Below are 72,089 nucleotides of genomic sequence, written 5' to 3' on the forward strand. Positions count from 1 at the left end.
TTAGAGTTGTCAACGCAGGGCGATGGGGTTGGCCCGCCAAAGCCCGTCAATTTGGCAAGCCTAACATAGGATGACTCGCCTTGCCTTAGACCACGGTCCATGACGGGGCTAGCAAAATTTTTAAATTTTATATTTTATTAAAAATTAATATTTAAACATTAATAAGTGCATACTAAATTAATTTGAATAATTTAAATGTAACATTAATACATTTGTAATTTCTTAAATAAAATAAAATAATAACTAAGAAAATAACAAATCTTGATAAATAGTCAAATACATAATGCAGTAATTCATAAGTCAACACACACACACTTGCAGACTTGCCCCGCCAAAGCGGCAATTTATATCCTGCACCACGGCACGCGTTGCATTGTGCGCCCAGATGCAAAACGACGTCGTTTTAATTTTTTTTTAATTTTTTGAAATTTTGCTACCCAGTGTTTGGCAGTTAATTTTCCTTCAAAAAAATCTCATGTTAAAAAATGTACATAATGTTATACTAGAATACACATAATTGTATACATGAATGTACATAATTGTATAACAAAATACACATACTCTTTTTTAAAAGATAATACACATAATCTAACATAATACATAATAAACATAAACTTTTAACATAATACATATCAACTCTTAACATAATACACAAAAATTTCTTGATTCGGATGTACATAATTGTATAAAAAAATGTACATAATTGTATAAAAAATGTACATAATAAAAAATATACATTTGTATAAACAAATATACATAATCATGTCAACTTCCTACCGCGCCTCCTAAAACGACGTCGTTTTGAGATACCCAAGACGCACAGTGCACCATGCGCCGTGGTGCAAGGTATAACGATTGCGCCAAAGCCCCTACCATATGGCGAGAAAGGCTAAAATGTCAATTTGACGGGCCACAAAACTTATAGCCCACTCCATCCTTTTTGTGAGCCGGACGAACTAGCCAAACGGGATAAGCTCATTTTTAAGGTTCTAGGTGCGCATGGTCCATTAAAAACCATCAAGAAGTATAATTCAGGTTAAAAGTATCATTTGTTTATTATTCTACTAGAAATCATGATAAACAGTCTTTCAGTATATTTATTAATTGCAAAATGATTTTATATACTAATAATAATAGCAATAAAATGAAGAAAATAATGGAGCCGTTGAACTAAATCCTTTGAAGCATCAAGCATGCTACTGACAAGTGACAAGTTGGTAGAAAATTAAGTAGGGGTGACAATAAATATAATGTTTTTTTTTTCTTTCGTGAAGAATACTAAAGATTTGAATGTGAATGTCTTAAAACACAAAACAATGTCACATGGGATATGAATTAACAAGGTTGATCAAACCCACAATTATGGCAATTAAGTTTGATCAAAAATTCATAACCCACAATTACGGCAGGGTGGGGGGACCTCCCATAAATTTAAATTTTACTCATGCTCCATTATAGATTTGTTTTTGGTAACGAGAAAAATTTGTCATCACTACTTGAAGATACATGTATAAATAAACAAAATTTGTGATGAGTTTAATTTAAAAAATGTTGATAAAAATAAAATTTGTGATTTTTTTTTTTTTTTTGGTACGAGAATTATGTTTCACCCATTCAACTAACTCTTTGGAGGGTGATCTTACTTATATATTGGATAAAAATAACAGTTAACAACTACCCCACTATTGACCAAGCTAATTAAAGTAGCTTCAACTTTTAAGATGGAGTGTAATAACTAATAAGTAGTTAAAACTTGAGTAGATTTATTTATTTATTTATTTATTTATTTTATGACGAGAGAAACTCACAATCACTATCAAGGGTGTGTATTGGGTAAATCTCATCTTATGATCCTAATTAACAAAGAATCACAAGGAGGTCAACCAATCTAGATTGTCCATAGCTAACCGCCTCATATTGGAAGTCGAACTTGTAACCATAGCCTGACTAACTTGACTTTGATTGTCTCATTTAAATAGATGTAGATACTTTGATTAACAAGGATGACGATTAATTAGAATAAAATTAAAGAAGAAAAATGAGTCTCACTTTATAAATTATAGGATAAATATATTGTATATTACACGCATGTCTTGTAGGCAAGACATTGAGTTTTTTTAAGTAGAAGCCTTAAAATTTATTTTTCTAAGTACGATACTTGATACTTCTAAACTTTAATTTCTTAGTAATCTGATACTTTTTGTCTCATTTTGCCTTCATACATATTATTTCTACGTATATTATTATTGGCACATCGTATTCTCTTAAGATAAATGTTATCATATATAACCACATCGTTCTCGCTAGGTAAATTATATTCAATCATTTTACTATCAGTATAATATATACCATTATAAAATGAAACATTTTAATCACACTATCAACTTGTTTTTGAGTACGTATTATTGACTCTATTGAGGTACCATTTTTAATTTTTATTATTTTATTTGATTAAAAATTTGAATATAATATTATTATATCATTAATTGTGGGTCATATTTAATTTAATATGGTTAAATGGCGCCCCTTATTTAATTTCCAAAATTATTTTCATATAAAATTAATTTTATAATTTTATATGTCTAAATCGCAAGAAAGATTTCATATATATATAGTGCTGATTTCATGTGATGATATGACTAGATTGACTAATAATGAAAGTTTCATATAAAATTATTTTTTTCTTTTTGTTTAATTTTTAAGACCCAAAACTATTGATAGTATTAATTTTAATTAACTGCATTAAAATAATTTTTAAATATCTAAATTTATTAATGAATATGATGATAAAATGGCTACATAGCTGACATAGCAATAATAAGATGGTGTTTGATTGGATGTAATTTTGTTTGGAATACTAGTGGGATGTATTTTGAATTCTTTTCTAATGCAATTCAATAGCCTAAAAAATTACATTGTTTGGTTTGAGAGAATTGCAATTCTCTCCACCTATTGAATTGGAATTCATACTCTCTCTCCATGAATTCTAATTCAGTGGAAGAAGGAAAAGGAAAAAAATAAAAAATTGACATATTTAATTTGTCCTCAGTTATCATCATCATTATTATTATTATTATTATTATTATTATTATTATTATTATTATTATTATTATTATTATTATTATTATTATTATCTATGGGGTTTGAGCCCATAGACATTATTTAAATGTGATATTTTGGTGAAACTCATTTTGTGATTTTAGCTGTTAATGAACAACAAACAGGTATATGAGCTTCGGTTACCTATAACTAATTGGTTCAAATAAAAGAGATCAATATACATCAGAATAAAAATTAAAATCTTATAATTATTAAACTAATTATTTGACCAACTTAATTAAAGTTATCTCTACCCATCCTCTCTTTGTTTGCCTTGCTCGGGTTTCCCCTCCTAGTGGTGTGGCAATTTTCTTTTCTCTATATTCACTTATTTTCTTTCAATTCACTCAATTTGACGCTGAATTCTACATACACCCTCTTCATGAGATCATGGTAGACTTCTAGCTTATTCATGGTACAGTCAGAAAAAATATGGAGTGGGGAGCAATTGTATAAAAGTAAACTTAGATAATTATTTAAAAGTCAATTAATCATTTAGAATAGTTTTTTTTTTTTTTCTTTCTTCAAATCTAGAATATATTGTATACATAATATCAAACTAATGACCTTCTGGTCTAATAGCATGAAATTAAATGAGTTTTCTCATATGAGAGGTCATAGATTCATTCTTTAGTGTGGACAATATTGACTCTTTATGTATTATTTTATACACACACATAACAAAGTAAATAGTACTCAAAAAAGAAAAAGTTTATTGTGGGATAATGGCTCAGCCATTGCTTTTAATCTAATGATAATTAATAGTCATGCTCACATTTAATTTAGTAAGTATTATTTTTGACATATTTAATGTACGATTTTCACTTTCTTTTGCAACATTTTGTCCATTTGATCAAATTTTCGATATAAATTTTTTTTTTTTTAAGTACTTGAAATGCATCACATTTTTAATTTGGAATCATAAATTTTCTCCTAAAAAATATTGATCGAGGTGTTCAATCTAGTAAGGTTTTGAACAGGAAATAAGACGCATTATGGTTGTTTTTAGAGAACATCAAGTGCGAAGACTAATTAAATGTGGTAAAAAATGATGGACATGCATCAAATATGGTAAAAATAATATCTGAAGATTAAATATGAAAATGACATAATAATCGTGGGATCAAAAGTAATTTTTTTTTATTTTTTTTTATCTAAAGTAGTTCCAAAGGAGTTAATTAGTATTCTTCTTTGTTTTAAGTAGCAAGATCAGAGAAACTCATAGCCATTATTAAAAGATGTACATAGGGTCGGATCTAGGGAGAATAATGGGGACAGTTCTCCGCTCCCCTCCTCCCCCCCCCCCCCCCCCCCTTCTCACCCCTCCCCACACCCTTATATATATGTGTATGTATATATACATATATAACAATAGCTTATATTTAAAAATAAAATGTATACTAGAATTAAAAAGTGTTTGAATAGCTTATTTAGCTGACCCTTAAAATTTGATATCTTAAGTTCTAGGATCAAACATTACTATTGTCAATCAAAAAAAAAAAAAAAAAAAAAAAAAAGTATCAAATATTACCAACATTTAGAGATGTTTTTGAATTCATTTGAACTTTGCCCTTACTCAAAAGAACAACAATTGGAAACGGCGGCTAATACCCCGTATTCTGAGGAGTAAAATGAGGTATCCGTCCGAGGAGGAGCTAACATCTAATTAGCTAGTGCTTCTCAGCCACACTGGGACTGAGACACAGCCCATACTCCATCCTACGGGAGGTAGCAGCGGAGAATTTTCCGCAAGGTATTCGCCCAGTGAGGGACTCATGTCTGATTAGCTAGTGTCTCTCAGCCGGACTGAGACACGGCCCAAACTCCTATGGGAGGCCGTAGTAGGTAATTTTTCGCAATGAGCGAAAGCATGATGGAGTACTGCCGCATGGAGATAGAAGGCCTACGGGTTTTGAACTTCTTTTCATGGAGAAGAAGCAATGACTGTATCTGGGAATAAGCATCGGGTAATTCTGTGCGATGTTTTGAAATTCATTTGAACTTTGCCCTCACTCAAAAAAGTTTATGAATCCATCACTGGGCGTACATAAATTATACTCAAAAAGAAAAGAAAAAAGGCATAAGTCAAAGAATATTTAGCAAAAAGATCAATATTTTTCAAAAAGCAAGAAAGCCAATTGTATATTGACCTTCTTAATTCGAGATTATCAGGTACGGGCAACCATCTATCTTTAACATATACTTAGCTATCAATAAATCCACCTATTTATCATCACAAAATTAACAATCAAATAAATCATAAATCCGGTAGTGAATAAAACAAACAAAATTTAATGAAAATCACTTCAAGATCTTGGACGGATTTGAAGATGCAAAAGTGAGAATCACATGCATCATCCAAAATCCATTGAATACAGCAAAGTCCAAATAAACAATTAACCTATTGAACAATACACACTCTAACAAACGCAGATATTTCGGTATGTTTGTCTGGCTTAACGTAAGTTTAGTTTATGTTTTTTATATTGTTTTATTTGTTTCAAATTCAACTGTTAGTGAAAATGACCTATTAAGAATTAATTACCGAAATGGTCCCTTGACTATAGCGAAATTACCAATTGGTCCTTAATTATTTTTTTTTTTGACCAATTAAGTCTCTCAACTTTAAAATTTTTAACCAATTTGGTCCTCCGTTTGTTTGACCGTTCGTCAACCGTTAACTTGGGACCAAATTGGTAATTCGCTATAGTCAAGGGACCATTTTGGTAAATAACTTTAAGGGTGGGCAATTCGATTTAGTTTTCTCAAACGGAACCGTACCAAACTAGTTAGATTCAGTAATATACCGAACAACCGAACGGTAATAGATATTCTTGAGAACTTTTGATAACAAACCATAAAGAAATCAAGTCAAACATTTACGAGAGATACCCGTGAGAATATGAGTTGAACGGCAGAGCAAGCGACAATGGAATTTGATTTACTTTTTATTTATTTATTTATTTATTTATTTTATTATTATTATTATTATTATTATTATTATTATTATTATTATTATTATTATTATTATATTTTAAAAAAATAAAATCAAACGGTATTCGGTTCAGTTCAATTTTTTACCGAACAGTTCGGATCGGTTTTTTATCAAACCGTTCAGTATACAAGTATCCAATATCATTCGGTTGTTCGGTAAATTACCGAACCAATTGGTTCGGTACGGTTCGATTCGAGAAAACTAAACCGAATTGCCCACCCCTAAAGTTAATTACCGAAATGGTCCCTTGACTATAGCAAAATTACCAATTTGGTCCCAAGTTAACGGTTGACTAACGGTCAAACAAACGGAGGACCAAATTGGTTAAAATTTTTAAAGTTGAGGGACTTAATTGGTTAAAAAAATAGTCAAGGACCAAATTGGTAATTTCGCTATAGTCAAGGGACCATTTTGGTAATTAACTCGACCTATTAATTTTCTTGGTTTGCCTTAGTCAGCTATAGACAACCTAGGTTGATTTACTTCATTGTGATCTTTTGTTTGCTAGAGTCATGATATACTATGGACCATGATTTGCATTACAATGTAGGCCATAAATAAATGTTCATTTTAGTATATTGAAGATTCTTTTTTTTTTTTTTTTTTTGGTAATAGTAAACCAAATAAGGGTATTCAAAAAAAAAAATCAAAAAATGGACATTTAATACACAAAAAATGAACCTTATATCAGTGGTCCACATTACAACTTACAAGTTAACCATGGTACATGATTTTTTTATTTTTTTATTTTTTGTTGCTAATCCCCGCTCGCTCCAAGAGGCACAGGAGCTAGTCCAAGAGAAATCATCATTTGTGTGAATTGAAACCGAGTTATCTCAGAATTCTTCCACACAAAAAAATTCATTTACCACTTAAAATATCCCATTAGATTATGATACATGATTTAATGATTGTAAGCTTGTAAGATTACAAAACGAACTTCATCCAAAATATACCTTCAGCTAATGATGTCGAGTTTTCCTGAGTCAAAGTTAATGTTTTTTATATTGTTTTATTTATGGTTTGTTTGTACACACGGCACCTCCGTATGTGTTGGGCTAACATAAGTGAACGTGACAACACTTTTGTCTGTTCAATAATGCTTTTAATGTTATGAATCCCTACCTTTGTATGTGGCCCAGAGCTGAAGGCATCTTTCCATAATTTTGTTTTAGGAGTGAAAACAATTCCTTTGATTGATTGAAAGAGTCAATAATGGCAGACAGACCACCCCCATTTCAAATGCCATCATATGCAATCTTAGGAACACTGCTCGCATGTGAGGGGGAAAAGCTTTTTAATTAATTTTCCCATTCATTTCTTTTTGGCAATTAGTTGAGGCTATTGAGGAGTGGGTGAGGGTTTGGTCTGCAGAAATGCTGACAATTTTAAAGAATGGAGAGTGTAATTTGCACTAATAAGAGTTTCTTATCAGATCAAAAGGTGTACTCAAAAGACGTGATTGAATTGAAATCAATCAAATGAATACATTTGTTAGGAAATGTAATAAGTTTTGTGACAATTAAGTAGTTGATGGACCAAGACTATGGTCTAATGGTACCCAGGTTGGACTTTCATTGAGTTCGAGCCTCAGTGGAGGTGTTATTGGTTTATTGGTTTTTTTGTGTTTCAGTAGGTTGAGAAAGTATATAAACAGATACTACATAAAAAAAAAAAAGTAGTTAATGGAATTAATATTCAATTTAGTCATCGACTTTGATGATTTTACACAATTTAGTCCTTTGTTACAAATTCTGTTAATTGACTGTTAGAAATAAAGTCTTAATGGTAATTTTTGGGACAAATAGTAAAAGTGGGTGATTTTTATTTTTTTGAAATAAAAGAGCTAATTCATTAATCATACGATGAAAAGTGTACAATAAGATCGATGTAATGATAAAACATTCTTACAATCAGACATTGAAACAAATTTTCAATGCTACACGAAACTTAAATCTCTGACTGTTTTTCAAGATAGAAGCTGAATTCGTTTGGAGAACCTGAAGCTTCTTTGATATTGTTAATGATCTTTCTACTCAAGTCTGACTCCATTGCGTCTCTTCTGTCCATAGACAATATCTCCATTAATCTTAACTACATATCAAGGTTCAGATCTTCTTCGGTGCTCGCGATGAAGCAAACATGCATACTCCATTATCAGATAAATTGTTTCACCTTATGAAAAAAAAACTCGCCAAATAAATGAGAGGAAAACTCGCTAAAGGCACAAGAGGAAATAACTCGCAAACGAAACGAGATGGAATAAATTTAACAAACGAACAGATGAAAATCAAATCTAAAACAGTCAAACAAATCCTAAACACCAAACCACTAACTAATATGTGTGTGTGTGTGTGTGTGTGTGTGTGTGTGTGTGTGTGTATAATTTATTAAACCGCTAAAAAATGGTAAAGAAGCTTGGATCTGGAGTTGGAGATGGTGAGGGACGGTGGTGAAGGAGGAAGAAACGTCGGTGAGGGGCCAGGGGAGATGGTGGCGGTGGAAGAGAGGCGGGAAGAGGTGCCGGCAGCGGAGGAGATGCCGAAGGACATGCGATTGAGAGACGGTCGGAGTAGGTGAAGAAACGAGAGGAGGCCGGCGTCGCCTCCGCAAAACGAGCGGAGGCGACGACCGATCAATGGAGGATGAGGAAAAATCCTTGCAGAAAGAATATTAGGTTAGGGAGCGATAGTAATACTTTTAATAATCATTATAATTAAATTAAAAGAGAGACCAATATTGAAATTAATGAATTGTCCCTCTATTTAACACAAATTTGATGAAATAACAAATGGAGGACTACATTGAGTAAAAACACAAAAGTACAAGACTACATTAAATCACGAAAGTCGTTTAGGACGAAATTGAAAAAAATTATTATAATCGAGGACCATTTTAGATATTAATTCTACTTTTATTAATAGATAACCATTGGATGTTCATAAACGAACATTGGAGATATAGACCTCAATGGATGTCTGTCAAAGAAAATAGCCACTAACCTTTGACAACAACAGATGGTTTTTCATATATATATATATATATATATATATATATATATATATATAGGGTAGTGTTTGGCAATTGTCTTTTAGTTGTTAGTTGATAGTTGATTGATTTAGCTAATAGTTCATGTTGATTGTTGATAGCTGATTGTGTTAGCCATTTTGACCAGCTAATAGTATTAGCTGATTATAGTTATGTGTTTGGTAAATTAGATGTTTACATTTAGCTGATTATATATGAATGACGTATAAGAACATAAATATATTGTGTTATTTACTTAACTCCTAAATTATTCTTATAATTTATTGTTAATTGTTATCGTTGTATTATTATTAATTAATTAATTTTTAACTATATATTATTCTTTGTGTTATTATTAATATTGTTATAATTATAAAGAAATAATCCATAGTTAATAATAATTCAACGTAGCGATTAACACAATTTGTGTTTGTGTGTATGTGAGTGTGTGTGTGTGTGTGTGTGTGAGAGAGAGAGAGAGAGAGAGGGAGGGAGAGGGAGAGGGAGAGGGAGAGAGAGAGAGTATGTGTGTTAGGCAAAGAGTCAATTTAGATGTCGGACTCTAGGCTATTTTGATGATATTAAAAATGTAAATTTCAATGAAAATTAAATAAATATAAACACCACAATAACCACCAACTATTAATGGTAAATTGGTTTTCAAAAAAATAAATAAGGGTAAATTGGACTTTTAAAATAAAAATGCAATAAGTTGATATCTAAGTTACTCAAAGTAGCTTTTCATTTTCAGCTTATTGGCATAAATAAGTTAAGTCATTTCTTTTTTTTACCAAATACTCATTAGCTTTTTGACCATTCAAACAAACTAGACTTTAGCTGATAAGCTATATTTTCCAAACACTCACATATAATTCAATTAACCGTTTAAATTTTTTGTTGAAACGGAACATATAATTTAATTTGATATGAATCCATAAAATTTTGTGTTCATGTGTTATTTAATCCATCAAAATTAAACTTTTTAATTCAAACGAGACATATCCTAGTTACTAGTTATGATTCTAATAATTGAAGTTATGTTATTCATGAATCATGTTGTGATAATGTGATTGGAATGTGTGAACAAAATTATGAGAAAAAATAAATAAGAATTGACAAGAAAATATAAAAAACCTCCCCACTTCACTCACATGCCTAAAAGGATAATGTTATATATCTTAAATAATTTAGTAGATGTAGCTAGCAATTTTCATCTTTCCCAATGCTAATTGTGTACTTCCCTTCATTGTGTGACACGAATATAAAATTATGGAAATTAGGGACATTTGATTGCGGAGTTTAAGTTACGAGGATCAATGGAATCTTTGTTTTTGTTTGACGAAGGATGTTGGTCTGCATGAATGAAAATAATTTTCCTCGAGATTCATTCCAATTCCATCTTTTAAGTGGGACTCTGAGGTAAAAATTACTCATATTCCGCATGAAAAGAATGTGGCGACTGACGTGTTAGCTAAGATTGCGATTAAGAAGATTTGTGATTGGATCGAGTTCAATGATCTTTCGAGTGCTCTCTGTAGAATTTTTGAAAAGAATAGCCTGATGCCATGCAACTCTCGAGTCATTTAAGAACCGGGAGTTAACCTATTTTGGGGTCATCCCCTCCCAATTTGTATCAAAAAAAAAAAAAAAAAAAAGGGAGAGATAGAGTACAAATAAGTCACTGAACTATTTAGAAAAAAAACAATTAAGTCATCAAACTCAAATAATTCTTAAATAAGTTATTGAACTCAGAAAAAAAAAAAAAAAAAAGAGCAATTAAAACTTTTAACAGGTTAACTCTAGGTTTTTGCTTATTAAATTGCTAAATATTTATTTTATTTATATTTTTTTATTATAATTCATTAATATATTTTAAAGTAATTATAATCAAAATAGTTTTGTCTTGTCTAGATCTAATTTATTTATTTATTATTATTTTTTTAACAGAAGCTCCCGTGAAAAAATTATAATAATAAATAAATCAATCAAATCTCAACAAGACAAAACTGTTTTGATTATAATTACTTTAAAATCTAATATTATCCAAGTGGATGATGATGATGATAATAATAATAATAATAATAATAATAATAATAATAATAATAATAATAATAATAATAATAATAAACAACGTAAATAACCTAGAGTCAACAAAAACATAGAGTTAACTTGTTAAAAATGTTAATTGTTTTTTTTTTTTTGGGCTCAATGGTTTATTTGCTCTTTTTTTTTTTTTTTCCAGATTTAATGGCTTATTTGAGGGTTATTTGAGTTCGATGGCTTAATTGTTGTTTCTCAAATAGTTCAGTGACTTATTTGTACTTTATCTAAAAAAAAACATCTCCTTTTAAGTTTATTTTTTAATGAAAGAAACTCATAATTATTATTTGAGAATATTTATGGCCCGTTTGGTTCACGGAATAGGCCGGGAATGGCATAGCATTCCCAGTAATAGGTCTATTCCTCTGTTTGGTAACCATTTCTATTACCAGGAATAATATTCCTGGTAATAGCCTATTACCTCAAATAAGGTAATAGCTATTACTAGGGCCCCCCCTGGTATTAGCCTATTACTGAACGCTCAGGAATAGATTTAGAATCTATTTCCTTTTTTACCTCTTTCTTTAACCTAATTTTTTTATCATATATATAAGTTTATCATATGTCACCACCATCGTTGCCACCACCACCATCACCGTCGCCGCCGCCACCACCACCACCATCGCCTCCGCCACCACCACCACCATCGCCACAACCATCGCCGCCCCTACCACCACCGCCGCCCCCACCACTACCACCGCCACCACCACCACTACCACCCCAGCACCACCACCGCCACCACCACCATCACCACCACCGCCACCACCATCGCCGTCGTCGCCGCCACCACCACCCAGCAGCACCACCACCACCGCCACAACCGTCGCCGCCCCCACCACCACTGCCACAACCGTCACCGTCACCACCACTACCGTCGCCCCCACCACTGCCACCGTCACCACCACCACTACCACCCCAGTACCATCATCACCACCACCGCCACCACCATCGCCACCGCCAACACCGCCACCGCCACCACCACCATCGCCACCATCACATATTTTATAAGGGTATTTATGTCTTTTAAAACATATTTCATTTCTATTCCTTAAATCAACCAAACACTGTAATATAATTCCTAAAGTCTATTCCTTCCACGAACCAAACAATAGAATACAATTCCTATTCTATTCCTTGTCTATTCCATTCCTTATGGAATAGCATTCCTATTACCTCAAAATTCATTCCGTGAACCAAACGTGCTGTTAATGAATAAATTATGCTCATGCTTTTAAAGAATTTAACCTAAAATATTATAATAAATTTAATTAGAAGTTATGACAAATTTATATGTATCTGAATTAATTTAATTTTTATTTCTCAACTATTTTTTTATTTTACTTCTCAAGATTATATCAATCTAATTAGATAGTATGACAAATTCTTAAAAATTAAAATTAATTCTAATGTTATTTTCTCGACCATTGTTTATTATTATTTGGGGGTTGGATAGGGGGTGGGGTTTGCTTCTCCTAGTTAAATTAACCGTATTTACAATGGTGTGAGAACAATTAATATTGACATATTTTAAATACTCAATATCAAATGTGATTTTTAAAAAAAAAAATTGAGAAATAAATAAAAAAAAAGTACAGCTATCTTCATCTCTGAAATACTATCACTTTCAAAGTGATAAATGTCAAATATACCTTTGAACTATATACTAAAAATCTAAAATGCAATTAGGCTATCTGACTAAAACAAAAAAAAAAAAAAAAAAAAACAAAAAACAAAAAAAAAAAAAAAAAACTTTCAATTGAACTCTTAAACTTATTAAAAATGTGCAACCGACTATTTGACCTATAATAACATATTTTTCCCAAGTCATCCGTCATGTAAGATGCCACACTGATTAATAATTTTTAATCTTATTTTTTAAAATTACTCCATAAAATAATAGTCTGTAGATTCAAAAAATACAACAAAACTCGCATGGCAGCTTGGCTACCATGGTTTCTTCGTCCATGTTAATTTGGATGGAGGGCGAAGAAGCTTGGTGGCTTTCTCCGCTGTTGGTAACTTTTTTTTAGTTTTTAGTTTTTAAAAGTTTTGAATGAGATGCTACGTCAGATGCCATGTAAGCAAAATTACCAAGTTATCTTTTGTAAAATGTTAAATATGTTAATTTCATAACTTTAATCAGTTTAAATATTAAATTGAGTATTTTTTAATTCGATGGTCTAATTGCATTTTGGTATATAGTTAGAAAGCCTATTTAATCATTATCTCTGCTTTCAAAAGTAGGTAATACTATCATATCATCATATTTGTAATTCACTCACAATATATAACATCATAATAATAACATCTAACTCTATTAAAAAAAAAAAAACTCAATGATAATAATTATAAAGAATAATGTAATTCCAAAAACAGCATTAAAGTTGCAATCCACCCTCACACAATTAAAATTGACCTAGAACAATCCATATTCATCATTTTCATGAAATTAAAATCAATAGTAGCTTCCACTCTAAATAATCCCTTAAAATGGCACTACAATCCATTTTAGTAATTATTTTTCAACAAATCTTGTACAAATGCATCATGATTGAATATATATATATATATATATATATATATATATATAGAGAGAGAGAGAGAGAGAGAGAGAGAGTTAATACCCAAAATAGTCCCTCGACTATGTCGTAATTACCAATTTGGTCCTCGACTATCATTCTTACCCAATTAAGTCCTCAACTATTCAATTTTTACCCATTTTAGTCCTTTGTCAATTTGACTGTTTGTTGACTGTCAAAAATGGAAATAAAGTTGTAATTTTACAAGTTTTCTCCTTCCTCCGCATTTAGCAGCGCTAAACCATGTAGCAATAAGCTCCGGTTGGGTTCTAAACCTGTCAGTATCGACGTAGTGGTTGTGCATCGGATAGCCCATGAATTTGATTTTCAACGATTTTTTGACGATCGAAATCTGATCGGAGTGTATTGCTGCATGGTTTGGCGCTGCTAAATGGAGAGGAAGGAGAAATCTTGTAAAATTATACTTTTATCCCGACTTTTGACAGTAAACAAACAGTCAAATTAATACATAGGACTAAATTGGGTAAGAATTGTATAGTTGAGGACTAAATTAGGTAAGAATTGTATAGTTGATGACTTAATTGAGTAAAAGTTACATAGTTGAGGACTTAATTGGGTAAGAATGGTAGTTGATGACCAAATTGGTAATTATGGCATAGTCGAGGGACCATTTTAGGTATTAACTCATATATATATATATATATATATATATATATATATATATATATATATATATATATATATATATATACTAGTTCAAATGCGGACACTGCCTCCCGTGCAGTCAATTCAAATTCACCACTAAATATGTGTAAATACATTACACAATGTTCAGAAATGCACCAAAATAAAATGCACTAATACACCATAAAACACAGCACACACCAAAAACTGCACCCCATTTTATAGTAAATTTATACATACTTAATGGTAAGTGACCATACAGCCACACAAAATATATTATCTATACCAGAATTTGACCCTACAAAGATTCACCTTATAAAGTGAAATCTAAATTATGGTATACCAAATGATGGTAATATGGTCACGTAGCATTCTTTAATTTAAGTTGAAGAAAGAGAAACATTTGGCGCTTAGAAACTAGAGAGTGGGCGCAAATGGCGCCTTTGAATGTGTCCAAAACACCATCGCATGTGGGTGTTATTTCACCTTTAATTTGTCCACAACCAATGAAAAAGTAGCTTTGTTCTTTTTAATGTTCTTTTTCTCAGTCCAATAAATACAACAATATAATTATTACATTGTTCACATATTAATATTAAATCATTACACACCTATAATAACTCCAAAACAAACGAGATTAAGTATGCTAGCTAAATATTATAACAAAAATGGCTTATTAGTGAAAAAAACATTAATATTTATATCTCATGACAATTATATTTACATGTTTAATTGTTATCAATTTAATATTAGATATTTATCTTTCGTGATAATTATATATATATATATATATATATATATATATATATATATATATATATTAATGACAAATAAAGAGAGACTCTAAGACGGAGTCAACAATTTTTTTTTTTTTTTTTTTGAAGATGGAGTCAACAATTTAGATTTAGAATTTAGTTAGTTTTTTTTTTTTTTTTTTTTTAAAAATGTTGAGTTTATCTAGAAATGCATTCTATATTGTTAAAAATTATACTCTATAGCTTTGGAAAAATTACCCAAATGCTATGGATTTTTTTTTTTTTTTTTCGAATTACATAAGATCTGTTAGATTTTTCCAAATGAAATGTTGTCATTGATTCTTAGGTTTTTCTTGAGATCTTGTTTCAATGTAAGTGTGCTTACACGCACAATGTTTTTTAGGAGTTTCGTTTGAAAAATTTTAGTTGTTTGGAGTAGACAGCTCAACTTGGAGTCAAAGTCTAAAAATGCAAGTAGCGAGAGTAGAGAGGGATGGCAATATGACATATTGGCATGTGACTCCTATGGATAGTTTATAGTTGATTCATGAATAACAAATTGTAGACAGGAACACAAAATCAAGTCCTAGTAGTCGCAGTGTGAGATTTTCTTGTGGAGTCACTTTTTTTGTGAAATCAGACACCGACCTCACTTCATAAGTCGTTGAGTTACTGTGATTTATCCCTCCACAATCTTATTAGATCGAAGTTTGGGGATCTTAAGTCGAGGGATTTCACCTATGTGGGCAAGAGTGGGCAAGAGAGGGATGGCATGTGGAGATGTGCAAATATGGGTGTAGATAGGAGTGGTCCAATTCTTCTTCCCCATCATCATCAAATAAATTGCCGCGAAATTAAGGGTGTTTGGCTATAACTGTCAGCTCCCATAAATTCATTATTCTAATATTCAACGGTTTGTACATTACCCTTGCTTGCTACTATAGTCCCTACACCTCACCACTGTTCTGCCTCTACTGTCCACTCACCACTCTGCTCTAAAGTACACAACCAACTGCCCTAACCAAACCTATTTTCTCTTCTCTCTCTCTCTCTCTCTCTCTCTTTCTTTCTGCGGTGGTTTCGTTCCCTTCTTTAGTGCCTTCAATCAAGGCAAGAATTCACCAAGAGCCTGCAATCTCTCTCTCTTTCTCTCTCTGTCTCTCCCCCCTTCTCTGTTCTCTTTCACACAGGTATGAAAGAATGGCTCCCAGAGATTTAATTTCATCTTTTCTTTGGCTGTCCATTGATGGGTTCTGTGTTTCTTGGAAAGGGCATTTCTTGATTTTTTTATTTTCCTGCTCAATTCTTGGAACCCACATTGCGTTTTTGGTTCAAGATTGTTTCTTTTACCTCAATTTTGTCAAAACTTTGTTGTTGAATGTTTGGTTGAGTTATGTGTGTTAGTTAAACCTCAATTATGGTCGTAGCTGGCTGCTCACCATCTTCTGGTGGCGCAGTTAATTTAGCAAGTAAATTTTTTCTTCAATTCCCATTACTTTTGCCCTACGCATTCATCATATCTTAGTACTTTGGTTGTTCCAAGAATAATTGTTTCTTCTCATTTTTTGTTTTTTTTTTTTTTACCTTTTTATATTCTCTTGGAATCATGCTTGTGATTTACATTTCTGATTTACCAAGTAATACTTATGACTGTTATGTATATATATATGTGTTGAGATTGTCATCCTATGAATGAGATCTATTACCCATTAGAACCCCAGAATTTACCTATTTATAAAGCTCTAGATTTACCGTATTGTAGTTAAATAGTGAAAATTTGTTTTCCCTATATTTTTGTTTGCTGTTCTTGATTTCAACATTTTGGTTTCTGGGTTTCTTGTTTGCAGTTACTGGTAATAGGGCAAATTGTGTGTAATTTTGAATTGGCAAAACGAGTAGGAGAAAGTGATATCTTTGAGGGATAATGGAGAAGAAGCAGCTGAATTTCAATGCCCCGCTTATATCGGTGAGGAGAATGTCGTCGATTGTGTCTCAACCCGAGGAAGTGATTAGGAAGACGATTGGGAAGGCGCCCCCGAACAGGCAGCAATCTCTGCCCGTGCTAAAGTGTAAGCGGGATGTGGGCGAGGTGACTAAACCGGCTGCAGTTCCGTTTGTGTGGGAGCAAACTCCCGGGAGGCGAAAACCCGAGAACGAGAGGAAAGCCTATGCCTATGAGGAGCCTTCGAGTACTACCCCAAAGCTCCCTCCAGGAAGGATGCGGGATAGTATAAGATTCTATTCGGGCGAAAGGCCTCGAAGTCAGAATATTTACAACGCTCATCCTTGGAATGATCATGCTGCTTTGTTGGATAGCTTGGTTGAGAGCATGTATACGAAAGGGGAATCCGATGGGGAAAGCAGGGACGAGGCGTATTCTGATGCAACCGACACGCTATCCCCGAGCGAATCTTTGTCGTTGAACTGCAGTATAAGTGGCTTGAGTGGCTACCAAGGCCTCGATGTAAAACCGTCCGGAGCCTTTGCTGTCGATGTGCAAACTCGAGACTTTATGATGAGCCGGTTTTTGCCCGCAGCGAAAGCCGTGGTTTTGGAGACGCCTCAATATGTTCCAAAGAAGGAACTTGTAGTAGTAGCCGAGCAACCTAAGCCCCCGGTGAAAAAGGTTATCCCGGTTGAAAACAAGCCTCTGCCTATCCAGAAATACGACCCTCACGTTATATCACATTATAGCAAGTATACCGAGAACATTGCTAGCGAAAGTGAAGACGAAATGGATGAAAACGTGCCCGAGAAACAACACAAACGGTCGGGTATATCTTGGAAGCTCTTCCCCCGCCTTTGTGTAAAGAACTCGTTGTGCCTTCTAAGTCCTTTGCCGGGAATGAAAAGTAGAACACGAGCTCCTTCACCCGCACCTACACCTCCCCCGCCAGCTAAAGATATAAAACGGCTGACCAGAAACGCTTACAGCGGACCCCTTAACATGCCCCGAAAAGCTTATAGTGGACCTCTTGACAAGGTAGAAATCGTAACACTTAAACTATATTAACCATTACTCTCTTTTACTAAATTCCCGTATTTGTGCAGCAAGTTTGTGAGGCCATGTACAACAAAAGATTTCATCCCCTATCGGGGGAGCTGTATAAAGTTGCTGATAACAAAAGGGCGCCTAACCAGCTGCCTGGTTACGATGGACTGTCTCCACACAGGAACTCCAGAAGTGGTGCAATATCTCCCTACCGAAATGTTGCTCCACGATCACCGTTTAACGAAGGTGCTAGGTTTCTAGGAGTACCGAGGGAAGTTGAGAAGGCCAGTGGTTATGTTCGAGATACTCCTAGAAAGAGCACAGGTAAGATAGCCTCGGATGAGAAAACGGTATATGTAGATTCTGTTAATAACGTAGAAATTCCAAGTCAAGATTTGGCATCTTCGAAGCCCAAGAGTGTTGTTACTGGCTCTAATGAGAATCTAAAGAATCTAATAAGAAACATACGAGTTGTAGATGTGAGAAGAAAATTCAACCCCGAATCTTTGGAGCTGGCTGAAAAGGTGCTAGCTTCTACCACATGTGTATCAAAGCTCAGAGGCGGCCTTACAGAGAAGAAGGATGCTTCGAAACTAAATTCGGACTCCAATCAAGAACTCGGTTCGTTAGAATTGGCAATTGTGTGCACCAATGGGAATATAGCTTCGGGCAATGAAGATAACTCGAAGCCAGATGATGAGAGCAACTCCTCACAATCGCCATTACCCCCGCCCTTACCCAAATCCCCTTCTGAATCGTGGCTTTGGCGTACACTTCCTTCTGTTCCTTTGCAGAATCCACAGAAACCGAGACCAAATGCTACCAAGACTGCTACCAAATGGGAGACGATTGTGAAATCGTCGAATTTACATCACGACCACACCCGCTATTCTGAGGTTACTTCTTTTTTTTTCCTTTTAATAGAAGTTCGTGTTTGAGTAACCACATTTATTTGATCGGGCTACCATTTTTTATTCGAACAGGAACTTGTTCCTCACAGTTCTCGTCAGCAAAAAAGAGTTTAGAAGCCGAATGCCAACCTCAAGGATTCATTTACAGTAATGTGGAGCATCTCGCTCCTGTATAGTCAGTCTCTCTATATACGAGGTATCCAACTTTCTTGATTTTTTTGCCCCTGGTTTTTCCCTCTTGATTGTTTTTTAGTGAGGGTACACCAGGAACAAGTTTTTATTTGTCGAGTGCATAATTTATAGCTGAAGTTTATGAATTCTTCGAATGATGTTGTAGCGAGCTGAGAAAAAAAAAAATCCGAGTTTTCTCACTGTAGATTTCTACTTACATGGAACATGTAAACTTCCTTGAAATGAATGGGAGGTGTTTGTTTATCTTTTATCGTCTTTGTTCAGTTATATGGCTATGGCTGTGGTTTCCTTCACAACGTTTAGAATCTACGGAACAAAATTGCCATTTGATTCATTTGGATTTGCAGTACATTCAAATGCTATATTTCTAACACCTAAAAATCTGTATGCTTATACAATCCACTTGAGCACCTAAAGAACTAAAACTATGCATTGGTCCAGCAAGTGGTTAAAGAAGAAAAGGCTGTAAAATGTGTGTTTTCTACTTTTGGTCTCTTCAAGTTTATTATGCAAATTAACAACCTATCAAGTGGGTCAGGATCTTCTTGAATTCATCAGAGTTAAGCTTCATAACTTCTTTGAAAAAATGTAGAAACTTGGAGAATTTGGAGGTGGGTGAAAATTATTATTTCTTCCATAGAACTCTTCCCAAATCCATTGCAAATTTTCTTCCCAATGCACACAATCGCCCAGGGCAGAGCACAACACCTCATACTATTGTGGTACTTTGCTCCATGTTGTGCGTCTTCTTCTGTTTTCTTGAAGGCATTTGAAGTAGTAGTATTTCCTTGTGCTGCATCAGCAACAGGATGAGACTCAATCTGTGTATCCTGCTTTTCTACATCTTTCATTAACTTTTCAATTTCACTCATAAACCTTTCAATGTGTATCGAAAAAAGTTCCATCTTAAAGCCTGGAGTTAAAAACTAAGCATTGTTGAGAAAGTATACGAACAGATATTACAATGTAATAGAGCCAGTAGCATTCAAATATATATATATATATATATATATATATATATATATATATATAGAGGGAAGGATGGAAACGGTCAGCACTGTCGAGTACCGCAGTACCGCATCCTGTATGAGCAGAAACAGTTGGGACCTATCAGGTCGGGGCGGGGTATCCGGCAAGGCGACCCCTTGTCGCCATATCTTTTCCTGTTGGTAACTGAAGGCCTAAGTACTTTGATTGAGAACAGGATGAGTAGGGGACTGTTGCACGGAGAGAGGGTTGCGAGAGGGGCACCTCCGATCTCGCATCTCTTGTTCGCGGATGATTGCTTTTTATTTTTAAGAGCCAACTTTGCCGAGAATCAGCAAATGAAAAAGGTGTTAGATGTCTATGCAGAGGCTTCAGGTCAGATGGTTAATTATGACAAGTATGTGGCTTGCTTTAGCACTAATTTTGATCAGCAGGGAAGGGAAGATGTAATATCTGTCTTGGGTGTCCGGCACGGAGACACTGCAGGGCGATATCTAGGCTTGCCGTCGTTGGTCGGGCGGAATAAGAAGCAGATTCTGGGCTTCTTGAGGGATAAGGTACTGGAACGTGTGCGTAGTTGGAAAACACGATTCATATCAAGAGCAGGTCGTGAAGTGTTACTGAAGAATGTCTTGCAGGGCTATGCAATGATGGTGTTCATGTTACCAGTAAGTCTGTGCAATGAGATTGAGATTATCCTAAGCCGCTACTAGTGGAGTGGCACGGTCAGTGAGGCACGTGGAGTTAGGTGGAAAGCGTGGCGTGGATTGTGTGCCCCGAAGGCTAAGGTGGGCATGGGCTTCAAGAAATTAAGGGAGATGAATCTGGCTCTGTTGGGAAAGCAAGCATGGCGCTTACTGACGCGTCCCGAGTCCTGACTCCCTTGTTGCACGGGTTTATAAAAGTAATATTACCCTAATATCTCATTTTTTGTTAGGAATATAGTGGAATAATACGGAAGCGAAGAATCAAAAATTGAGAATTATAGAAGTTAAATAATAGGGAAAATATATAAATAAAGAAAGTTGTATAGAATGACAAATAAATAACCAAAATGGGAAATATAAAAATTATATATATAATCTCACAAAAGAGAATAACAAAATAATATATATATTTATAGAGAATACGTGAAGGCAGAAGACAAAATGAATGAATTCAAATGTTGTATTGATGTAATGAGAGATGCATTTACAGAGCAAAATACTAATGCTATTTATATACTCAAATGAAGAGATAAAAACGGCATGCACAGCAGAAATCGGAGAGGACGTGGATACATGCGACGTGTTGCGCTGCATGATGAATTATGTTAAGTCAAAGATAGTCAATATTAATTATGGAATTGAGTCACCCGTATTATTTTTCTAACAATCTCCACATTGGACCAAATCCACTGTGGGAATTAACAACTGAACAGCCGACTAAACTCAAACACTGTTTGAACTTAGCAATAGGAAAAACTTCAGAATAGCAGGATGGATAACCATCAACTTCCTATGCGACTGAAAGAGCATAAGCAACCATATTGGTTTCATCATCACTAGCATACCTAGCAAGTTTTTTAATTGTCCTCCTAGGACGATCCATAGCAATGGAATACTCTCGTTGTGGCTCGACGAGAGGTGCGACGCTAGTAGATGCATCATCTTTAGTATTACCATCAGTTGTAGTAATACTATCAATAAGCCTGAACTCAAACTCCACCTTCTCACCAGTACTTTGTGTCTCAACTGTACTGGGAACTTTTCCAGAAGAAAGTAGTGCATTTTCATCAAAAGTGATATCTCGACTCAGAATGATTTTTTGAGAATCAAGAGACCATAGACGATACCCTTTTGACTCAGAAGCATAACCAAGGAAAATGCATTTGACAGCTCGAGGGTTTAATTTACCCGTACTGGAATGAGCATATGCAGGACATCCAAAAACTCTTAAGATAAAGTAATCAATAGGATTACCTGACCAAACTTCCTCTGGAATTTTGAAATCAAGGGATGAATGTGGAGATCTATTTACCAAATAGCAAGCAGTAGAAACGGCCTCGGCCCAAAAATCACGCAGTTTCCATAACCCAGCATTAGAGAGCATACAACGAGCTCTTTCTAATAGAGTCTTGTTTATACGTTCGGCAACACCATTTTGCTGGGGTTTACCAGGCAAGGTCTTGTGCCTGGCGATTCCATTTGCCGCACAGAAGTCATTGAAATCTGACTCACAAAACTTCAAGTCATTGTCTGTCCTAAGCTTCTTGACTTTTTTACATGTCTGAGTCTCAACAAGTATTTTCCACTTCTTGAAAATAGAAAATGTCTGATTTTTATATTTTAGGAAATAGACCTAGACTTTACGAGAAAAGTCATCAATAATAGACGTACAATATCTACAACCTCCCATAGACTGGAACTTAGTCAGTCTCCATAAATCGGAATGTATATATTCCAATACATCTTTGGTACGGTGTGTAGCAGTAGTGAAACTAACCCTCTTTTGTTTTCCAAAAACACAATGCTCACAAAATTGTAATTTAACCGTACCTGAACCAATAATGAAGCCTTTCTTGCTCAGGAGATGCATGCCTTTCTCACTCATATGCCCGATACACATATGCCATAATTGAGTGAGATCCGCATCAGACATCGATGAGGATACTGCTACTGAACCTGTTACAGTACTGCCATGCAAGATGTACAAGCTTCCAGAACGAGAAGCTTTCATGAGAACAAGAGAGCCTTTTATGACCTTCAGAAGTCCACCTTCAGCTATGTACTTGCACCCAAGAGATTCCAAGGTGCCCAAGGATATCAAATTGCGTTTCAAATCAGGAATATACCGAACATTTGTAAGAGTCCTGATAACGTTATCATGAGTTTTAATCTGCACACTTCCAAATCCACTAACCTTGCATTGGGTATCATTACCCAGCAAGACAACTTCACCATCAAGCGATTCCAGAGAGACGAACCAGTCTTTGTGAAGACACATGTGGAATGTACAACCAGAGTCTAGAATCCACTCAGTTCTGCTCCGTTTGCAACCGGAGCTAACAGATAACATAACATCGCCTTCTGAATCACTTTTAACAACACTAGCTTTAGCGGACTTTTCTTTTCTCTCTCTTGCTTGTTTTTCAACTTGAAGCATTCAGTCACATCATGACCCTGCTTCTTGCAGTACTTACAGGATTTGTTGGACTTACGTCTTTTGGACTTGGATCTAGATTTTTTATTGTCACTCTCTGTTTCAAGTGAGCGACCCCTTATAGTCAAGCCTTCACCTTTGTCCTCAGACTTAATTTCAAAGTCAAACTTTTCTTTGGACAATAGATTTGACTTAACATTGTCGAAAGTAAGGGTGTCACAACTATTACCATACAGCATAATTTCTTTGAAATGCTTGTATGATTTAGGGAGAGAGACAAGCAATAAAACAGCGCAATCCTCATCGTCAATTACGACATCAATATTTTCCAAGTCCAATAAAATAGAATTGAATTCATCCAAGTGAGATTTAATAGAAGTACCTTCCGTCATACAGATTGTGTATAAACGCTCCTTCAGGCGTAGCGTGTACGCCAGAGTTTTGGCCATGTAAAGCGTATCCAGTTTGGACCATAAATCTGACGCAGTCGTCTCACTTACTACCTCACGTAGAACCTCTTTAGACAGACACAAAAGAATGGTTGAATGTGCCTTGTCATCCAAATCTTCCCAAGTTTCATCTGTCATTGTAGCCGGTTTCTTCTTCTTCCCAGCTAGCGCTTTCTTCAAACCGTTCTGGATTAGAACGGCTTCCATCTGAACCTTCCAGATAGAAAAGCTAATTTCCCGTCAAACTTCTCGATATCGAACTTGGTAACAGTCGACATCTTTGAAAATAATTTTCCATTAAACCACTCTGATACCACTTGTTAGGAATATAGCGGAATAATGCGGAAGCGAAGAATCAAAAATTGAGAATTATAGAAGTTAAATAATAGGGAAAATATATAAATAAAGAAAGTTGTATAGAATGACAAATAAATAACCAAAATGGGAAATATAAAAATTATATATATAATCTCACAAAAGAGAATAACAAAATAATATATATATTTACAGAGAATACGTGAAGGCAGAAGACAAAATGAATGAATTCAAATGCTGTATTGATGTAATGAGAGATGCATTTTCAAAGCAAAATACTAATGCTATTTATACACTCAAATGAAGAGATAAAAACGGCATGCACAGCAGAAATCGAAGAGGACGTGGATACATGTGACGTGCTGTGCTGCATGATGAATTATGCTAAGTCAAAGATAGCCAATATTAATTATGGAATTGAGCAACCCATATTATTTTTCTAACATTTTTGGATGCAGAATCTGGTGGAAACCCTTCCTATATATGGAGGGGAATTGTGGAAGCGAAGAATGTGATTAAAAGGGGTATTTGCAGGAGTATTGGAGATGGGCGCACTACGACAATCGGGAATGATCCTTGGCTCACAACTACAGTTGACCCTTATGTTAGAACTACTCTACATCCATCCGTGAAAGAAGCCCCCGTGGTGTCCTTAATAATCCCAGCTGGCACGGGCTGGGATACAGATTGTGTGAAGGACATGTTCGATGAAGGTGAAGCGAAATGCATTCTCAATATCCCGGTAAGTAGTAGAAACCCTCCAGATGATTGGGTGTGGAAAATGGAGCATAAGGGGAATTATACTGTGAAATCTTCATATAGGATGCTGGCTGGTGAATTCAGTACTAATAAACAATGGAACCTCATTTGGCAGTTGCATGTTCCACCCAAGGTCCGGTTGTTTTGCTGGCAATTTGCACACGGAATACTGCCTACCAGGGATGCTTTGTTAGCCAAACATGTTGCGTGTCATATAGTATGCCATATGTGTAGGGGTGAGGACGAGACCTCAGCACATCTATTCCGGGACTGTCCGCATGCCGTCGCGATCTGGGCCTCACAAAACCTGCCTCCAACGGTGCATGCTTCAGGTAATATTGCTGACTGGTTTATGGAGCTTTTGGCTAATCTGAATGGAGATTTACAATGCAGATTTGCCATGTTATGTTGGGGGATATGGGGGAGTAGAAACGACCATGTCTGGAAGGGGTTGGCATTCGCTGCTGACTCGGTTCTGCATAGTTCCCTTACTTTTTTGACAAACTGGCAGGCTGTGAATTCTGCAGATGATGGGCATGACGGCTTGCATGAAGGGGAGGCCAAATGGAAAGCACCGGGAGTGGGGAGGCTTAAGCTAAACACGGATGCAGCAGTGGACGTGAATCTAAGTGTTATGGGGTTGGGATGGGTTATGCGGGATAATCAAGGTGGTTTTCTTGCTGCTAAGGGTGTGCAGCTGCCGGGGCAATATTCAGTGGTGGAGGCGGAAATGGTTTGTGTACGGGAAGCTCTTACCTGGTTGAAAGATACAGGGATGGGGATGTGGATGTGGAGATGGATTCGCAAATGTGTTACTATACTTTACGGTTAGGAACTTTTGGTTATTTAGTGGATGATATAAAACAAGTTGCCTCTACGGTAGAGGGGGTTAACTTCGATTTTGTAAAGCAATCTGCGAATCAGGTGGCCCATGTTATAACACGGGCAGCCGTTTCATTAGCAGGTTGCGGGGAGTGGTTGGATACACCACCACCCTATCTTGTTGCTACTCTTTTGACCGATTTAATGAATTAAACTTTGTTCCTCAAAAAAATATTCAACAGTCAACTAATTGGCCTGACAAGAAATGCATCAAGACAAAAGAAATTTTTAATAATGTAGTTATTATTAAATTTTTTAGTTCATTAGATCGATGTTTTTTTTTTTTTTGAAGGACATCTTTTTTAAATTTTCATTATTGTTAATATTCATATATATATATATATATATATATATATATATATATATATTTTAATATTCATATTGATTCAATTAATTCTATATTATTTTTAACCTTTTAATCAATAGGAGGGTTGATATAAAGTGAAAGTAACTTGAGAAAATGAGAAGTTTGAATTGATGCTGAACAAACAAAAACCATTCAATTAATTCTATATTATTTTTAACCTTTTTCTAGTACTACTGACTTTATTACAATATAGTACATGTTCATATCTATTTTCTCAACCGTCAATACCGACCTACTTAGGCTCGAATCCATTACCTTCCTTTTGAGAGAGTCATTTCATGTCACTAGACCACAAGGCCATTGGCAACTACAATATAGTTAATCCTGCAATACATACTAAAAACATTAAGCATTAGGGAAATATGTCTCTAAATAGGCACTTGAAATAAAATAGATTAATATAGTAAACTGTGGAAACACAATATAGAAATGAGAATGAGTAAATGCAGACTCATCATAAGCAACAAATGTGTTTGCTATTCTGAATATTAAGTGAACAATAGTGTGAATGAGTAACATGATATGTTACTCCGCATGTTGTATACTTCTATAATACTTGTATGCTATATATTTACCTCAGAATGAAGTGCAGTTAATAGATACATCCAACCAAAGATAGCAAGCTAACTATGAGGAATTGAGAAACAAGATCATATAACTCTACCAAAAAAACAGACTAACTGCAATGAATATAGACTCTGATGGATATATTGGAAATGACCCAATAATAATAGAGACACGGAGTCTGGGAATGTAAAACCCGAGCAGCCCAAGAAAAGTCTCAAGCCCGGAGCCGACTTCCAAGCTCATAATGATGGACTTTGGTTTAGTCTTGTGGCCCACCATATGGGCCTGACTTAGTCTCGTGGCCCACCACGAATTTAGCCTAAGTGGTTGAGATTTCCTTTGTATAAATTAGCGTTGTACGTATTATTACAAAATCATGTTTCACTATTACAATCCACTTGTAATGTCCTACATCAATAGAAGGAAATATTATTGTGATTATATTGTTCTTCTATGTTACTACTTTTATATTATACGCGAGATTATTGACCTGTATAATTACATACTCCGGGGTCAATTTTCTCCATCAGACTCTAGAAAATCTATTTTGAGAATCAGTATCTAATAGCGAGGCACATGTAGAGAGGCAGGCATTGCACTCATATATATTCCCAGCCATTATAAGAGATCGAGGAAACAAATGTCCAATGGCGTTGAAGCTCCCATGCTTGAGGATTAGATCAAATCAGCCTCAACCTTCATAGTCAATGCAAAAGAAATCCATCAAGGTTCACATAGCTATGTGAGCTAGAGTTCAAAATATACAAATTATGATGATGATGTTTAACCAACACTAAAAGGCACTACTCATACACACTAGTTATTAAGAGGAAGGAAATTGAACTACACACAATTTGGCATTAAAAAAAAAAAAAAAAAAAAAAAAAAAAAAAAAAAAAAAAACAAATCGAATCTCGAAATGTCCACTCCTAATAAGTACAAAATGTGTTAACTGAAAGTAGAGAATTTTTGTATCATGGTTTACAATGCAATATGAACCATGGTCCATGGTATAACAATTGTCAAAAAGTGACCACCGATTTTTACTTTTTATCTTGTCAAGTTTGACATATTATTGCCTCCTCTTCTTCATATTAGCAATGCATGCCCCTGCTTTCATGTATTTCTTTCTTAACACTTGAGACCACGTCTTATCCTCTTCTTTAAGGACTCTCTAGCCTAGCTAGCTTGGCGAGAAGGGACCTGTTCAAGCTGCGCATGGATTTTAATCCACATTTCATAAATTCTGCACTTCATAATATTTTACTATGCAAAAAGAGAACTTACTTATATTTGTGTTATGAGTTAATACCATTTGAGGTCCTCCGAGTATAGTGGTTTTGCCACATTTAGTCCTAAACAATCAAATTGACCATATGTGGTCCTTCGACTTTCAAATTTAACCATTCGTGGTCCAAGTTAACCACCCATGGTCCTTCAACTATTAAATTTTAACCAACCATGGTCCTTCCATGAGGATCGCAAATGGTTAAGTTTTGAAACTTGGAGGACCATGACTGGTTAACTTGGATCACAAATGGTTAAATTTAAAAGTTGAAGGACCACAGATGGTCAATTTGAAAGTTTAGGATTAATCGTGGCAAAACCACTATATTCGAAGGACTTCAAATGGTATTAACTCTTTGTGTTATCTTTATTTTCAATTTTGGAAAAACTCGCAATCACTATCCAAAGAAAGGTGTGCGCTGGATAAACTTTCTCTTTTACAATAATTAGGGGTGAGCAATTCGGTTTAGTTTACCCGAACCGAACCAAACCAAATCGAACTAGTAATGTACCGAAAAATTGAGCGATTCGAGTTTTTTGTAAACCGAACCGAATACTATTTGATTTTCTTAATAATAATAAGAGTTAATCAACGTTTTGGTCCCTCAATTATTAGCGAACTGTCAATGTAGTCCCTCAATCACTTATTCATCGATTTGGTCCCCGAAAATAATTATTTTTAGTTGATTTAGTCCCTCCGGCCGTCTTCCGTCAACAATCTGGAGGGACTAAATCGACTAAAAATAATTATTTCGGGGACCAAATCGATGAATAAGCAATTGAGGGCCTACATTGACAGTTTGCTAATAATTGAGGGGCCAAATCGTTTTGCTAGGTTTAGTTCAAAATCACTATACTCGAGAGGACCTCAAGTGGCATTAACTCTTAAAAAGAGTTCATACTATTTGAGGTCCTCCAAGTATAATCGTTTTGCTAGGTTTAGTTCTAAACTTTCAAATTGACCACTTGTGATCCTTCGACTTTCAAATTGTTACCTGCCTGGTCTAAGTTAATCATCCATAGTCCTTCAACTATCAAATTTTAAGTAGTTGTGGTCCTTCCAGGAGGACCACAACTAGTTAAATTTTGAAAGTTGAAGGACCATGATTAACTTGGACCATAGATGATAACAATTTGAAAGTTAAAAGAATGTCAATTTAAAAATTTAGAACTAAATCTAACAAAATTACTATATTTGGGAGACCCATATGGCATTAACTCGGAGAGAAATTTCGATAAAAGTAATAATAATAGTTGGCGCCACGCAAGCATGACGAGTGTGGGACCCAGTCAACTGACCTGTCATTAACCCGCCAAAAATTATATACTCCATTACTAAGATATATGTTAGCTCATCATTTTCATAAATTGTTTAAATAAAATTTTAAGGGAAAAAAAATGAGGAAAATTATCGAGCGTCAATGGAAAATAGAGAAATCAGAAAAGAGTGGGAAAAACTCGGAAAGAACACAGCTTGTTGGGTGTGGTGGGGGAAGGTTGGGGGTGTTAGAGAGAGAAAACAAGAGAGAGAAAGCTTTTTCCCCAACTTTCTTCCTCTCTTTCAGACAAGATGGTCGAAGAAGAGAGTCTCCTCCTCTGAGATCATCCTGGAAAGGGCAGTCAAGAAATAAGAAAAAAGCTTCATTCAATTTCTTAACTACATAATATTTATTGTCATATAATACATTTGCCTCATCATTCAATTCTTTTCAATTGTAAAATTTGTCAATTTTTTGTTCTAACCCCCATCGCCATCACCACCACCTGGGACATAACCTTTTTTTTTTTTTTTTTTTTTTTTCTTGAAATCAAATTTCAAGATTGTGACAATAATTGCAGCAAAAGAAGATTCTCTCATTTTTATCATATCATTTATTCGTTGACTGCCCTTTTTCCCTGCTTTTCTGGTAAGTTTTTATATAGATTGCTTGTGATTGTGGTTATTCTTATATTCTGCATATGCTTTTAGATCTTCTGTGGTTAAACCAAGAATGGGTAATTTTGTTTTCTCAACTTTCAGCTCAAAAAGATTAAATCTTGGAGAAATTGTTAATAATTGGCCGTGGCTGGCGAAAACTGAGGTATTATAGCTTGAGTTTGATATCCATATCAATGAGGGATAGATACCAATGTGGTGAATGTGTGTGTCAAAAGAGGGCTGACAGTTTTACATTTGATTTGCAATATAGCTTTTGCTAATTCATAGGAATTGTATCTACAAAAAACATACTAGTGTTTGTGTTTTTCGTTATCGTTGTTGTATAAGTGTTGTTGTTTTCGAGTAATAGTTGTTGCTCGGAGGGCCATTTTTTGTTCATAAAAGAAAAAACAAAACAATAAAAGAAAAAGAAAAAAGCTGGCGATTTTGTATAGAGCTGTTGGCAGAGCCTATCACTGCCTCATCCGCACCCACATAGTGTTTGGAAAGCAATGGGAAGTAGATGGACAATTCATGGAATCCAGTTCTCGTACCTCGCCCTTCTGATTCTCGTATCTGATGTTCATGGCTGTTGCTCGCTTAATTCTGAAGGTAAAGGGTTAATCTTTAGCCTTTTGGACTTGGACATTCAATCCTTTTTTTTTTGAAACATTCCCTGTCGTTCTTGGCTGTGGTGTATGCGATAATCAGGACTAGCTTTGTTAGAATTCCGGGCAAGAGTGGAGTATGATCCACAACGAGCTCTCGAGAATTGGAATGTCGATGACTGTGATCCATGCTTGTGGTCTGGCATCCATTGTGTGGATGGTAATGTGCAAATGCTGTAAGTCGCTGAATAAGTGTACTTTCTTATCTTTAATGGTTAATATGCATTGCACTTTCGGCTATAACATTGATGTGTTTGTTTGGTATCTATCAGAGACCTTAACGGGCACGATCTGGAAGGAACACTGGCGCCAGAGCTTGGAGATCTCCCTCACTTGAAAGCGCTGTAAGCATTAACTCTCTTATGAATTAGATTCATCTGTCTTTGACTCTTTGCTATACAAACACACTAAGGAAAATGCCCATTTATTCGCTTTCAAGAACAAGAAAATTGTTTCTATATGCATCTTATGTTAGTTTACATTGTGAATAAGGGACTTTAATTATCTTTTGAATCTTAACAATGTTGTTGTTTGCTGTCTAATTGCGCTGGAAGTGTACTCTCCAATAACCATTTCTCGGGTGTAATTCCCCAAGAAGTTGGACAGCTCGAAATGCTGGAAGTGTTGGATTTGACGGATAACAACTTGAGCGGAACTATTCCTGCACAGATAGGAGGCCTGCAGTTACTAAGAAGCTTGTGAGTTCAACTGTTACTATGGAAGTCTCGTGGTTCAGTAAGCATGTGTGCTTCCAAACGGAGTTAATATGACTTTTTTTTTCTCAGGTTGCTTTGTAACAATAACTTTGAAGGAAGCATTCCTTCGGAGATTGGGAAACTTAACTTTCTGACTCAATTTCAGTTTGACCCGAATCTCAGTTCTGATTTTGCTTCAGGATCTGGCTGTGTAAATAGAAAATTCGGGGACTGGTAAGTTTTTATTTATTTTTCATAACTTTGCCTTCCTTATTTGTATGTTCTGGTAGCTATGACATGATAAATGATCGAATCTTCATATGCGTTATATTGCAAACATTGCTCTGAGTTTGATGTTGTTTTTGACAGCATCTGGCATGTCAGCTGGAATCCATTGAGGAAAGCCGATTTCTTGATGACATCTATAAAAGTGGTGCTGATACGTTACCTCAATCAGATCTCAGTGTGGGTAACTAAAATGTCTACTAAATTCCCTTGTATTTCCTCATAACATTGCATTTCTGAGAAGTGATTCTCTTTTCACTATAGTTTCAATCTTGGAAAGGGATCTTTGCACCAAAATACCAGCTGCTACTCGGATGATCTGCCAAGTGAGTGAAATGATTCTTTTCCTCGTCTTCAAATTTTAGGGGATTCCAAACTCATTTAGGGTTCATTTATCATGCTTTAGCAGGTTCGCCTAGCCCGCACATAATCCACACTCTAGAGAGTCCACCTAACCCCACACGACGCAAGTTATTTGAAGAATCGAGTAACCTTGTTGCTGCTCCTGCAAATGGTGGGGCGCCATTGGGTAATCTTGTTGCTCAGCCAAGCAGCAGAAGTAGCGGGTCATTCCCAGCTGTGCCTGGGACTTTCATACCAGCATCACCCCTTGAAAATGGCCCTGATCAAGAAGAAACTGATATTCCAGCTCCGGATTCTGGAAAATCTGGACTTAGCTGGAAGTATATAATAGGCATTTTTTGTGGACTTCTCTTACTCATCATTATTATAGCAATCATCTGCATTTGCCGAAGTAGAGCAGCAAGGTCCATTGGCCCTTGGAAGACTGGATTGAGTGGACAATTGCAGAAAGCATTTGTTACAGGTAATGTTGTCCTAGGTGAACATTGAATTTCATAAAGGAGAGTTCCTCTTTTGCCCATTCTCTTTAACTATGGTTGTAGCTCAAAAAAGAGTGAAATCTGAGGTTGAATCTGTGTTAGGATCAAGCATTATCACTATGCCAAAAGCTATAACCTATAATGAAGGCACAACTTTATTTCCTTACACCGCCACATTTTCGAGAGGCAGGGTGCTGGAATTGACTTTTCAGTCTTCCGCCCAACAATGCCCCTAGCCACCTGGTGCTGGACTTGGCCCTTCACTGGCCTCCGCCCAACAATCTGAAAGTTTTATTTCCCGTAGTAATATCATCTTCTCTGTGAAAAATATAGGTGTACCAAAGCTGAATAGATCTGAGTTAGAAACAGCATGTGAAGATTTCAGCAATATTATAAGCACTCATGCTGCTTTCACTATGTACAAGGGTACTCTGTCAAGTGGAGTCGAGATCGTTGTTGCTTCAACCGCCATAAGTTTTTCGAAAGACTGGTCCAAACGGGCAGAAATAGCCTTTAGGAAGAAGGTTAGTTTGTGAAAGTTAATACTTGGTGACCAATGGCATTCTCGGTTGAATTCAAATTGGCTTATTGTGCATTGTTCATTCCCCGTTGGAGAACTCACTTGTTATGCTTGTTTTTGCACTTACATAGATTGATACTCTTTCACGGATCAACCACAAGAATTTTGTTAACCTCATTGGCTATTGTGAGGAGGACGAGCCTTTTACTAGAATGATGGTGTTCGAGTATGCTCCGAATGGAACTCTTTTTGAACATCTACATGGTAATATATGTTACTAATACAAATTTCCATGTAAATCATTTTGAAAAGCAGTGGCTTTAATAAGTAATCAAAATGCAATTTTTGTATATTTCAGTTAAAGAAGTTGAACATCTCGACTGGAATACAAGGATGAGAGTTATAATGGGGACTGCATATTGTATCCAGTACATGCACGAATTAAATCCACCGTTGCCTCATTCAAACATCAGTTCAAAATTCATATACTTGACAGATGATTATGCTGCTAAGGTAGGAGGTTGGCATATTTATGTGAAACTGTTCCGTGTTCATATAAAGAACCAATTTCATTTACACAGATTGCAGAGATGAGTTTCTGGGAAGAACTGGCAGCCAAGTCAAAATCTGGAGAAAACGAAGAGAATTCTGAATTGCCACCGCTTGCTGACCCCGAAACAAACATCTATAGCTTTGGGCTTGTGTTACTGGAAACAGTTACTGCAAAACTACCTTATTCAGAAGAGCAAGGCCCTCTTCTCAACTGGGTAAGTCTCTGCATTTGCATTCTGTAGGATGGTGCCCCACATTCCTAACTTGGCCCTTCAGGCCTCCACCCTAACACATTTCTATTTCTCTATGTGTTTTTCTTTCTTTCCTTCGCCATTCTTATATAGAGACGAGTATTGTGTGTAGGCTGTGCAATACCTGAGCAATAGGCAGAGCTACAGCAAACTGGTTGACCCAACATTGAATTCTTTCAACGAGGACGAGCTAGCAGTGGTGTGTGAGGTAATCCAGGAATGCGTCCGACAAGACACCAGGAAGAGACCAACCATCAAGGAAGTGATAGAGAAGCTAAGGAAAGTCCTCGATATCTCCCCCGAGGGTGCAGTTCCCAGGCTGTCGCCGCTCTGGTGGGCAGAGCTCGAGATCCTATCAGCTGAGGCGCCTTAGTCCCCCTGCATATTACCCGGTTTTTGTAAGTGAAAAAAGGATTGCTTAGCTTTAACAATGTGTATGTATGTATGTATGCACACAATCTCAAAGTCAAAACCTCTCCCATGCTCACATTTGTATGTATTCTTCCATCTTATTGTCATTGTAAAAGGTTTTATAGTACACACACTATTGTAGTGCTACTACTGCTGTGAATATTCATTCAGAATTGGTATGTAACATAAAAGAAAGAAAAGAAAAAAACAAAAAAGATGAATTTGAACAGCAGGATGTTGAGTGTTGGCGACTACTTTAAATCTCTTTGTAGTTTCTAGCTGCTGCTGCATAGGTTCTTCTGAGTGGCTGCTATGGAAAATTTTGGTTCTTTCTTTGTGTGTCAAGTGTTTCTGCTTTTAATGTTTAATTCCACAGCTAAGAAACACCACAAATCACTGTCTTACTTTTGCTTGGCTGCTTTTTCTTTTTGGATGAAGAAAATTCAGTCAAGGTGCCCTGTATTTTTTAGATAACAAGGAAAACCGGTATTCATTATTAAAGGGTTCACTGTTTTTTTTAGATGACAAGGAAAAATTGTAATCATTATTGAAGAGTGTACATTGAATAAGCTTCATTTTATGATCTTGGCCAGTAAATGACCACAAGAAAGTAAATTAGTCTAGATTGTCCGTAATCACTACTTAAAAGTGTGAATTGAATAAATCCTACCTTATGACCCTAGCCAATAAAGGACTACAAAAAGATAAATGGTAAATCAGGGTCTAAGTCTTCAGCAGTCAGTGTCCGATGTGTGTACTGAATAAATCCCACCTTATAACCCTAATCAGTAAAAAAACATAAGAAAGCTAACTAAATCAGTCAAGATTGTTCATAGCTGACTCGCTCGGTTGCTTTTCAATCCTCTTTACAATTAAGCATATATGTGAGCATGCATGGTACCACCAGAGCAATAAATTGAATCAAAAGTGAAAATGGTTCCTTTTTCAGAAGCTACCAAATGCACTCCAATCTCCTCTAATTCCAGATACATGTTCTAATACAAGACTAAATGAAACTGGAAATTAAATCTAATTTTTTTTTTTAATTTTTTTACTATGATGAATTTGTGATGAGACTAAGATTGTGTTGTGTCTTCCCACATTTCCTCATCTGAATCTGAAGCATTGAAGCAGAAGCCAAGAAGTGTATACTGTGTGTGGGACCCATCACATCCAGCAACCCTTTCAGTGTCTTCAGCCTCACACAATCAGCCATTTTCATCACCTTTTCAAGACCACCAAGCATGTTCTTCACCGCCACATCCGCCACCGTGTCGCCGCCGCCCAGGCGAGCAAGCTCCACCATCCGCCGGTCAGCCATGGCCACCTGCTGCCGCTCCATCTCCCTCTCCACCTTCTCCTCCTCCGCCTTGATCTTCCCCCGCAAAACCTCCACCTTCTTCATCTGCTCCTCGCTCATCCCTTCGCCGGCGACCAGCCGGAACGCCGTGGACGGCTTCCACCCCGTCACCCACAAGTACGCGCTCTCCAAGGACGTCAGCCACACGGGGGCGAAGAACGCCAGAACGTCCTCACGCGCCGCCGCCCATTTGGCGGTGTAGTAATTCTTGTAGTGGGTAGTCAATTTATTCACCAAAAATTCGTGATCTTTCTCGTTCTCGGCCGCAATGAGGAGCAACTGGGCACACTCCTCAAGCTGCGCCATCCATTTCTCGAAGAAATCCGTGAAGCTCTCCTCGACTTTACTTCTCATACTCGAAGAAAATTGCCGGCTTGGCTTCCAAGGACTTGAAAACAAAACTCCAAGTATAATTAATGATACACACGCATGTGTGTGTATGTATAGGTGGGAGGGGGTGGGTGGGTCTTTTGACTGGGTTGAAGGGGCATTTGTAAGTTGCATGGAGTGCATGTACAGTGATAAGTAAACAGGTGGTATAGGGTTGGCCATGCAAACGTGGCATCAGAGGGCTCATGTACCTTCCCACGTGGAGTTTGCTTACATATGCTTTAATTACAAACTCAAATCAATATATATATATATATAATTTGAATCAAATAAAAAACTATTGCATGAGATAATTAAAAACCACTCGGAACAGTCAATCTATGAAAAATTAACGGCTTTAAAGAAAGGAGAGAGTGAGGAATAAAGTACTATGATATTTTCATAAATAATTTAACTTTGTCGTTTGGTTCAAGGAATATCAGATTACCTTAAATTACTGAGAATGTTAAATTACTGAGAATGTTAGATTATTAGGAATGTTAGATTCATGTGTTTGGTTAAAATTGGGGTATGTAATATAATCATGTTTGGTTTAGGGTTATCTTTTATTCACACACTATAATATCCTTAACATATTTTCATATATTTTAATAAATTTAAAAATTAAAATAAATAAATAAGATAACGGTATCATATATAATTACATGATTTTAAAATATTAACTAAAATATTGAACTTGAAAAACAAAATTATTTTATATGCTAACCTAACATAATAAAAATAAAAAATATATAATTACAAAAATAATTTTATATATATATATATATATATATATATATATATATATATATATGTGTGTGTGTGTGTGTGTGTGTGTGTGTGTGTGTGTAATAAACTAACATAACTAAGGTTATCTTACATAACCTTAGAAATTGAAGGGAATCACATTCCCTTCAAAATCCTACATGGAGGGAATGTGACATTCCTGGGGAATGTTAGATTCCCTGAGATAATGTGAACCAAACATAGGTATGTGAGCTTTGGAATGTCACATTCCCTTGGTTATGTTATATAACCTGAACCAAACGCCCCCTAAAGTGTAATAAACAACACTATAGAGCACAACTAACAACAGTATAGAGTGCATCTGTCCTAGTATAAGTGCAGTGGATAGATGCACTCCATCTGTTAGCTTTGCTTAGTTGCACTCTATAGTGTTAGTTGATAGTTACACTTTAAAGTTTGAGTAGTTTACAAAAATGTCTTTCGTTTTTTACAGCATATGAGCTCTATATGTAGTTTTGCGTAGTTGAAATTTATAATGTTAAAAGTTGCACTCTATAGTGTTACTAATTAAACTTTAAAGGTTGATGAGTTATTTATAAAAATGTCATTGTATGCTTTTTTTTTTTTTTTTTTCTCTTTAATTGCTTTAAATCTATTAGATTTTTTAGATGGACATCTATGATTGGTTCTTAATTAGTTCCCCCCATGAGGAATAGCTCTCAAGAGAGTATGCCCTATATACATGGAGCGTTAGGTGAGATCACGATGGTAAGTTAAAAATTATGACTGATCTGATCCGTCTATGTAGGTAAGATTAACAATTGAAGATTATTGAAAAATATTGGAAAAATGGATCATGTCAATATTATAAATATTGAAAACTTAAAATTTTACAATAATTATAAATTTGATTCGTATTTTTCTTCCATTTTTTTCTTTTATTAAAACTTTCAACATGAACTCTAATGTTTGGCTATAATCATTCTTCATTTTTTACATGGGATTGTTCTCATTTAAACTCACCCATATATGTGTGAAATAGAGCAAATTATATCATGAACCCAAATACATACATAAAAATAATATTGTAGGTTCATAAAAAATTCAAGTACATAAATATAATTTTCCAATTTCAATACAATGACACCAATTGATCATGGGTGACTCTCATGTGAGACCGCCTCACAAATTTTTATCCGTGAGATAGGTCAGGTCATGTCTATATGTAAACCTATGATGGAAAATGTAATACTAAATAGGAATAAATTAATTGTTATTTATAAGAAAAAATGTAATACTTTTGAGAAAAAATGTAATAATTTTAAATCAAAATTTAATATTTAGGGGTTGAAGAGTTACTTATGATAAAAAGTATAATATTAATCGTGATAAATTGATTGAATGTTACTTATGAGGCAAATTATACTATGGATCATGGTCCACATTGCAATTTGGACCATTAATAAATGTTTATTTTTAGTATATTGAAAGTTCATTTTTAATGTACTAAATGATCATTTTTAGGTAGTATACCAAATAATGAACAATCAATACACAAAAAATGAACCTTCAAAAAATAACATTCAATGTATTAAAAATGAACTTTCGTTATACTAAAAATGAACCTCACATCAGTGGTTTACCTTACAAGGTGACCAATGATAGTCCATGGTATAAACTATAATGATTGTATTTATGAAGGAAATTGTAACAACTCATATGAGAAAAAATATGATACTTTTGATTAAAAAAAATGTAATACGTTTAAATCAAAATATAATATTAGGGATCGAAGAGTTACTTGTGAAGAAAATAATTGTAATACTTGTGTGGAGCTCATCCTATCTCATGAATGTGGTCTCATAGTAGATTTTTCCATTGATCAATTATTACTTAAATATATTATTCTATTTTTTGTATAAAAGAAATTAATATAAAAAATATCTCATTGAAATATTTGAAATAAAACACATATTGATATATTTTTCAATATATATCATTTAAATAATTTGTGATCAACATTTAATAATAATTTTATAAAAATATAGTTATAATTTTATGAATGTGCTGTAATTATTTAATGAACATATAGTAGGAACTTTTAGAAATAGGTGGAAAATTTGTCTTTGACTTTTGGATATAATAAATATAAATGCATTCATTAGTGGTCGGAATACCATATTTAAAATAAAGGAAAAAGGAAGAGGTAAAAGTACAGTACTTAACAAATGAATAACTGCGTGAAGGCGTGGAAGACGCAAAATTTCCGTTGCCGGGAATCGAACCCGGATCTTTCGGGTGAGAGCCGAATATCCTAACCAACTAGACTACAACGGATAATTATTCATAATTTAAAACTTGAGCTATTTGATTCATAAAAATGGTGTCACTCGATCAATTATCAGTTAAATAAATCATTATCTAATTATTTTTATAAAATTAAAATTAATATATAGAAAATATCTTACTAAAAATTCTCGTTGATATATTTTCCAATAAATCATTTCAATAAGTTTTGATAAACTTTCAGTAGAAATTTTATGAGCTTGTAGTGATTTTATGAACATATAGTAAAGACTTTATGAACCTCTCGTAGTTATTTGATTTATAATAGTAATTTTTTGAACCTGCAATAGTAATTTTATGAACTTGCAACATTGATTTTATGAACATGTAATTGTAATTTTATGAAAAATCTATTTTTTGAAAGCAAACAACGAACTTCATTAAACATTGAAAAAACTCGCAATACAAAGTGGGTAAACAAAAATTCACGAGTTAAATCTATTTTTGGTCCTACATTTATTGTGCATTGGATACATTTTACCCGCTTTTATTAATTTTGTCACATTTTACCCGGATTTAATAAAAGTTAGACACTTTTAGTCCACCGTTCAAATTGACATTAAGTTTCCGTGAAATTGAAGGGCATTTTTGTCCTTTCCAGTCCTGAGATGAGGCAAACACATCATTTGCATTTCGCCTAGAGAATTCGTCTCGAAGCTAGCTCTGCTGGGGAAAGGCAACTCACATCATCAACTCACTCACTAGAAAGATTTTTTTTTTTTTTTTTTTAATTCACTTTGTACACTAAATTCATCTTTTTCCAGAAAGTCCCCATGTTCCATAAAATAAACTTCCACAACAGAGATGAAATTATCCTCTAAAAACAAGAAAATAAATACTGCAAAAAAATATTGTCCTTACTCGTTGAGAATAGAGGCAAATCCACTGAAACAAACAAATAAACAAAAATTAGTCCTTACTGCCACCTCCCAAGACCATAAGTTTAGCAATATCGATAAAATATGCTATGACTTCTACACTAAAAGCATTCAAGAAAAAAAAATTGATTCTTTTTTCTAATTAAAGGGCTTCATATGTTTTTTTTTTTTTTGAAAGAAAGAAAACTCCATTAATTCAAATCGTTATACAGATCGTTGACAATAAAGGAAGGAGGGCAAGAGGACCACTCCTTACGTACAGACAAAGAACAGGCTTCCCTAGTTAGATTATGGGCAACACTATTCGCAGTACGACGAACATGAGAGATAGCTACATGATTAAGTGAATGCAGCAAATCTTTTACATCATTAATAACTAAATCAAAAGAAGAGACCTCCCCATTATGCTTCAGACTCTGTAGAACTTGGAGAGCATCCAACTCAACCTTTACGTGACTGATCCCGCGATTCTTCAGCCAACTTAGAGCTTCCCTTACGGCCATGGCCTCAGCTTCCTTAGGTAAGAACAATCCTCTCCCTGGAATGCAAGCTGCTGTGATGAACTGACCATGCTCGTTCCTAAGCACCCATCCAAAGCCCATGCGATTGTTGTTGTTGTTGACGGCAGCATCTGTGTTGAGCTTCAAATAGCCATGAGGTGGTCTTTCCCATCGTTGATCTGGAGGTATGCCCGGTCCAACTCTATTGCCTCTGATATTCACAATATTATTCCAATCCTCCAGAAAATGAATAGCTCCCTTGAGTAAACTACTGGGATTAGAGGACTTATCATTCCATATACGATCATTCCGAGCACGCCAAATTTTCCAGCGAATCATCAGCAGCAAACAACACCGATCCTCCTCCAATGATGCCAAATGATAGTTCATCCAATGCTCAAAACTGTCGAAACCTCCAGAGCTCACAGGAAGATTGCTCAGACCCCAGATCGTTCTTGCGAAACTGCACTCAGTGAAAAGATGTGATGCAGTTTCATTCGCCGAGGTGCATAAAATACATGTTGCAGAGCAGTCCACACGCTTCACTCTCAATTTGTCTGCTGTGGGTAAACAACCGGAACAAACCTGCCATATAAAAACTTTGATTTTCCTTGGCAACTTGAGGTTCCACATGGATGTCCACGGCTTCGCGTTGGCTAGATTTAACTGGGCAGAAATATTCTTATAGCACCCTTTGACTGAGAAAATACCATTGCTATCACCACTCCAAATCAGCTTGTCTCTTCTCTTAATAATGCTCAGAGGGATGCTAAGGATTAAATTGACATCTCTTTCCACAAAAATATCCCTAATAACACCCTCATCCCACCCCGAGTTGTCGTCATTCATTAATGCCGAGACGGTGGCGTTCTCAAGCAAGGGGAAAGGTGGTGTGATGACCATCGGGTTATCCAGACATGGGAGCCATTTTTCACCCCAAATTTTAGTGGAAGCACCATCACCAATCCGCCATCTATAGTTGCTGCGGATAATCTCTTGAGCCTCGATAATACTACTCCATATAAAAGATGGACTGCCACCTTTTTTGGCCTCAAGTAGGGAACAGTTTGGGTGATACCTCGCTTTATAGACCCTCGCTACCAAAGATGAAGGATTCTGCAGCAACCTCCAGTATTGCTTCGAGATCATGGCAAGGTTAAAATTTCTAAGATTTCTAAAGCTGAGACCACCCCAACTTCGTGGTATAGTTAGATATTTCCATTCTTTCCAGTTGATTCCTCTCTTGCCTCCAGTTTCTCCTCTCCACCAGAATGAATTCATGGCTCTTTCAATTTCCTTAGTCAGCTCCTTAGGCAGCAGGAATAGGCTCATGGCATGAAGGGGAATGGCTTGAATTACGTTCTTTAGGAGGATCTCTCTCCCGGCTCTTGACAGGAAACGGTTGGTCCAGCTTTGCATTCTCTGCATAATTCTGTCCTTAATGAATCCAAGGATGCTTCTTTTATTTCTTCCCACAACGGCTGGTAACCCCAAGTAATTTCCTTCGCGTCCATCATTGCTAATCTGCAGGATGCTTTTCACTTGGTGTCTGGTCTCACTCCTAACATTGATGCTGAAATAGATAGCAGACTTATCATAATTGATAAGCTGCCCTGATGCTTGCCCATAAAATTCCAGAGTGTCCTTGACTATGTTACTCTCCTGAGAATTTGCTTTGATGAAGATGAAGCTATCGTCGGCGAAGAAAAGGTGAGAAATCTTTGGGGCCTCCTTTGCAACAGAAATTCCATGAATTATGCCTCTGTCCTCCAGATTACGGATCATCGCGCTAAGGCCCTCAGCTAATAATATAAAGAGATAAGGAGACAAAGGGTCTCCCTGCCGAAGACCCCTCTTGGGAATTATAGGACCAATTTCTGCTTCCTCTTGCAACACAGAATAGGTGACAGTAGAGATGCACTGGAAAATCAGGTTCGTCCAACGTGAACAGAAACCCATCTTGGTGAGAATAGCTTGGAGGAGAGGCCATTCCACTCTATCATACGCCTTACTGATATCCAACTTGATCGCTGCATACCCATCTTTGCCCTGAGTTTTTCTTTTTAAGAAATGTTGAGTCTCAAATGCAAGCATGATGTTGTCCGTGATCAATCTTTGGGGAACGAAGGCACATTGGTTTTCTGAGACCAGTTGGCGAAGAAGAGGCTTCAATCGATTGGCAAGGACCTTGGAGATGACTTTGTAAATGACATTGCACAAGGCGATCGGTATGAGGTCTCCCATACTAGTTGGGACACTCTTCTTTGGAATCAAAACCAAGTGCGTGTGGTTGATGCCATTGGGAAGACTGCCTGATGTGATGACCGAGTTGCAGAAATGGACCAAATCAACTCCCAGAATATCCCAGTAGGGCTTCATATGTTACAACCATAAAAACAAGAGCCTCCAAATTGGCTATGCATTAAAAAGCCATCAACATAATGCAAATGAAGTTCTAAGCATGCCTCTGCCAATCACTGACAGCTCACAGAGCAAAGAGATGAAACCAAAAGTTATGAAAGTAGTATGTAATACAAAATCATTAGACAAAAATTTATAATATAATGATTATATCTATGATTCAGAGCATCCACACTAGAGCATAATTCTAAGTTATTGGTACAGTGAATATCTCATCCCCAAAATAATAGTTGATGTGTGTGTGAATTATTTGAAAAATAATTATCCTCCAAAGTTAAAGTATAATGTCAGAAAAAATTGAAATGGACAGATGGGTCCACAAAGTTGAGCATAATTTTATTTAAAAATTTATAAATAAAATAGATAAAGAAATAATTAAAATATAATGGGTTAAATTATGGGTCCACAAAAAACTGAAAAAAAACTTCAAAGTGATGTGCAGAAGAATTTTTTGTGATTGAGTGAGATAGTAGAGAATGATGTGAATGCTGGGGGTGGAACTCACAAATAACTCATAACAAATCCCAACCGATAAGGTTGCTCTGTAAGAACTCAATGCATCATTCATACCCCAAGGATAATATAAAGTAAAAACTACATGCCTATGAGTCACTCTATAATATTTCTGACACTACAAACATAATAGAGTACTAGGATCATAAACAGCACAGTTAAAAACACAATTCTTCCATCACTAGGATAGTGCAAATTTTTTAAATTTCGGTTAAAAACAAAAATCAAAGACTTCATTCAAAAAAATTAAGTCTTTTATTATTCTCTCTGTAATTTATAACTATCGCACCCATTACAGCAACCAAAAAGATTAAATTTTGACCTCAACCCATAAAATCTGAGAATTCATAAGCCTCAGAAAAAGCCACAAAGATTCCCAAATCTCATGTTAATCTCCCCAGCGTAATGAAGTGATCTACAACTTTGTACCTAGCATAAATGGGTTGCTCTTCCACCCATATGATGTTCTCTTCGACTTTGACTGGGAGACCAAGAAACAAGGCTGATGAAGAATTACACATGAAAGGATAGAATTGCCCTTCTACTTCACGGTTATTGCTTAACGCCAAGTAACGTTGCCAACTTTTATAAAGTCTAGACAAAATGTGACAAAATTAATAATAGCGGGCAAAATGTGTCCAATGCACAATAAATGTAGGACCAAAAGTGGATTTAACTCTTCAAAAAATAACATTCAATGTATTAGAAATGAACTTTCGTTATACTAAAAATGAACCTTACATCAGTGGTTTATCTTACAAGGTGACCAATGATAGTCCATGGTATAAACTATAATGATTGTATTTATGTAGGAAATTGTAACACCCATGAGAAAAAATATGATATTTTTGATTAAAAAAAAATTTGTTAGGGATGGAAGAGTTACTTATGAAAAAAATTGCAATACTTGTGAGGAGCTCAACTTATCTCATGGATGTGGTCTCATAGAAGATTTTTCCATTGATCAATTATTACTTAAATATATTATTCTATTTTTTGTATAAAAAAATTCAATATAAAAAATATCTCATTGAAATATTTGAAATAACACACGTATTGATATATTTTTCAATATATATCATTTAAATAATTTGTGATCAACATTTAATAGTAATTTTATAAAGATATAGTTATAATTTTATGAATGTGCTGTAATTATTTAATGAACATATAGTAGGAACTTTTAGAAATAGGTGGAAAATTTGTCTTTGACTTTTGGATATAATAAATATAAATGCATTCATTAATTATCGAAATACCATATATATTTAAAATAAAGGAAAAACGGAAGAAGTAGAAATACAGGTTACGCAAAACTTCTGTGTTGCTGGGAATCGAACCGAATATCCTAACCAACTAGACTACATTAATATTTATATTTCAAAACTTGAACTACTTGAACATAAAATGGTGTCAATGGACTTAAATAAATCATTATCTAATTCTTTTTATAAAACTAAAATTAATATATAGAAAATATCTTACTAAAAATTCTCGCTGATATATTTTCCAATAAATCATTTTAATAATTTTTCATAAACTTTCATTAGAAATTTTATGAGCTTGTAGTGATTTTATGAACATATAGTAAAAACTTTATGAATCTCTCGTAGTTATTTGATTTATAATAGTAATGTTTTAAAACTGCTAGTAACTTTTTGAACTTGCAATATTGATTTTATGAACATGTAATTGTAATTTTTGGAAAATCTATTTAACCTTTTGGAAGAATGGAAAATCTATTTAATCATACCATATATATTAATCATTTATTAAATTTGTTCCAAAATTATTAGTTCACATAATTACTTTCCTTTTTTAAAAAATTATAAAAAGAAATAATATCCTAATAATTAATTTATAATATTCAACAAGTTATATATTTTCCAACAAGTAACTCATAAGTAAGTTAGTTAACTATGTTACACCCTATAGTTAGATATATACAAATTTTCCAATTCAAAGTGCCAAATATTAAAAGTATAATGATTTTGTAGGATCTAGAGAGTAAATTATTTTTTGTTGGAATAATATTTAAATAGGCCATTGAACTACATGTGAAAATGTAATTGAGACATTGAACTCAAAAAAATTATAATCGAGTCACTGAATATTCTAAAGTTATGCAATTAAACCAAAATTGACATGTTCCTTTCGTTACCGCTAACGTGTCGTCATTCTATTAAAAAATAATATTTTAAATTTTTTTAATAAATTATATTTAAAAAGAAAAAATCACCTTTGTCTCCGGCCATATATGAAGAAAGCATCTTCATCTCTAAGCCAAAGACAAGGGCCATTTCTTCGCCTCCGGCCTGGCGACAAGAAGGTCTTCATCTCCATCGAAGACGAAAGTGTTTTTTTTTTTTTTTAAATTTTATTTTATTTAAATAAGATGACCGCAACATTAACAATAACCAGAAGAACAAGTTAAGTTTGATTTAGTTGCATAATTTTGGACCTTTCAAAGACTCAATTGTAGTTTTTTTTTTTTTTAGTTGAATGACCCAGTTGTATTGTTGCATGTAGTTCGATGACCTTTATTTTGTTGAATTAAGTCCATGTACTTTAAAAAGTGACGCAATTAAAGATACTAGTTAACTGTGTTAATATTACCGTTAACTTAGGTTACGTGACGTTGACATCATCATATCATTGTCACATCATGATATTTTGTTTCTACTCATATATTACTTTATAAATATTTAAAATTAATTATTTTTACCACCAGTATATTAAATTAGTATATCCAAAATAAATAATAACAACCATGTTCCTAATGAGATTTGGACACTTGATGCCAGCATGGTTGTAATTATTTATTTTGGACATATTAATGTAATAATATATTAGTGGCAAAATAATTAATTTTAAATATTTATAAAATAATATATGAGTTGAAATATAAATATCATAATGTGGCAGTAATGATGTCAGCGCTATTTAAACTAAGTTAACCGTAATATTAACATCATTAACTATTGTCCTTAGTTTTATAACTTTTTAAAGTAGAGGGACTAAATTAAACAAAACATTATACTACAGGACTTCATATGTATTTTGACCTAAAATATCTCAACGAGAATTTTTAGTAAGATATTTTATATATATTGATTTTAATTTATAAAAAGAATTAGATAATGATTTATTTAAGTGATAATCGATGCATTGACACCAGTTTTATGAACCAAGACTTCAAGTGTTACAGTGTGATTTTGTGAACATTAATCCGTTGTAGTCTAGTTGGTTAGGATATTCGTCTCTCACCCAAAAGACCCGGGTTCGATTCCCGGCAACGGAAGTTTTGTATTTTCCAAATGCTTTAGAATTTTGACGCAGTTATTGTTAACTACGGTATTTCTACAGTTCTACTTATTTCCATTTTCCTTTATTTTAATTATGGTATTTCGACTATTAATGAATGCATTACATCCAAAAGTCAAAAGACAAATTTTCCACCTATTTCTAAAAGTTCCTACTGTATGTTCTGATCATGTTCATTAAATAATTACAGCACATTCATAAAATTATAACTATATGTTTATAAAATTTAAACATTCTACATTACATTACTATTTCACCATTTTTTTTTTGAAAACAAACTATTTCACCTTTTTTATTTAATTTAAATCAATTACAACTTGGACTCTTGATCAATCATGACCATTAAAATTTTTTAGATTCATGCCTATGATTTGATCTCGCAATCTCATTTAAAAATATGATCTCATATAATCCTAAATCTACACACACACACACACACACATATGGCCAAGTTCTAGTACGGCTAGGCTTTAACGTGCGGTCTGTGAGATCGCACCATTAGATATGCAAACACACACACCAATAGTGTTAGAAAACACACAATAACAAAAATGCACCAAAAATGCACAATTAAGTACGCATCACCACAAAATGTACCATTAGATATGCATAAATACATCACATAGTGTTCGAAAATGCACACTTAGGTGTGAGGAGGTATGGTGCATTTTTTTTGAGTGTGGTGTGTTTTGTGATGCAATAGTGCATTTCATTGTTGTACATTTTTCTAGCATTATTGGTGCGTTTTTACATACCTAACGATACGCCTGCACCGATCACAATTAAAGCATGACCACATTTGAGCTGACATCTATATATATAATTAGATTTTAATTTTTAACATATAATTATAATTTATTTCATTTATATTTAATACTAATAAAATTTACATTAAAAATTTTTATTTTGTAATTATAATAATATTATTAAGTTATAACTTAACTTATTTTCATTTTTGACATTGACGACTACAAAATGTGCAATGTTTCTAACGAATTTCTCATATGAGAGATTTAAATTAGTGTTATCCTTAAATCACCTATTTAATTGATACCTGATTTGACAATTCCTACTTCTTTTAAGAACCAAAAAGTGATGAATAAATACTACATGTAATATAGTTAATAGTATTCAAAAAAAAAAACAAAAAACAAAAAACCAAAAAAAAAAAAGAAAAAAGAAAGTGTAATTAATTCTAAAATTTATGTGTAAAATTGGTTAATGCAACAACCCTGTTTATACATCGTAAAATATGCACTCTCGTTATCTTTAAACTGCTATGAGAAAACTAGTAACCGTACCATTGATTTTATTTAAAAGTTATTTTTTTAAAAATAAAATAAAAATAAAATAATTTTTTTCATCTACACATAACACATCATAAAAGTTTCGCACTATTTAGGTGAATGAGACACCACATCCCAACTCGACAAGATTTGTAGAGGGGGCCCATTAAATGAGAGAGTACGTACTTGGTGTTCACAATGAACCACCACATTAAATGTGACTCACACTCTGGCTGCTAGGGTTTAACTATGCATACACAATCTGCTACTCATGAACCAACTGAGTTCCTCGTGCGAGTTAGATTTTTTTTCTTTGCACGAGTGCTTGGTAATCCAAAAAAGTCTTTTAAATTGTTAATATGAATTCCTCGTGCAAGTTAGATTTTTTTTCTTTGCACGAGTGCTTGGTAATCCAAAAAAGTCTTTTAAATTGTTAATATGAATCTCCTGCCTATATTGCCGGCTCAAGTTAAGAAAGTCAATAAAAAACTCCCACAAAAAGTGAAACTTAGACCAAGCCAACTATCCAATAGACTATTTTCACTTTGCTTTTTTTTTTTTTTTTTTTTTTTTTGGTCAGACCATAAGGTGTCCTAAGTAAGCCCTAACTATAGGAAGCACATTTAAGCCCGTACCATATTCAGACTAATCCCCGTACGCACCGGACCAACCCAATTAAAAGACAAAATGCTGATCAGATTGATTTTTTCATACAATAGGGAGTACCTTTCTTAAGGGACAAGAGTAAATGAAAGTGCCAAGAGAAATACGAGATTGGTTTTTCTATTGTGCATTGAACTTGCAAGGAAATGACTTGATGGTCGACCGTGCTGGTTCTGGCACGTGATTCTGATTTTGTGGCCTTTAGGTTTTGCCCTTGGTGTGAAGTATCAATCTCCACCACTCACAATTTGTCCACAACTACCCATCTTCAAGAACACCAACCATCCAAAAAAGTTGCAGGTAAACAACATTTTCTTACTTCCACTCTAGTATAATAACTTAGTACACATTGCGAATTGGGATATAACTCAATTAGTTGACTAATCCAAAGAAGAATAATTAGCCCCGAATTGCTAGCGGCCACGAGATGCAGGGATTCCTACTAGGATTACGTATAAAATGGTCAATTAACTAATCCAAAGAAGAGTTAATAGCTCTGCTTCACTGACAATCACGGAATGCAAGGTCCAAGTATGAAATTCACCATATTGTGAACACCAATGTATAAGCAACTGTAGACCATGATTCAATCCTTAGGTGAGGCTACTGGCATAAAGGCCCTATTTGGTAAAATAATTAGCCTATCCGTCAATTTTAGCATATTTGACCACTATTAGTTGTTTGAATTGATTAAACAATCAATATAAGTATTTGACTAATTAGCTTTTTGTAACAACTTATTGTTCAAAAATGCTAAAATTCAAAAAGCTGCTCAAAGTAGTTTTTTTGATTAGCTGTTTGAGAAAAATCATTTTGTATGTAATCAGCTAACAGCTAATTTACCAAACACTTTTATACAATCACCTAATGTTATCAACTAATAAAACCTACTAACCCAATCAGCTAACAGTCATTTACCAAACACCTCTCGCTAACATTTCTAATGATGTTTTACACCAGATACTAGATGCTATTTAACTGACAATTAAGGAAACAAAAACATTAGCACTGATGTTACTATAGGACATATACTTAATCAGTTCTATACAACTACAATGTTTCTTGTCTGCATCTATTTAGGGAAAATGTGGATACAGGAAAAGAATTATCCTTCATTTAAATTTTTTATTTTTTTGTTTGATACGATAAGACAAGAGTTAATTCCATTTTTTGTCCTAAATTTATAGGTGATAGCCAATTTAAGTCCTTTTTTTTTTTTTTTATCAAAACATCCACTATTCCACTCTTAGTCCTAATATTATTGTGGACTGACTATTTTTTGTCCTTTATTAACAAAACAGTTTAAATATCGTTAACTATAAGGGCATTTCAGTTTTAAATTATGAATTTTTTCAAACAAATAATATAGCAGTTCAACTTACTTTGTATAAAAACAGATTAAAATGCCTTTGTATTTAACGACATTTCAACGATTTTGTTGATGAAGGACTAAAAATAGTCATGTCACAATAATCCTATGACCAAATGATAATGTTCTAATAAAAAAGGACTAAAAGTGGACTGTCACCTATAAATCAAGGACCAAAAATAGAATTAACTCATAAGACAACATACAGTAATAATGTTCTAACTTAATATCTACGACGCCATAATTATAATCTCTTTGCATTAACTATAATAGCCAGAAGATGTGCCTTAAATGCTGGTAGGTTTAAGGCATCAGAATCATTTTTTCTTTCCAGATTCAAGAGGGCAAATGAGAAAAAGCTGAGATTTTAGTCCACAAACATGTTTGTGCTGTGCTGTCCACATCAAAAGGTTGTTGCCATAAAGATACTTTAGTTGTTTTGTGGTTAAAATGGCAACTTGGAGGTAGAAAACATCAAGTAAACAAATGCCCTTTTCTAACCTTAAATTTGTCCATCCTAAATGAGGGCAGACACACTCCTTTCTGTGATTCTGTCTTGCTAATTTCCCGAGTAAAGATCAAGAATACTCAAATATTCGGTAGTACCCAGATGGCCAAATCTGTCATTTACCTGTTTCCTATAATAATTGGAGAATAATAAGGTAGAAAAGCACAAAGACGGTGCGTTCGGTTATTGTACGAGAGCAAACAAACAAGACAGTGAAAAGAACACGTGAAAAATCCTACTGAGAATGGAACCTCCTACCAATAATGTCCAAAGGATGTCCCATAAGACAGACACCAACTTGTGCGTAATTTGTTTGGACATTAGAGTAATAATTGACGAAACAATTTTGGACCAAAAAAGTAGATATCAAAGTGAAAGTGGATGGCAAGTTCGCAACCATCCAAATACTCGAGAAGTCAAGCCACTAGAAGATATTATACCTGCAATTCCACTGCTGCAATTATTTATGATTCCGAGATGAGACAGCTTCGACTGCCAAGCTCTGGACTTAGGTGCCTCCGTTTTCGACTCTGTTCAGACAAATAATTTCCGGAGAAAAAACGTTTAATCATTCAAACATATTTCGGTATCTAAATTCTGACATGTACTTATTGGAATAATCACCCACCGACAACCATAGGTGGGCTAAGATGAGATATTCCACTCTAAAGAAGGGTTACCTCAAAGCACCCTAACTAACGAGTCAATTCATGCAAACTCAAAGAACACGCCCACACGGGCTTAACTCATTGGTTCAGTAAGCAGTATTTGGGACAAGAAACCAAGATTCGAAACTCGGTAGTGGCCGGTGTGGAGATTATGCCCAAAGTGAGCAGATCCCTTATGTACACCAGCATTTGGCCCTGTCTGTTGAGCCACTGAGTTACCGTGATTTATATTCTCACAAATGCTCTGTCGAGCCGAGGCGTGGGGGCCCTTTAGGGTTGGGGATTCAACCTTTTGGGACAAAAAAGAACACCTCAAAGGCTCAAAGAAAAAGAGATAACAAGAGACTGCACATCTTCCCTTTTTCAGTAGGCATACTCCATCATGATCTCAGAGGAAAAAGGAAGGACTATTCTATGCAGATACTCACCGTACTCCCTCCCAATAGCCGACTTCTTCTCAATTCCCCAAGAGACCAAACAAGTGTGCATTTGAGGTTTGGTACCTGAAATCACAAGTTCAAGACAATAATGGCCACAACGGAGAAACGGAAGTTGATTATCAATTATTTACTCACCGAGGGAAGCTAAATTATCACATCGTTGATGAAGTTTCACTCTTTTGATATGCCCATACCAAGCTGTTTGGCTATTTGCATTGACCGGGAAGCCTTTACAAGTCTATAGGTGTTAATTTCGGCTCTTTTAGACCTATCAAACGCAACTTCCCGACTTGCAAGCATGCAGGCTTGATCCAGTTGCACCAAGCAATATCACCACCACGTTTTTCTTTACAAACAGTGTTATGTGCATAGAGATTCAGTTGAACAATGAACCGTATCAAAGCAATCTATTTTCTAAGAAACGTACAAGTAGTAATAAATTAGGATGAGACTACTCTAAGAAACTTGTAAAGAAGCGAGCTTTGGTAAAAAGGTGTATTCATTTCTTGATTGTTCGTATAGCCTACTTAAACGGGAAGTAGTGAGTACAAGACAAAGTAACATCAGCGACATAATCAACACAACTGCGAGAAAAGAAGGACACGAAGAAAGAAATATACAATAGCATCAAGTAAGAGCAAAAGGGGGAGAAAAGAGTATAACCTTTTCTCTTCCTTCCCCCCTCTATTCAGTATCCGAAGGTAAATGTGAAGCATCTTCTAGCGTTAGGTTCTGTAACCCGGGCTTCAATTCTCTCTTGCAGAACTCTTCGAACTCCGTTTTATCCCCCGCCTTCTTCTTCACCTCCACGACTCTCAAAGACGGGGTTAGTTCGAATATCTCGGCAGCAATTGTAAGTGGCCCTTTCGCGCCCTCCTTAGTCCCCTCCAAACTAACCCTGCAATCCTTCTTCCTCACCTTAAAGCTCACGACTTTCGCAATCTCTTCCAACTTATTTATGATCTTATACACGGGCGCCCCTGAAACGAACCTCTCCCCGTCCCCTCCCTCCTCGAACAACCCCGACAGATCAAAACCACGCGAAAACGAGATGATATCAAAGGCATTCAAGCTAGCAGGCCTAGGCAAACCGCTTATCCTCCTCCGGCTCTCCATCTCGGACTCCGACTCGGACAAATCAGAGGAATAATCAATTCCATCATCAATAACATTGCACAATTTATCATCCTCAATATAAAACTTCACATCCTTGAACCCTTTCTTGAACCATCTGTTATTCATTACCTCAGAGATGGTTATCCTTGTATCAGGATTGGTATCGAGTAATCGAGTGAGAAATCGGGTTAATGCGGGGGAAAACCATCTAGGGCACCTAAATTCCCCTTTGTAAATCTTCTTATACATAGCCATAATATTCTGATCATGAAAGGGTAAATAGCCTGCCATTAACACAAATAGAATCACCCCACAAGACCATATATCTACCTTAGCCGCATCGTAGCCTTTTCTTGCTAAAACCTCCGGGGCGACATAAGCCGGCGTGCCGCAAAACGTGTGGAACAGCCCGTCCTGCTTAATCTGCTCCGATATGGCGCTCAACCCGAAATCCGAAACCTTGACGTTCCCGTCCTCGTCGAGGAGGATGTTCTCCGGCTTCAAATCGCGGTGGTAGACGCCGCGGGCGTGGCAGAACGCCACCGCGGAGATCAGCTGCTGGAAGTACTTCCGGGCGTCCTCCTCCTTGAGGCGCCCCTTGGCGACCTTGTTGAACAGCTCCCCGCCCTTCACGTACTCCATCACGAAGAAAATCTTGGACTTGGTCGCCATAACCTCGTACAGCTGGACGATGTTGGGGTGGCGCACCCGCCGGAGAATCGACACCTCGCGCTTCACGTGGGCGGTCAACCCCACTTTCAGGATCTTCTCCTTGTCGATCACCTTAATCGCCACGCTCTCGTTGGTCTTGATGTTCCGAGCGTGGTACACCTTCGCGAACGTCCCGTGTCCCAGGAGCTTCCCCACCTCGTACCGATCCAGTATAAGCCCTCCCGGGTATTCTTTCTTGCTCGAGCTTCTCGCCGCAGTAGAGGGCGCGGCGGCGGTGGCCATGGCTGCACAGCTAACTACCAGATTGCTAGAAACAAACACAAAATTATACGTTTTTGGGAGAATTCAAAGTAGTTTACAGCATCAGATGATGTCTGCGGTGTTTGTGGTGTAAACTCTCTGGACTGAATTATTGTGTTTGCCTTTTCCAAAACTAATATATAATATAATACGGACTAAGGCCCTGTTTGGTAAAATATTGGCTTATAGGCCAATTTTAGCTTATTTGACCACTATTAATTATTTGATTTAGTTAAAATATTAATATAAATGTTTGGTTAATTAGCGTTTTGCAACTCCAAAAGGCTAAAATTAAAAAAGTTACTCCTAGCAACTTTTTCAATTAGCTTTTTAGAAAAGAAATTATACCAAACAGCTAACAGCTAATTTACCAAATACTTTTATACAATCAGCTAATGTTATCAACTATTTATACCATCTAATTAACACAATCAGCTAATAGCAAACAGCTATCAGCTAACAGCCATTTTACCAAACAGGGCCTAAATGAATTTCCGCGAATACGAGAAACACCTATGAGGCCATGACGGCATGACCCCATATATATATAAAAGATGCGGATCAAATGTGCAAGAGGTCTTTAGGTAAAAAAAAATAGGGTTAAGTTTTAATCATAGATGTATTCCAAATCAACCATCCAGATTGAAGATAACTAAAAGAAAAAATACGCGGTGACATTCTTATAATTTTGAACAAATAAGTCAGTTTCTCTTTTGTACTCGAATACATATTTGTCCTTCTTTAAGTGCATCACTTTTGTTTCAGTATTTAATTTCTATTTTGAATGCATATCTTTATGCCTTTGAATGAACAAGTTGTCGAGGAGATGGAGAAATTTGCCTTAGTGACAGTATTCAAATGGTTACATTAACCAACAATCCAATATACTCACAAAATATATTAAGGCTCATAAATCACAAATTCAAAATTAGTTTTCATCATATTTGTTACAACATTTCAAATGACCATATTAACCAACAATCCAACATACTCAAGAACTTTCACATAATATATTCTAGAATTTTAAGGCTCACAAATCACAAATTCATATTTAATTTTCCTCATATTTGTGACAACATTCAATAGCCATATTAACCAACAATCCATCGTACTCACAGAATATATTAAAGCTCCCAAATCACAAATTCAGAATTAATTTTCATCATATTAGTGACCATATTTCAAATGACCATATTAACCAACAATCCAGCATACTCAAAAGCTTTCACAAAATATATTCTTGAATTTTAAGTCTAAAAAATCACAAATTCAAAATTAATTTTCATCATATTTGTGCCAACGTTTCAAATGGCCAACAATCAATAAATACAAATCACAAAATCATAAATTTTTCAATTTTAAGGATACTTTATTCATAAACATAAATCCATAAATCCATAACCAAACAATGAAGTAATCTAATAAATTCATCATATTATAACTTTTGGACATTCCCAAAATTTGGGCTCATATAGTCATATATAGTGTACAAATTAGGGCTTCCACCAAATTAAAATTAAAAATTTATTATTTAAAATCAGTCAATCATCTGAACACTGAAAATTTTAGTCTAGAACAAAATTAAACGTATAGGACATATCATATGAAATTTCAAATAGTAAATCACAAAAAGGAAAATTTTAAAATTAGGGTTAAAAAAAAAAAAACAACAACAAAAACATCAATTTAATTAAACCGAATAGAGTTGTTACAAACGAAAGCAAAAAGAAAAAGAGGAATACAATCTAAGTACTTAATCTTACCTTCCTCGACATCACTCGAAACATGCTTAGCTATAGCTAAAATATGGGCCAACATATTTCTACTACGAGGCACAAAACGAAAAGAAATCATAGGCATACATCGTAGTTGTTGGCGGATCTCATCAATAATGCAACCAAATGGTGTAATATTTATCCCTGTATGAACAACACAAGTAACAACCTGGGCGTCGGTTTCAACTACCGCATTCTGACAGCCTTTGTCTTTCAACCAGCTCAAAACCTCTCTTGCGCCCATAGCCTCTGCTTCACGGACCGTAATCACCGTATACAACTCATTCAACACAGACATAACCGCCCCCAGCACCACCCCTTCCTCGTCACAAACACTCAATCCATAACCCATTTTCTACTAGCAAAGTCCATCGCCACTTCTATGATTATCTTCAGATGGCCTCGTAACAAACTGCCCGAACCAGCAGCATGGTGAATCTGCGCAACAGGGACAACTTGGGATATGTCTCGACTATGGACCATCTTCCAATTATGAGCAAAGTGTAAAGCTTGTTGCACTAAGGTCCTTGGGTTCGTACATTGATGCTTCCAAACCATAGAATTTCTATTCTCCCACAAGGCCCAACATATCACAACCACTTTCTCAAGCTCCCAACAGACAGAATTGACTACATCTCCTCCATCCACTGCCTAACAAACTCAACATAGTTCAACCCCAACTATCATTTTGCACTTTCCAACACTGGTGAGCAAAAACACAATTTTCAAACAGGTGAATAACAATTCCATTTGCCATTCCACACAAGGGACAAACGGAATCACAATTAACATGTTTAACCAACAAAACATCCTTAGTAGGCAGACGAAGGGTACAAAGATTCTAGAAAAGGACACTTAATTTTTTGTGCAAACACAAGTTCCACAAACCCCTCCATGTAAGCCCCACCCCGCCCTCTTCAATCCCCCTCACCACCCTATATCCACTTTTAACTGTATACACCCCCCTTTCCTCCCGACTCCAAAACATAGGATCCGGAACACACACAAATGAGTAGGTATGCTCAAAATAAGATTACAATCTCGATCAGGAAAAATATCTCTCACCAAATCATGATCCCATCAATTTGAATCTGGACAAAAAAGAGACTTTACAAGAGGGTTATTTAGGTAAGTTGGTTCCAAAGTATAAATATAAGGCTGGGTATCATTCGGAAGCCACGGATCCCCCCAAACCCTCACTCCCTCCCCATTCCCAATCCTCCATCTCACTCCCTCCCTAAGTAAACCCTAAGACTCGCAGATACTTGTAACACCCCGTGTTACGGCCTCTAACCCAAATTAATTATTTAATTACTTACCCTTAAAAGGGGATTAAATTCTCTTAATTAATTAATGAGGGTCCACCATAAGCCATGGACCCTTACCCCTAAACCAAACTCTTAGTCCTATAGGGAATAGAATTAGTAAATCCATATCATTCAGACCCTAATTAGGACTCTTAGATATATATAAGGACATAGGAGGCACCTAGGACTCACACCACAATAGCTTTCACCACACAAGAATTCCCATAGGAGAAATCAAGAAGAGGAGATCTTAAGAGAAAGACCCTTTATAGCCAAGGATTCTAATTAAGGCTAAGAGGTAACCCATGTCTCAACAAAACCTATTTTCCTTGCTATAATCTTCTTCTTTGGCTCCTTATTCTATACTCATGTCTTAATAAATCTTTTATGATGATTATGATATGCTCTTGATGTTGATGAGATGATCTTATGTGTTGATCTTGATAATCTTGATGATTATAAGAGGATCTTGATAATTGTGTGTTGATTCTTGATAAATCTTGATGTTCTTGATTTTAAAGATAAAGTATGATTTTGTGATTTAAATATGATTAGAGCCCTAGGTTGAATCGTGAATTTCGTATTGTGATATTCTTGGTATATTTGGGTGGGAATTCGCATGTTCGGGTGTTAATTATGTTTAGAAGTCATGTTAGGATATGTTCAGTGTGATTCTTGATTTTAATCCGTTATTTGACAACGTGGTGTTGTCGTTTGCGTTTAAAAGTGTCTAAACATGGTTTCGGGTTCCACAAAAGATCCCGGACCCAAGTATTGAAAAAGAGTCAGTGGGGGGTAGGTGGGGGTAGGGGAACTTGCCACCTACCCGCTGCCCCTAAGGGCGTTGCCGGCAGCGGGCAGCCGGCGAGCAGGCGACTGCCCGCCAAGCATCGGCTGCCAGTAGTCTCGCCGCCGGCCACCTGCTGGTTTCTCCCAATGTGGGATGGTGGTTTCCCCCGTTTGATGTTTCCCCGACCCTCGTGGTGTCCCAACGGACTCCGTTTATCGTGCCTGAGTCTAGTTTGATGTTTCAGGTACCATTCGTATGATAAAAAAGTCTTGTGTATTGCATGCTAGTTGAATTGGTATCTCGTTGGCTTAGGTGACAGATGTATGAACCCTTTATGAATATTCCTAGTATGTGGATGACCACGCATAAGTTTATTTATACGTTTCTCCCCTTTCCCAATGTGCTACTGTGGGTTGCATCTGCTTGCTATGTGTTATGTGTGCATGATACCCCAATTTGGTTGCGATCAAATTGGCTATACGGGCAGTTGGATGGGTTGAGAACCATACCGACTGTTAACCAGGCCGGTTGCGATCGGTCAGGTATATAAATATTATATAGGGTTGCGGTCCACCGTTTGGTTGCGATCAAACGTTTTACATGAGCTGCGGTTCATAATCTGGTTGCGATCAGAAATACACTTTTGGGCTGCAGTTAACTGTTTGGTTGCGATCAAACGTTATGATGAGTTACGGTTCATCGGTCGGTTGCGATCGACCCCTTGTGCTGCGGTACAGGCAGGGTGTTTCGGGGCTATGTCAGAGCTATATGCGCTGGAGCTTCGTGTATGGGCGCGTGAAGGGTCATGCGGCACCACCAAAGTGTGTTTATGTGATTGAGATAATGATTGAATAATGATATGAATGACGTGAAATAATCTTGTGACCTTAGTATACATGCTAGTATCTTTATATGCTTGATTATAACTGTTGAATGTGTTTGTCCCTACTTGTTGAGTCTATTCTCGGTTTTTAAAGCTAGAGTCTCCTAAGTATATATCTTCCGGCTTCAAAATAATTTTCCTATATATATATATATATATATATATATATATATATATATATATATATATGGGTGCAGATCCCATGAGACCCCTTTATTAAATGAGATGGTGAGATGAGATTCCATCCATTTATAAATTTGTAATGGATGGATGAGATTGAATGGGGAATATAATGTAAATAAGGGCATATTTTAAATAGGGGGTTTAAAAGTAATTGTATTAATGTGTTAATTTTGGTTAGAATTAGATTGGAATCTTTGCCATAATCAAAGATTACAAATATTATGGAAATAAGTCGTAGTCAATTCTAGACAATGTCAGTAAGAGTTTAACCGTGAGCTTTTGATTTGTGATTGGGACGAATTTTCAGAGGTTGAAGATGGCGAGTAGCGTATGTATGAGAGTTGCTGACTTAAGTATGTAATTAACTTTGTACGTTGGTCTGTGCATCTAGGTCCTACGGCGTGTGCGTGAACGGAATTTGTATGTTTATTTTGAATGAATTAGACGGTATGACTGTTTTTGTGGTTACTGCATAAAATGCGGTGTGTGCGTTTGTTTATGACGGAGTGTGCGTTTGTTCACGTCGGCCTGTGCGTGTGTGTATTATTTGTGGTCTGTGTGTGATGACAATTAATATGTAATGTGGAATATACAGATGTAATTCAATATAAGCTAAGGTGGATTCGATGAATGGGATACGAATTAGAAGGTTAGTACTAAGTTTATAAAAATACAATAAAATAAAATATATATATTCAAGGAGTCAAAAAGAATTACAATTATGTAATCATCAATTTTGTTACGCTCGTGACTAATTTAGGGACTTAAATATTGGCCTAGAACGCACCTACTGCCCCTCATAAAAACACAACATTACACATAAGCTATAAACCTTCGTGGATTTGAAGATTCAACAACTCTCCTAACCCCAACTCGACCACAACTCTCTTCTGACAAGCATTAAACTGCCTCATCGGTGCGAACCAATGCTTGGGAGAAGCACGAATCTTCAAAAGTGGAAATAGTTTCAAGTCATCCGCGTCTAGCCCATCGTCCTCCTCATCCGAATTCGTGTATGGTTGCGGAACAGGGGGTGCTTCAACATCCTCGGACAACATCAAATGTGCAGCTTCTACCGCATCTACCGTCTCTACAGCCGTGACACCTAGACATACCAAAATTGATGCACTATTAGCAACAAAAGATACCACAAAACAGTAAAAAAAATTATCATACTCCTGAGCACTCACTTTTCCCTCCCAACGCACATACCAGAATCGGGAAACCAGCAGCCCAATATTACACACTAGCTCATTACTTAGAACGCACCAACCAAGTAGCAATTACAGTATTACGCACAAACATCACCCCAAGAACGCACACACTAATTGCCAGTACAATATGCTCTACAATATTATAACAAATGAGAACATGACAAGCCAATCACGATTAAAGCTACCTTATATACACAAACACAAAAAAAAAAAAAAAAAAAAAAAAAAAAACAAAATATATTCCGGATACTTCTAACAAAACCAACATTAATGAACCCCAACTCCAAATATGTCCAACAAGCGCACACACTTCCCCACACCACCGTACACACGTAAATGTAGATCCTAAAAATACAATATTACGCACAAACCTCATACCAACAACGCACAAACTAATTAATACTCCCGTATGCTACACAATATTTAATGTGGAATACACAGATGTAAAGCAATATAAGCTAAGGTGGATTTTATGAATGTGATACGAATTAGATGGGAATATTAAGTTTATAAATACAAAATAAGATATAATATATGAATTCAAGTATTCAAAAAAATATCACCAAATTTTCAAATATCTCATAAAAAGAAATATCTTCAACATCCTCGGACGGCATCAAATGTACAGTCGTGACACCTAAACATACCAAAATTAATGCATTATTATCAACAAAAAATTACCACAAAATAGTAAAAAAAATTATCATACTCGTGAGCACTGACTTTTCCCCCAGCGCACAGACCAGAACCCCCCTCCCAGCAGCCCAATAGTACGCACTAGCTTATTACTTAGAACGCACCAACCAATCAGCAATTACAGTATTACGCACAAACGTCACCCCAAGAACGCACACGCCTAAAATGTAGAACGCATCAACGAATTACTAAATACAATATCACACACAAACCTCATACCAATAACGCACACATATGTAAATCACTATAAGCTAAGGTGGATTTGATAAAAGGAATACGAATTAGATGAGAATATTAAGTTTATAAAAACAAAATAAAATATAATATATGAATTCAAGTATTCAAAAAAAAAAAAATAACACCAATTTTACAAAAATCTCATTAAAAGAAATACAATTATCTAACCATCCATTTTGTTAACACACGTGATTAGTTTAGTGACTCAACGCACAAGCCTAAAACGTAGAACGCTTGAACGAATTACTAATTACAATGTTACGCACAAGCTGAAAACGTAGAATGCACCAACCAATAATCCAATAACCTTAACCTATGCAAATTAACTAATAAATTAATCAAAATCTAAAACATATCCAAAAATGGGTTAACTTGGCCATAATAATTAAATTGCAAGTCTTAAACACAGATAGGTTTATAGCAATATGCCAAACATCATAGATGGACTATGTAGAGTAGAAATAAGAAACAACGAATTCAAAACAAACAAATTTCTAGCATTCAAACTTTGTAAACCTAGATTTTTTATTCTAAAATTTTAAAATCAAAACTTAATCCACATTGCTTTAAAATCCAGAAGACTGTATAAAAACATATACATTCATACTTACGTATGTACATACACACACAGCAGCAAAGCAAATTGGGTTTGAGAGAAAAACATGGAATCAAAACGCCGAAAGATTAGAGGAGAGAGGCGGCAAGCAGCGGCGGAGGAGAACCGTTCGAGTTGGGAATACTTCCGCAAGTCCCGAGAAAATAACGTAACAGAGCACAAGTAACAAATATTTATCTTTATATATATATAACGACTGGGACAGACCGAAAAAGGAGAGGAGCTCGCTCGCGAAACACAGAAGACTCCGCCCTAAAACTTGCGTGGCAACGATGGAGAGAAGAGATAGAAGAGGAAGTCTATCGACGCTGAGGAAGTGAAGAGTCCCGGCAGAGCATTCAAAAGATTGGTATTGATTTTATGCCAAAAATAACGCTGCACAATCATACACACGCGCTATAATTAAGGGATCTGAAATAAATACACAGACAAAAGACAAAAATGACCCTAGCTCCTTTAAAAATGATCAGCACATGGGATCCAAAAACAACCAATCTGAACCGTTAAGAATTAAAAATAAATGAACAAGATGACGTCTCACCATCTCATCAAATTATGGGTCTCATTGGATCCAATATCATATATATATATATATATATATATATATATATATATATATATATATATATATATATATATATATATATATATATATATATATATATATATTGTATTTCAATGCGTTGGAGTGGGTTACCGGCATTATTCGCTGAACAGATATATTTGGCTTTCAGGCACATATGAGTAGACTCCGGAGCGCGCTAGAGAACCGAAGCTTAGATAGATAGTTTTCCTTTCGGCCTGCGTGCCATGATGATGTATTGACATTGCTTTGAGGATATTTAGTTAGTATAGCCTGTGCATCTGAGTTCTCCAGCTCAGATGTGGCATAGCACCCCAAACTCCTATGTTTAGTATTCTCTGTTTTAGGATTTAATGATAATACTACCTTTATTATATAAGTTTTAAAAGTTTCAAAAATCTGGGGTGTTACAATACTAGTCCAAACAAAAGAAGGATTTGAGCCCGATTGTGTCTCAAGGAAAGAGCACTTAGGAAAACACCTAGCTTTAAAGACCTTTGTAACCAAAGCATCATGATGCGTTAGGAACTTCTACCCCTGTTTTCCTAACATGGCAATATTCATCTCTCTAACAACATAGAATCCCATGCCCCTACCTTTTTCGGTTTACATAAAGCACCCCAAGTACTCCACCTAATTCCACTTCATCATCTTCTCTCACAAACCCACCAGAACGAATTCATAGTCCGCTCAATCTCCTCGCACAACCCTTTTGGCAAAAGAAAAACATTCATCGCGTAATTTGGTATACTCTGAAGGATAGGCTTCAAAAAAACCTCATGCCCCGCCCTCGATAAAAACCGATTACCCCAGTGCATAATCCTCACCCTTACCCTATCCTGGACAAAACCCAAGATCTCTCTCTTCCGTCGACCCACATACCTAGGTAAACCCAAGTATTTCCCTCTTCCATGCTGTTCGTGAACCCCTAAGGTTTCACAAACAGCTTCCTTATCCTCTTCATGAATGTTTCTCCCAAAGACAATTGATGTCTTATCCAAGTTAACCTTCTGACCAATCGCAACTCCATACTCCCCTAAAACAGCCTTCAAAACTCTTGCCTCCAAGTTATTAGCCCTAAAGAAAAAGAGACAATCATTTGCAAAGAACAAATGGGTTATATCCGAAGCCCCCCACGCAACCCTCACCCCGTGTAAAGCCCCTTCATCCTCCTAAACTCTCAGCATAGCACTAAGACTTTCAACCACTAGAATAAACAAACAAGGCGACAAAGGATCCCCTGGCGTAACCCCCTATCTGGAATGACAGGCCCCCAATCCGTCCCCTCAACCAGAATCTTATATTGAATAGTTGAAACACACTCCACCATCAAACCTACCCATCGCTCACAAAAACCCATTTTGAGCATAAACTTTTGTAAAAAATCCCACTATACCCGGTCATATGTTTTGCTCATATATACTTTTAAAGCCTCATGCCCTCCCCGACACCCCCTCTGTCTATTTAAAGAGTGGATAGACTCAAATACAATCAGCACATTATAAACTATAGAACAACCTAGATAAAAGCACTTTGAGCAGGAGATATAATAAAATTCAAAAACACCCTCAACCTATATTAGCTAAGACCTTTGCCAGAACACGATAAACCACATTACATAAGGAAATAGGACGAAAATCAGACATCTGCTCAGGAGAATTACATTTTGGGATCAATACAATATGGGTATCATTTACATTATCAGGTAATCTGCTAGAAGAAATAAAAGTTTGGAAAAAGGAGACTACCTCACTGCCCACCACATCTCAGTAAGTTTGAAAGAAAGCTGGTGACAGACCATCTAGCCGTGGGGACTTATCCAAGTGCATCACTATGACAACCCAAAAATAATTTTTCCAAAATTCTATTTTATAAATTCCAAAACAGCTATTTTCACTCTTTCAAAATTTTTATTTTGAAAACGATGTTTGAATTAAATATTTTAAATCGAGTTTTTAAATAAATTCGACACCGGGAATATTCTATTTCGAAAATCCTAAATTTCAGGTACATTTATGTACTAAGTTTTGACCCAAAAAGTCAATCTGAGTGAAACCGGGGAGGAAACTGTGAAACTTAAACCAAGTGTTTTAATTAGAAACTATTTTTAGAAGATCTATTTTGACCCCAAGTTATCCAAAATTCACTTTCTAGACTTTCGTCCATGATGCAAGGTGAACCATAAGCCTTCTACTAACTTGTCTGATATTTTTTAGAATCAAGCCAAATTCCTTCTTTGCCCTCCACCAATCATTGAAGATCCTCCTAGGGTTTTGAACCTATATAAATAGAATAGTAACCCTTTGTTTTCTCCTGATCTCTTTCTTTGCCTCTCCCAAGCTTTTGTCTGCCAAGTAGAAGAAGAAAACACGGTAAGGATTTCTAAGTTTCATTCTCATCCATTCATTCATTTTGTGACACCCCGTAAATCCGGATTCTATTTAGGGATTAATTAAGTAATTAATCCTAATCCAATTGGTAATTTAATTCTTTAAAGTCCTGAAAATTTAATAGTCGAGGACTAGTAATTGACTAGTCAACCCAAGTCAAGATGTTGTACCTAAAGCTTTGTGAATAGTTCCCTTGTTCCCTTACACTTTTTCACCTTAGTAAGGGTAAAGAAGACATTTCCCTTATGATTGTATTACAAGCTAACCTAGAAGACATCTTTCATTTCTCCCCTAACACTTTGAAATCAAAAGCTCTTCTTTCTCTCTAAAAACCTAGCTAGCTTTCTCTCCAAGCTAAGTTTAGGCTTTCCAAGATCTTCAAAGTTTGTCTCCAAGATTCCACCTTTCCTACTCTTGAGCATCTAGGAGGGTAAGATCTATGTTCCTTTTGTGTTTTTAGTGTTTTCTAAGGTATCTTTTCTTAAAAGATGAAATCTTTATGATCTGTTGGTGTGTTCTTGAAGTGGGTGTTGAAGGTGAACCTTGTTAGGGGCTTTGAGAAGTGTTAAGTGAAGGTTGAGTCTACAAGAGGTAACCCATGCTCTACAAAATCTATTTTGCTTACCTATATGATGATTTATTAGATTCTACATATGATTTTGTTATGAAATATGAGTGTTGATGCATTGTCTTGTGAAAATGCATATCTAGAGCTTGTTATTAGGGTTCATGTGTGCCATTGCTTGGCTATTCCTTTGATTCAAGTCATTTTGTTGTATTTGGTGAGATTTGGCATGTTTTGGGATTGAATTTGAGATTGGAGTTGAAAATTCCCGAAGGGATATTTTTGGTACAAGAGTTGTACCCGCGGGCGAAACAGCGGGCAGTGGCCTACCCGCCGCCCCACCCGCGGGGTACACACCTCGTGGGAAAGTGGTTCCCGCTGGCGGAACCACGGGTGGGGGTCCACCCGTGGCCCCACCCGCGGGTACGTATATGTTGGTTGTTGGGGATTTGTTCCCCGTGATTCTTTTGACTCGGTAATTGATGTTTTGACTTCCCGATGTTCTCTTGTTGGGCTATTTGAGTGTCTTCTTGATGTTTCGTATGTTTAGAACTATATGGTAGGATTCCATGTAGGTGTTGATGTCTTGAATCGTGCTAAGTGTTCAACCTTGTGATTCGTTGAACCATGATGAGTCTTGTGTGTTCTTCGGAACTATGTTTGGTTTACCCGTTTGATAAGCATGCTAGTTCGGTGTTTAAATGCTAGCGTGTGTGGTTTGTCCTTTCCTATTGTAGATGATGACTTGTGTTAATCGTCGTTGTTGTCAGATTATGATCCTTCTCTTGTTGAGTATGGTTTCATATCTTCGTTGTGATCCGTTGATTGATTCCTATGATGGTGTTGTGTGTGTGGTTGTACCTGGATTGCACGATTAATGGTATGGGATATTAGTCACCAAGGTATGGCAGTGGTCCTCGTGGTGGCCATGACGTGATTATGGAGTTTGTGACCTGAGTGATGGGTTCACGTATTTCTTAGGAGGCATGTGTTGCCATGTGTGTGATTGGTTCCCTCGTGTACTTTTGTTGGTGGAAATCGTTGCTGGTTTGTTGGTGGATGGGGATGACGGTCCTCGGAGGAATAAGGTTGGACTCAGAAGTACAGGGGTCCTGGAGGTAAAAGGTTGGAACTAGCTATAAGGTTGGGGGTAGCCATAAGGTTGGAACCGGGCATAAGGAAGGCATATCAATTCGTGATGGGTGATGTCATGAAGGCAAGTGTTGCCGTTGTGTAATTCTATATTCGTGACGAGTGATATCGTGAAGGCATGTGTTGTCAATGTGTGTCTCTTATCCTCTTGTGTTGAGTATGTCGGGTGTTACTCTACTAAGTGATGGTAGAATATACCTTGAGCCTTACTTGTGTTGTCATTGTTACTTCTTGTTGTCTTGGGATGTGTTCCCTTATTCTTATTGAGAGTGGTATAGAGTCTTGTGGTTGACTTCTATCCTTGGCTTTGAAACTTATATATACAGTATTCCGTTTCGAAATGATTTTGCAATAAACTATCTATCTATATATGCTATTGACATGTATTGGTGGGTTACCAGCATTATTCGCTGACCGAGCGTCGTCCCATTTATCTATGTGCTTTTCAGGTCCCGAATAGTGGCGAGCGCGATCTAGTAATGGATAGTGTAGATCCCTCAGACTATGTAGTTTGTTTTGGGCATGTGTGCCTTCTATGTTGGATTTTAGACTTGTGTATGGTTTAACCTTGTTCCTTTAGACTGATAATGTGGATGATGTTTTCACCTGTGCGTTCACCTTAGCGTGGACGTGGCGTAACAGTCTTAGTTTTCCAGCTTTTATATAGTTAAGTCTTTCGTTGTGTATGCTTATGTTATGGTTAGATTATCTGCATATTTAAGTTTTAAATGGCCTGAAAATCGGGGGTGTTACACATTTCCTTCTAGTTTCTTCACTCTTTTCCATTCAATCTCTGAGGTCTCCAATCTCAAGCTTTGTTGTGTGGCTTGTTTGGGAGTTTAGGTGGTGAAGGATGTGCTAGCTAAGTAGAGAGGAAGAAGAAGTTAAGGTATAACACATGGACTCCCAACTACATTTTTGACTCTGTTAAGATACTAGAATGAGTATTAGATGCTTAGAAATGTTTGATCAATGTTGTTGTTGAGCTTTTGGTGTGTTGTTAATGATCCATGTTTGATTTATTGAGATTTGGGAGTGTTGGATTGTATCTGCTTATCTATCAGGTGAAGAAGAGGATGTCTGGTGCACATAGATGGTGCACCAGATCATCCAACGGAGCTAGCCAACGGACCCGAGCATGGTCCGTTGGCAAGCCCCGTTGAGGGGCGGAACAAGGCAATGGACCTTGGCACGGTCCGTTGCCTTGCACCGTGGCTTGGCGGGGCTCCCCTAGCCCCGTCACCAAGCTTCGCCAGGCCAAAGAAGGTTCTGGTCGGGCCCTCTGTGGCTCAGCTACGCGTTGTTCGGACCGGGACTCGTGGGCCCTTAAGGCTCGGATACTCGGGCTCGTTACAACGCACTATTAGAAGTTAGTTTCGTTGAATTTGGAGTTAAAGCATGAATTATAGTTAAAAATGTGATAATCGGGTTCTCTGTTGTTGTTGTTGTTGTCTGTGAAGTTATCAGCTAGTATATTTTAGCATCTGAGTATTGCTATTTGATTGAGAAACATGTCTAAATACTTGCCAATAATTGTTGAGAAGCTTGCTAAGAGTTTGAGAAATTGAATATGTCAAGTGCATGATTTCCCTGTTTACAGTAAATAGAATTGTTGACACTTGAAGTATGTTTTGAGTTGAGAAGCATGATCAATACTTGATTTTATTCATTGAGAAGGTTTGTTAAGTGTTGAGATTTTAGCATGAAGCAAGTGCATGATTTCCTTGTTTCACAGAGAATGAGAATGCAAAGTATATTTTCACAGTAAAGAGCATGATTAGTAGATTTCATTGAGTAAAGTGCATTTGGCTCTAAGTAGCCTAAAATCTAATTCAAAAACCTATATTTATTTTGGAAAATCATTATCTAGTTGCTTTAAGAAGATTGCATGATATTTGATTTCCAAAATGTGAGAAAGAGAAATTGTTGAGAATTATGTACATAGGAAGTTGCATAAGAAAGAAGTTGCATGTGATATATCTATATGCTATCTAAGGTGAGAAAATAGTGTTTTTGGAGGCCCGTTAGGACTATGTCCTTCCGGGAAAAAAAAAAAAAAAGAGAGAGAGAGAGAAAGAAAGAAAGTTTGAGAAAGGAAAGAAATCAGAGATTACGAACTGACAGATCATTTGAAGTAACGAGGTCGATATTTCCGAGTTACTAGGTTGGATACTACCCGCCGGGCTTGGGATCCTGGTTAGGGGGTGTGCACACTGACAAGTACGATACCTGATTCCACAAAGATTGAGATAAGAACCAAGAGTGGTTCCGTGGGCAAGATGAGTATTAGGCTGGCTAGATGCCAAGCCCGGATAAGTTCGTTCACATATCGGTGAAGTTCCTACCTCGCCTACGAATAAAGAAAGAAAGAAAGAAAGAAAGGAAGCGAGTCTGTGTGACTCAAGAGAAAGAAGAGAAAAGCAAGTCAATGTGACTCAATAGAAACCTCCACAAAAGTAATATTCTTTTAATAAAAGAGCGAGAGTTTATATATATCTATATATATCTGTGAAGTATCATGATTATCTTATTACATGATTTGCATGATTAGCATTAAAGTATGATGAGAAGCATAGTACCTTGTTGATGGTTTTGAGCTAGCATGTTATTATAAGATTGCTTGTTGAGTTATTTGATATCTCTTTACCTACTAGTTTGAGCATGAGTTTGAGTATTGAGCTATGATTAGAAATATCTGTTAAAGCATGAGAGTATGTGTAAGATGAGTACTTGTGTAAGCATGTTTATATGTTGAATAGGTTGCAAGCATATAGTATGTTGATGAGCATGACTTGAGTTTGTTGATTAAAGTGTTCTAAGTACTTGAGCTTAAGTGTGCTTGCCAAATGATTTTCAAAATCTATATCTATATTACTTTACATGGTTGAGTGGCGTTATACTTATCATTCGTGCTAACGAGTTTATTTTCCACTGTTTTTATAACCCCTTTCAGGTGGGCGCAGTGTTTGAGCGCGTACGAGATAGTATAACGCGTAGTTATGAGATATTAGATGCTAGTATAGACATTGATTTGGATGATGATGTTTAAAACTCTGATATTTAGATATTTTTGCTAGTCTTTTGTTGGTGTTGAACACCGGGGTTTTGTTCCCCAAGTTTGGATATAGTATTTGATGAGCTTGACTCTAGATAGTACCTTTCTTAGCCTGTGCAGTCATCGTGTGTGGTGGTTGTGGCGGTGACACCCTTTTGGGATGGCTTTAAGTTACTAATCTTATTTTAATATTGTTTAGTTTATCTTTTGAAGTTAAGTATTTGTGATTTAGATTTACGAAAAGTGGGGTGTTACAATTGCGAACACCGCTTCCTTCACCTCCTCAGCTGAAACCTCCCTTAGAAGCATCTCATTCTGGTGTCTGTAATTTTTTGCTCTAGATAGTCCACTACCTGCCTCGCACCCCCAGCTTTTGTTGCGAATAAGGCAGAAAAATAATCCACCATGACACGCCCCATCTGCCCCTCATCCGACAGCAAAACACCCTCTGAATCTCTCAGCTTCGTAATTATATTTTTTCACCTCCGTCTATTCACAGAGTTATGGAAAAACCTAGTATTACTATCCCCCTCCCTATACCACATTTCCTTCACCCTCTATCTCCATCGGTTTCTTTGGTCTTGGAGAAGCTCTAGAAACCGCCGTTAACGCACCCCAAAATCCCTAATACTCCCCTCATCCCTAGTCATATCAATCTCCCCAAAGCATCCCTACACCGGCGAAACTCAATTGCCTCTGTCCTAATCTATGCCCAATATCAACCCCCTCCAACTGAGCCCAGGTACGATTAACCACATCTCGACACACTGGATTCCTACCCCAACTATTTTCAAAATGCAACCGTCTCTGGTAGCTAGACATACCCCCCCCCCCCCCCCCCGCCCATTTGTAACCAAGAACAAAGGAACATGATCACTACTACTTCCTTCAACTGACCACGCCCTTGCTCTCGAGAACAAATTACGCCAACCCCTTGAGACCAATATCCTATCTAACATTTTTTGGACCCAATTCGGAGTCCATATCCCCCTTTCCCAGGTGAATTGAAAACCCTTGAAGGCAAAATCGGATAAACCACTTTCCCTCACTGCCTCACCAAAACCTCTTAAAAGCAACCAGAGATGGGACCCTACCAGCCTTCCCTCTCTCCTATAAAAGGTCGTTGAAATCCCCTATTAGAACCCAAGGAAGGTTATGAAGAGAAAACAAGTACCTGAGGAGGTCCCAAGACTCACACCTTCAATTGCGATCCTGATTACCGTAGAAACCCGTGAACCTCCATCGGTGATCACCGCTGGTAACTATTGTGTCGATATAGTGATTTGAGTATCCCTTCATCTCCGCATTTAGGCCACTGTTCCACAATAAAGCAAGACCTCATCTCCTTCCATTCGCATCCATCACAAAACAACTATCATAATTTAATTTGACTCTAATCCCCTCTAACCGATTCGCGGAATACATTTTCTCGACTAAAAAAAGAATATTGGCTTCCTATAAATAACCAAGCCCAATAGAGCCTGAACTTCCAGTGGGTTTCCAAACCCACGCCAGTTCCAACTTAAGCAACTCATTGGGCCTGGTGGGCCTGGGTCCCAAAGCCCACCTCACAAGAAATAGAGTCATGCTGCTCAACAACCATTAGGCTAATCCAAGTTGAAATATCATTAATTCCCTCACCCCCACTCATCCCACGCCTCTTAGAGTCCAAAATAACAACCCCCTTCATTCTCTTCCCTAGCATTAACACCCTCATTATTATCCTTCCCTTCACTCCCATTCACACCCTCATTAATATCCACTCCTAATGATTGCTTAATTAATTCCCCATCAGTTTCGGCCATTACCCTTTGGCTAGACCCATCGTCGACCGTTGAGTTCATCACAGCCGGGTCTAAGACCAGCTACTTGTTCGTAGGAACCGTCGCACTCCTCCGTCCACCAGTGCGAAGCCATGGCCCAAACGGCTTCTCCACACCATGCAAGTTCTTTTCAAAATCGGTAGGACAAAACCTATCCGCATGCCCCATAATTCCACAATGAAAATAGAAAGATGGAAGGCATTCATATCGTAAACCAACCCAAACCCAATCACCTCTTGGCTTCTTCATTTTCATACGTTTCTTCAAAGGATTCGTGACATGTAGCATAACCCGAACACACATAATAGATTTCCAAGGACCTTTGAAATTTCATGGGTTGACAGCAATGAACTCCCCAATGAAATTCCCAACGATCTTGGCCACATTTTCAGACATAAAACCAATGGGCAAGTTACGAACTTGCACCCAAAATGTTGATTTGTTCAACTGTAGATTCATTGGATCATCCTACTTCTCCAACCTATGTAACAAAACTAAATTTTGATCGAAAGTCCAAGGACTATCGTCCATAAAAGGAAGTAAAGAGAAACTTTTTTGTACTCAACTCGCGGACATGCACTCTATTCACAGGCCTCCATGTCGTCGCCATCACATCACGGAACACAACAAATTTGATCGTGCGATCAGTAACAACCCTGCCGACGGCCAAGAAACGGAAGTAAAAAGACAGTGTCTCCGCGTCATCGACGTCGACAATGGCTCCCTCTTCATCATCATGGAGAGACAAAGCTTCACACGCATCCGCCAAACCACTTGCTTCACCCTTCTCCATGCTAAAAACCACGAAAACCTCACTCAGATACACTCACTAAGATAGTCCACACACTCGATATGACACAAGGTCACAAGGGAAACCAGAAAGAACTCTTCACGAAACAAAAGAGAAAACGGGAGAGAGAAAATGGGATGAGAGGGACTGATTAGAGGGCTGTTTTTAGAGACTTACGAACCACTCAGTCACCTTTTAAAATTAGGGTTTTATGAATTACTTCATATCTCCAAAAAATCTCTAGAGAACAAGGGCTTCGAGCTTATATCACCTTTGGCGTATGTCACCATCACACACAAGCTTTCTAGTCTACGGGCTTCCATCACTAGACTACTAGTAATGGCCCACTAGAGTTTGTA

The 72,089-nt window shown here is 36.1% G+C and overlaps 4 protein-coding genes and 2 non-coding genes across 14 annotated transcripts; 3 read left to right on the forward strand and 3 right to left on the reverse strand.

Annotated features, from left to right (window-relative positions):
* Positions 1 to 10,461: 10,461 nt before the first annotated feature.
* LOC109162477 lies at positions 10,462 to 19,588 on the forward strand. 3 transcript variants are annotated; one of them, XM_019311179.1, is made up of 4 exons: positions 10,462 to 10,472; positions 17,100 to 18,183; positions 18,252 to 19,088; positions 19,176 to 19,588. In XM_019311179.1, exons 2-4 carry the CDS (start codon positions 17,125 to 17,127, stop codon positions 19,215 to 19,217), a joined length of 1,938 nt encoding a protein of 645 aa, XP_019166724.1. In that variant the 5' UTR covers positions 10,462 to 10,472; positions 17,100 to 17,124; the 3' UTR covers positions 19,218 to 19,588. The 3 variants fall into 3 exon arrangements, with proteins under 3 accessions (XP_019166724.1, XP_019166722.1, XP_019166723.1); XM_019311177.1 differs by lacking the exon at positions 10,462 to 10,472 and adding an exon at positions 16,121 to 16,390 and having other exon boundaries at positions 17,048 to 18,183; XM_019311178.1 differs by lacking the exon at positions 10,462 to 10,472 and adding an exon at positions 16,435 to 16,669 and having other exon boundaries at positions 17,048 to 18,183.
* Positions 19,589 to 29,444: 9,856 nt separating this feature from the next.
* LOC109162476 (protein MALE DISCOVERER 2-like) lies at positions 29,445 to 34,445 on the forward strand. Of its 4 annotated transcripts, XM_019311174.1 has the most exons (15): positions 29,445 to 29,956; positions 30,070 to 30,130; positions 30,338 to 30,579; positions 30,679 to 30,811; positions 30,908 to 30,979; positions 31,190 to 31,333; positions 31,421 to 31,564; positions 31,700 to 31,795; positions 31,880 to 31,941; positions 32,022 to 32,441; positions 32,791 to 32,981; positions 33,109 to 33,241; positions 33,336 to 33,490; positions 33,559 to 33,744; positions 33,893 to 34,445. In XM_019311174.1, exons 3-15 carry the CDS (start codon positions 30,480 to 30,482, stop codon positions 34,151 to 34,153), a joined length of 2,097 nt encoding a protein of 698 aa, XP_019166719.1. In that variant the 5' UTR covers positions 29,445 to 29,956; positions 30,070 to 30,130; positions 30,338 to 30,479; the 3' UTR covers positions 34,154 to 34,445. The 4 variants fall into 4 exon arrangements, with proteins under 4 accessions (XP_019166719.1, XP_019166718.1, XP_019166721.1 ...); XM_019311173.1 differs by having other exon boundaries at positions 30,070 to 30,579; XM_019311176.1 differs by having other exon boundaries at positions 29,446 to 29,956; positions 30,070 to 30,579; positions 32,025 to 32,441.
* Positions 34,446 to 35,107: 662 nt separating this feature from the next.
* Positions 35,108 to 35,993, reverse strand: LOC109162480 (protein DOG1-like 4). The gene has a single exon (XM_019311185.1). The coding sequence runs from the start codon at positions 35,903 to 35,905 to the stop codon at positions 35,246 to 35,248; it is 660 nt and encodes a 219-aa protein (XP_019166730.1). The 5' UTR covers positions 35,906 to 35,993; the 3' UTR covers positions 35,108 to 35,245.
* Positions 35,994 to 38,931: 2,938 nt separating this feature from the next.
* Positions 38,932 to 39,004, reverse strand: TRNAE-CUC. The gene has a single exon. It is a non-coding gene; the product is annotated as a tRNA-Glu (tRNA).
* A 7,549-nt stretch (positions 39,005 to 46,553) lies between these two features.
* Positions 46,554 to 46,626, forward strand: TRNAE-CUC. Its single transcript has one exon. It is a non-coding gene; the product is annotated as a tRNA-Glu (tRNA).
* Positions 46,627 to 49,542: 2,916 nt separating this feature from the next.
* LOC109162479 (CBL-interacting serine/threonine-protein kinase 12-like) lies at positions 49,543 to 53,824 on the reverse strand. Of its 4 annotated transcripts, XM_019311181.1 has the most exons (6): positions 52,247 to 53,824; positions 51,852 to 51,929; positions 51,719 to 51,727; positions 51,572 to 51,646; positions 50,916 to 51,005; positions 50,317 to 50,605 (listed from the first exon to the last, which is right to left on the reverse strand). In XM_019311181.1, the coding sequence occupies exon 1, from the start codon at positions 53,651 to 53,653 to the stop codon at positions 52,268 to 52,270; it is 1,386 nt and encodes a 461-aa protein (XP_019166726.1). In that variant the 5' UTR covers positions 53,654 to 53,824; the 3' UTR covers positions 50,317 to 50,605; positions 50,916 to 51,005; positions 51,572 to 51,646; positions 51,719 to 51,727; positions 51,852 to 51,929; positions 52,247 to 52,267. The 4 variants fall into 4 exon arrangements, with proteins under 4 accessions (XP_019166727.1, XP_019166726.1, XP_019166728.1 ...); XM_019311182.1 differs by lacking the exons at positions 50,317 to 50,605; positions 51,719 to 51,727; positions 51,852 to 51,929 and adding an exon at positions 49,543 to 49,576; XM_019311183.1 differs by lacking the exons at positions 51,719 to 51,727; positions 51,852 to 51,929 and having other exon boundaries at positions 50,317 to 50,598.
* Positions 53,825 to 72,089: the final 18,265 nt, after the last annotated feature.

Source organism: Ipomoea nil, unplaced genomic scaffold (genome assembly GCF_001879475.1).
Source record: "Ipomoea nil cultivar Tokyo-kokei standard unplaced genomic scaffold, Asagao_1.1 scaffold2942, whole genome shotgun sequence".
Classification (NCBI taxonomy): Eukaryota; Viridiplantae; Streptophyta; class Magnoliopsida; order Solanales; family Convolvulaceae; genus Ipomoea; species Ipomoea nil.

Bases quoted from the DNA above. Each gene is read 5' to 3' on its own strand.
- LOC109162477 (XM_019311179.1), top strand. From the start codon at position 17,125: ATGGAGAAGAAGCAGCTGAATTTCAATGCCCCGCTTATATCGGTGAGG. The intron at 18,184-18,251 runs GTAGAAATCGTA...GTATTTGTGCAG, and splicing joins ATAGTGGACCTCTTGACAAG to CAAGTTTGTGAGGCCATGTA. The intron at 19,089-19,175 runs GTTACTTCTTTT...TTATTCGAACAG, and splicing joins ACCACACCCGCTATTCTGAG to GAACTTGTTCCTCACAGTTC.
- LOC109162479 (XM_019311182.1), bottom strand. From the start codon at position 53,653: ATGGCCACCGCCGCCGCGCCCTCTACTGCGGCGAGAAGCTCGAGCAAG.
- LOC109162476 (XM_019311173.1), top strand. From the start codon at position 30,480: ATGGGAAGTAGATGGACAATTCATGGAATCCAGTTCTCGTACCTCGCC. The intron at 31,942-32,021 runs GTGAGTGAAATG...ATCATGCTTTAG, and splicing joins CTACTCGGATGATCTGCCAA to CAGGTTCGCCTAGCCCGCAC. The intron at 32,982-33,108 runs GTTAGTTTGTGA...GCACTTACATAG, and splicing joins AAATAGCCTTTAGGAAGAAG to ATTGATACTCTTTCACGGAT.
- LOC109162480 (XM_019311185.1), bottom strand. From the start codon at position 35,905: ATGAGAAGTAAAGTCGAGGAGAGCTTCACGGATTTCTTCGAGAAATGG.